We start from the raw sequence: 70,794 nt of genomic DNA, 5'->3' as shown, positions 1-70,794 counted from the left end.
CTGTTTTCCTGTATTTAAGTGTATTTATTTCTTTGGTGCTTGTTAAGGTAGAGTCGACAGATTGATTTCTTTTAAATATGTTGTTTTAAGCAAAAACAATATTACGTACTTAATTGTCATGTTGAAAATAGTAATATATCCAAAAATTATGAAAATTCACTGAGTAGAACAACTGCTATATTTATCGCTATAGGCTACAAATGTTGGAAGCCTTTACAGTGTAATCTAAATTTTGCATTCCACGTTATATCTCTTGTGTGTGAACTCGTCACCGTCTACTTTATAACATCTAAGAAAAATGCAATTTTACTAAATTTTTATATAAAAATTACTTTTAACTATAAATAACTTTCTATTCAATGAATTTTCGTAAATTTTGGATATATTACTATTGTCGACATATGTAAGATTTCGGGGGAGGTGGGGAGGATTTTTGTCTGTTGCGTATATATCTCATTACATGTGTCTTTTTGTCTGCATCTATGTATGTAATCATGATACGTCTAGTGTGTGTGCATATACATACGTGATAATGTTCACAGTATCTTTTTTTTTGTTATTTTGGTTTTCTCTGGGATCGATTCTTCCTGTCACTCGTCGATGAGCTGTAAAAAGCATCTATAAGACGAAAACATAATGTCAATTTTCTGGTAAAGATGAAGATCACTTTATTTCGTCTATAAGTGAACTTGGGGGGGGGGCTCCCTGTGGGGGGGGGGCTCCCTGCATTGGTGACATAAGCTTTTTTGTATTTCTTTTTCCCCATGCATTTTTGCACTAATCTCGATGCATGTTTCACCCAAAATCGGAAATCAGACTGACTTGCATGCGAAAGAAAAGCTATCTTCCTCCCTTTCTTTCATGCTCTCCTTTTTTTTCTATGTTTTCTTTCACACAAACATGAATGATCTATTTCAGATGCTATCATTGACCTCAGCTACAGAGTTTGAGATATGTCAGCCTTAATGCTCGAACTCTTTTTGTACTAACCAACCTTCACTGCAAAATCACAATTTTCAAGAAGCCAGTGTAACCTGGGATAGATTACATATCACATGACGATTAAGTACGTAATATTGTTTTTGCTTAAAACAAAATATTTTTTTTTAATCGATCTGTCGACTATATCTTAACAAGCACCATTTATTTTAGTAGTAGTAGGTTTAAGAGAACATTTTGTTTTGAATTTTTTTTTTGTTATTGTTTTTTTTAGGATTTTTAATTTAAACTTAAATCTGGTTTAACTCTACTTGAAAATTATATTAGCTCACCATGCTGATTACTGAACTTTCTTAACACATTAATCATGCAGTGAAACCAATAAACAAAATATAAGGGTTAAAAAAATCAAATATACAATAAATAAATGTCGCCATAGCCAATAAAAGTTACTTTTCTACCTACTTGGCTCATATTTTTTTTTTTTGTGCTTGTAAGTAGTTTTAAGTGTTTTTTATTTCATTACAATTATTCCTTTTTTAAGATTTAGTAGCCAACAAAATGACAGCCGGCTTGTTTCTCATGAATAAGAATCTAAGCTGGCCTTATGTTGCTTTCCTGGTAGCTGGACAGTTGCATCTGTTTGTTGCATTGCTGAATGTATATATAATTTTCTAGCTTGCACTTTTCAAATGCTTGCCAAAATCACACACACACACACACACATACACACACACACATATATATATATATATATATATATGTAGAAATGTATTTTCTTATAATATATACCAATCCTTATTTAAGAAGCTCAATGTAATTACAGAACAATATAGAGAATAAATGACAGAAATGTATATTCCAAAATTCATGATGTTGCTCATCTTATAATTTATTCCTTTAATTCAGTTGACTTATACAGTTCTTGACAGTATCTGTTTCATAGCACAAAATCAATCACTTAATTATTATATCAATCAGTGAATACATTATGCCCTTAACTCATCAAAAGAAATATCAACAATTAATTCATCAAAAGAAAATGAAGTGTGATTTGTGTTATATTCCTAAATACTTAGGAAATAAAGACAAACGTGAGTTACACCGAGTGGTATGTGTAATGGGGTTTATTTATAATACAGAAACGTAAGGCTGCTCGCCTAAGGTAAATAGAAGTACATAGTAACAAGTATGGGGAAGAAAGTCTGATAATCAACACGTAAGACTATCCGTCTTACTGCGACTGCTTGTCTGCCGCTGTCTGCCGCTGTCTGCCAAACAGTCCAATATATATATACAGTTTGTAACCGGTGTATAGCCAGTTATGTTCCTTCACAACACCTCCCCCTGAAGCTGAAATCTTCCTGATTTTAGCTTAAATACCTCTTCCTTTTAGGGTCAGGGCTTAATCTCCTGGTAACTTTTCTCTTTCTTGCGCTTTTCCTTCTGGTCAGCGTTACCCGGGGTAAAGGTTTCTGTCCAGCCCGTATGGTCGGTTCAGGCGAAATATTCATTGTTTGCGGTACACACGCTGGTTTTGGTATATCAAAAATATCGCACAATGTTTCCATTGGTGTCTCTTCCACATTTGGAGACAGTCTGGGACGTATTTGATTTCTGTGTCTTTTGCAGACAAAACTTAATCCTTGGATGGTATAGACCATGCTCCCAATCCTTTTTTTGATAATACCTTCAACCCACTGATTTCGTCCATTTTGAAAATTTTTGAAATATACATTTTCACCTGGGGAGAAGCACTTGGTATTAAGGTTTTCTTTTTTGAAAACTTTCTTTTTCTCTGGTAGCAGCCTATCGAAGACAGATCTTATCTTTCTTGCAAACATTAGCTCAGCCGGGGAAGAATTGACATTATTATTAGGATTTGGTGTCACCCTGTAAATTGCTAAAAATGTTTGAATACATTGTTCGTCTGTGTCCGTAGTAAGATTTTTCTTAAGTGCCCTTTTAAACGTATCTACAAATTTTTCGGCCAACCCATTCGATCGTGGATGGTACACAGGTGTTGTCATATGTAGAATATTTAGTGAGTCACAGAATTCTTTGAATTCATGAGCAGTAAATGCTGTTCCATTATCGCTCACTAAGGTTTTTGGCACTCCAAAACGGCTAAAAATTTCATTAAGCGCACTCACAGTGTTTTTTGCTGTTGGATGTCTAAACTTAAATATTTCTGGCCATTTTGAAAAAGAATCTACAATAATCAAGTAAAAATAACCATTTATAGGTCCCGCATAATCAATATGCAGACGTGACCAGGGTAGGTCCGTCTTTGGCCATGGCGTCGTTTTTACTGGAGGATCTCGAGCTGCTAATTGACATCCTCTGCATGTCTTGACACATTTTTCAACTTCCTTGTCCATACCAGGCCAGTACACATATCCTCTCATAAGGGATTTCATTCTCGAAATGCCCGGATGACCTGTATGAAATTCCTTCAGAATTTTCCTCTGTAACGTTAGTGGAATTACGATCCTCTCACCATACATGAGCACATCTTCACAGATGGAAAAAGGCGTTGTTTGATCTACCTTTTTATTTTTTTTTATCCATCCCAATTGATTTTTCATTTTCTTAATGAAAATGTCATTTACTGCCTCTTTTTTTATTTTTTCGAAAGTTACCGGAAGTTCACGTATCATATTACACATTGAACTTGTACATTCACTTTCGTCTTTAAGCGCAGCAATTACCGTTTCTTCGAAACTTTCGCTTCTTTTAGGGATCAACCGTGATAATGCATCTGCGTGTCCTAATTTTTTTGAGGATACATGTTCCATCTTAAACTGATAGTTTAAGAGGGTTACAGCCCATCGCTGTAATCGATTCGCAGTATGTGTGGGAATGCCTTTCTTTGATCCAAATATGGTAAGTAGGGGTTTATGGTCGGTTTGCAAAATAAAAGATCGTCCATGGAGAAATCGATTGTACTTTGTAATTCCAAATATTATCGACAGCGCCTCTTTTTCAATTTGGCTGTAATTTTTCTCCGCTGCAACCAACGTTCTTGAAGCATGGGCGATAGCTTTTGTCCTACCATCCTCATACTTGTGAAGTAATACAGCGCCAACACCGTAATCACTGGCGTCCGTTGCTAGTATTAGTTCCTTTTCTGGATTGAAATGTGCCAATGCTAAGTCTGACAGTAGACATCTTTTGATATTTTGGAAAGCAGATTCACATTCCTTATTCCAGTTCCATTTAACACCCTTTTTCAGTAACTCGTTAAGAGGAGCTCTTAAATTATGTATGTTAGGGATGTAAATTGCATAGTATTGAACTAATCCCAAAAACGATTTTAATTTTGTCACTGAATCTGGAGCAGGCATCTTTTCAATTGCTTCAGTCCTTTGTGGATCCGGTCTTCGACCCTCTTTGTCGATTATTTGACCTAGATATTTAATTTTTTTCATAAAAAAATCGCATTTTTCTGGGCTCAATTTAAAACCAAATTCCTGTATTCTTTTGAATACTTCTTTTACATGCTTCTTATGATCTTGCAAATTTTCACTTTTAATTAGGATATCGTCAAGGTAGGCCATTGAAAATTCCAACCCTGCCAGCATCGTGTCCATAATTTGCTGGAAAATAGCAGAAGCAACCTTTAATCCAAAAGGAAGCCTCTTTAGCTTAAAAATGCCCTTATGAGTATTTATGCCTAAGTATTTGGAGCATTCATCGCTGATCTTAATTTGCAAGTAAGCATCTGAGAGGTCTATCTTAGAAAAAATTTTTCCTCCGTTAAGCTTAGAGAACAGATCTTCTGCGGACGGAAGGGGATAATTATGGTCCAATAGACAGTCATTTAAACCCGTTGAAAAATCTCCACAGACCCTTATTCTGTTATTTTTTTTCTTTACATACACGGTTGGACTTGCCCAATCTGTGTGGTTAACTTTTTCAATGACTTCCAGTTGTTGAAGTCTATCCAACTCTTTTTCGATTGCGTCCATCGCTGAAAAAGGCACATTCCTTTTAGGTTTGAATACTGGAGTGGCATTTTTCTTTAATTCAAATTTTGCCTCTGTCTTAATACAGAGTCCTAGTCCTTCGGCAAAAACATTGGGAAATTCAGTTTTCAAATCCTTCAGGAAGTCTTCCCTTTGGTTTGCTTTTTCTGCAGTTAAAACGTTACAAAACGAATTTATGGGTTTCTCCCATAAATTAAACAGGACAATCCAATCTACCCCAAACAGGCATGTATTCTTTCCTGGTACGACGTACACTTTGGATTTATGAGTCTGGTTAGCGAATGTCACTTTGCATTTTAATTCTCCCTTGAACTCTAATCTTTTGCCGCACACACTTCTCGCCGTCTTTCTGGTTTTCGTTAATTCAGGTCGACCTATCCTTTTCCATATATCTTCATTTATAATACTAATATCTGCACCGCTATCCAGAAGCAATGTAACCAGATGTCCATTTATCCGAACATCAACATATTTCCGTCTTTCGCAGCTTTTTTCTTTATTCATGCGAAGCGTATTTACATTATCGGTCCCTTGTCTTTTCTTCTGGGCACAGTATGTTCCCTTGTGACCTCTGAGACCACATTCATAACATATTTTGTTCCTAAACCAGCAGGTCTTATTGTTGTGTCTTAAACTACCACAACATTTACACTTTAGCTTTGGGTCTTTGTATCCTTTAAGGATCCTGTGTTCTTGGAACCTGGACTTTCTTGTGGTCCCTTGCCTTTTTACTTGCTGCACCTTAAAAATATTTTTCTCTTCAATGCGAGTGTTGTCTTTCTTTATGTTAATCAGACGTTGACACTCTTCAGTGACTTTTTGCAATGTTATGTTAGGATCCGCCTCCATAATTGTTAGGATCCGTGAACGTATATCTTTGTCCCTTGGTGCTGTGAGACCTTGTACAAAGATTAAACATTTAAATTGGTCTGCGGAAATTTCATTCAATTTAAATGATTCGCATAAACAGTTCACAGTGCAAGCATATTCTAGATAGTCTTCAGCTTCTGCCTTCTGAATGTTCAAACATTTGTATCTAGAGTGAAATAGGCTATCCCTTTTATCAAATATTTTCGACAAGGTACTAATTGTTTCCTCGAACGAAACCTCCTCCGGTTTTTTTGGTAGAATTAGATTTGCATACTTGGTGTTTTCATCAGTACCCAGTTTTTGTAGTAGCAGGGTAACTTTTTCCTCATCGGTCCAGTCTAAACATCTTTTCGTAAAAATTGTTTCGTATCTTCTGTAGTATGCAGGGAAAGTAACACCAGTATCCGGGGAGTAACGAAATTCCGTTAGTGAATTTGAAATACCCTCGGCAGAAAAATTAGTCTTCTTCCCGGTCGACGTTAGAATTAGCTTTTCTAAATTCTTTTGCTGTGTCGACATTTGTCGTTGTAGTATGTTTGTTTGTTCTTGTTGTGCCTCTAAAGTTTTTTGTGTTCTTTCTTGTTGTTGTTGCAGCTGTTGCTGTAGCTGTTGTTGTTGAATTTGTTGTTGTTGTTGTTGTTGCGCTAAAAATTGTTGAGTCATTTTTGTCTGTTCCTGGATGCTAAGGGCTAGAGCCTTAGTTAACTCTGCTAATTGTTCCATGTTAGCTTCTAGTACAAAAATGTCTTTTCGAATTCTACACAATAATTCCAAAGAAAAATCGTAAATTTACGTATATCGTAAATTAGTAGCAATATGCAAACACAACACGTTTCAACAAAGTTCATCCATAGTAATTCAACAGGCTTTGTAAAATAATTCTTTTTTTTTTTTTTTTTTTTTTTCAACAACGTAAGTTCATACACAAAATATTTCTTACTTCCCACGACAAATAGTTCCAATTATTTATATAAAGGCAATAACAAACAATTAATTTTCCAAAAAAAAAAAAAATATATGGCTGCCGTTCCCACGTGGCATAAAATGGTACAATAGTCGTTGTATTTATATTTTTTCTTTCGAAACTCGTAATCCTTTAGTGTAGTTTCGAATTCAACTTGCGACCATTTTTTTTTTTTTTTTTTTTACTTGTCAAAATAAATATAAATTCCACTTTACCTTGAACATGTTTCTATAATTTCTTGTGAGTTCTTTACGAAGAAAAATCCGTACTTTTCGCTACTTTAGGTAGGAAAAATTTTTAAATTCATTGACGCACGTGGTCAAAAATCCTTGTGTAGTTTGTTTTTTTCGTAAAACAAAAAATCCTTGCATTGTACACAGTCCTTGGTACGGTAATTTATCTCTGTTAAGAGAAAGAACATCCTTTCGTCGCCATTGTTATATTCCTAAATACTTAGGAAATAAAGACAAACGTGAGTTACACCGAGTGGTATGTGTAATGGGGTTTATTTATAATACAGAAACGTAAGGCTGCTCGCCTAAGGTAAATAGAAGTACATAGTAACAAGTATGGGGAAGAAAGTCTGATAATCAACACGTAAGACTATCCGTCTTACTGCGACTGCTTGTCTGCCGCTGTCTGCCGCTGTCTGCCAAACAGTCCAATATATATATACAGTTTGTAACCGGTGTATAGCCAGTTATGTTCCTTCACAACAATTTGGTATAATTAAAATTGGAAACATATTAAAGGTATTTGCAGCTTCTCTTCCAATTTTCAAGTTTTAATCATGTAAAATCACACTTCATTTCCTTTTGACGGATTGATTGTTGCTATTTCTTCTGATGAGTTAAGGGCAAAATAGATTCACTGATTGATATAATAATTAAGTGATTGATTTTGTGCTACGAAACAGATACTATCAAGAGCTCTATAAGTCAACTGAATTGAAGGAATAAATTATAAGATGGTCAACATCATGAATTTTGGAATATAGTCTTTTGTCATTTATATATATATATATATATATATATATATATATATATATATATATATATGGTTTCGATCCTGGCTTGAGGCAGTTGCCTGTCTAGTTGCACTGATGAGCTGTGAAACAGCGAAACAGTATTGTATGTGGATGACTATGCACCTGACAATTCTCTTGTTATTCTCAACATTAACACAGAGACGAATTTATCAACATATAAGCTTTATTTACAATTAAGCTTTTGCAAATCGACAAAGAGAGAGACGTTGAGTTGGAATGGTTGGTTTGTGTGTCACACAACAGCTGAAAAAATATCAATCAGCCTCGACATCTGTCAGCCTTTTGTCTTCTCTCTTTCCTTCCTCAATTGTTTATGTTTTGTCTTATATACACACTGACTGACATTCTGGGGAATGTAAATATTAAAATATTACATTCTTCTTTTTTCATTTTGTATTGTGCAATTCATAACCTGCCGACCTGGAATGCAAACATTTCTTTGTTTTTGTGATAATTACAATTTCGGTCATTTTTATGGGATACAAGAATATAGATCAAATATCCATCTGGAATGTGTGTGTGTGTGTGTGTGCGTGTGCGTGTGCGTGTGTGTGCACGCACCTCTGCTTTCATCAGCATCGCCACAGCTCAACATTCAACATGTTGTACCAACATTCAAAAATTCTGGCAAAAGAACTAACCCTCTCAATTATCGCCCTGTCAGTTTCCTCCCTTTCTTCATTAAAATTTTTGCATCTTTAATCAACCAAGCACTAGTCCACTCCACCATATTGTAAATGCTTAGCCTTTTTCTGACTAACAGTATCAATTTAGGCAAGCCTGTTCTACTGTCATCCATAAACGCATATACCATGTACTGGATGAGGTAGGGGGAAGCTAGAGCTGTAGTGTTTGATATATCCAAAGCCTTTGATAAGCATTTTCACAAAAATTAAATCATACGAAATTTCTGGACAAATACTCAACTAAATCGGTCAATTGTGAAGAGTCTAGGGATGCTATCTTATCAACATTAGGTTCACTATTTTTCCTCATCCCAAACTTATTGTTGTACTTAAAGATCTTATAAAAAATTTCCCCTACTCTCTATCTGTATCTAAACCTGACTGTAGATTCTATGAACAAAGCTTTTTTCCTAGAACTGCCCGCCTATGGAACTCTGTTCCACTGGTCTGCTTTCCAGCTGATTACAATATTCTCATCTTCAAGTCCAACATAAACAAGTTCTTATTGAGCCACCCTCTTAAATAATCTAAGCATGCCAAATTTCGACTACTGACGATTACTGTACACACCCTTATCCTCGAGTGGACTCCAGGCCTTGATATGTGGTGACCCCTTTGTAAAAAAAAAAACACAGGAGTTGACAGTGGTCTAGCAGTTAATGACACAGATTAACTACCTAGGTGTCTCAAGTTCGAATCCAGTTCATTCCACAAAAATCACTTTAATTTAGGATGTTGGCACTCTTCACATGATCCCTCCTGTAATTTCTGGTCTTGCTAGAATTCGGACTAAAAAAATATCTGGGAAACCAATGCCAACAATAGAATCTTCATGATGAGTGATAAAATAAAATCGAGCACATGATATTAGGTTGGTGCAAAAATAATGTCGTTTTTGACGTGTGTCTATATATATATATATATATATATATATATATATATATATATATATATATATATATATATCCGATAAAAAACGACATTATTTTTGCACCAACCTAATAATAAAATAAAACGGTATGTATTCAGAGTTCTGATATAAAAAAAACACACACACACACAAAATAAGAAAAATCTATATAATGTACATATGTTATGTTGTGGCCCTTTGGCTATGATCACAGTATAATATCTGTGTTATGTTTTGGCCCGGAAGCCACTCAGGGATAAGGGTTATTGCAAGTACATTACGTTAGTGTGGAGATTTGATGAAGTGTTTAATTAAGGGGGCGGTTCATTAGGAATTTGTTAATATTGGACTTGAAGGCATCCAAGTTATAGTCCGGAGGGAAGCAGGCAGACGGAACAGAGTTCCACAGGCGTGCAGTTCTAAGAAAGAAGCTTTGTTCATGGAGCTGCAAATTTCAAGATGTGGAACATTTGGAAATAAAAATCTCAACATTTTGAGTGTTCCATTTGGAAGAAGATGCCTTCCTTTCAGGTGCCTGCCGCCATAGGAGAGGGAAACAATGGATAAGGTATGTGATCTGTCGGGTGTCAAGCAGACAAGGGTGTTATTCGTCATTGTTAAAGACTGTCCATTTTATTGTCCTGTTCCTTATTGTCATGAATATGTGAAAACACCCACATACACAGAGAAAGACTATTAAATATACACGTAACAGGTCGACACATACAGACACTCCATGTACAAAGAAAAGGTAACTGTCCTTATAATTCTAACCACTGGACGATACATGAGCATCGATTGCAGAAACACATATACCTTATATAGACTAGACATACAGAGACACATTTGTATAAACGCATACCCATGACAAAAAGAAAATATCGTATTCCAAAAGCCATGTAAATTCCAGCAGAAATTGTATCTCTAAATAAGAAAATCCAATTTTATGGGTAAACTATGAGCGACTGTCTTGCAACGACATTTTGCAAATAGCCTCAAAAGATAAGGGAGATAACTCCAAATAATTCAAACTCGCAAGATTTGTTTCTGCCTTGTAATGTCTATGAATTCTCAATAATTGTTTAAAAATTGTTTTATTTGTAAAAATAAAACTACTGGATCAGTTTACTTGATTTTTGGAATATGATATTTTCTTTACGTCGCGGATATATACATTATATATAGATTTGGTCTACCTGTACAATGCACACCACACCACTCTTATATTTTTTTTTTTGTCGACTTTTTCCAAATTTTTCAGCAGATTATTATCGATTGGACACTAATCTGCCAGATCTCCCCCACCACCACCACAAAAAAAAAAAAAATGCAAAAATTCAATATTAAGGATTTTTAGGACGTGCTTTGGAACCACTCGAATGTGAAGCCGAATTATTGCCAGTAAGGTAGAGGTTTAGTGTGTTTTGGTTTATTTTTCCAAATTTTGTTGGAAGTTAATGAAAAATGATTATTTTCTTGTTTAAAACGGTCAACCTGTGCAGTGGTTATTGGTTTTAATTATGCTATTCTTTGGCTATTTAATTATTAATTGAACCAAATTTCTATGAAACCATAACTAATTCTGTCATTGGCCTTTTTAAGGTCAAATTTGCCCCCCCCCTTTTTCACGTTCTTTCATAAAAAATATGGCGGCCAAAAACGGTTCATAAAAGAGTGTAAAAAAAAAAAAGACCAAATTTGTCAAACCTTAGAAAGGCCAAATTTTAAAAGCAATATGGCGGCCTCGAATGTCGTACATTTAGTCTAATAAAAATGATGAAAAAAATAATAAAAATGAATTTTTTTTTCTGGTTTTATTTCAACCTTAGGGTCTAATAATGTGTTTTATATAAAACGAAATAGTTTTTTTATAATTTTTTTGTCTGTCAATTAATTTACCCAAAGTTTAAAAAAAAAAAAAATGCAAAATGCGGCGATTTTTCTTAAACAAAAAGTTCGAGTAAGTGTAAGAAAATTTTTTTCCACAACCTTAGTAAAATAGAGTTACCTCCCTTAGAGCAATAGGTTAACCTCCGAATAACTCTCTCTCTCATATATATATATATATATATATATATATATATATATATATATATATATATATATATATATATATATATATATATATATATATATATATATATATATATATATATGAGAGAGAGAGAGTTATTCGGAGGTTAACCTATTGCTCTAAGGGAGGTAACTCTATTTTACTAAAGTAGTGGAAAAAAAATATATATATATATTATACACACACGTATCTATCTATCTATCTATCTATCTATCTATCTATCTGGTGGTGGTGGTGGTGGTAGTAGTAGTAGTAGTAGTAGTAGTAGTTATCATTTTATTTATGTCTATAAGTAGTTATAGTCATCACAGTTTTCTTTTCTGCATACGGATGACCATAAGCGATACTTTCGTACTTGTTCAACAGAAGAGTTGACAAGCAGCAGCAGCAGCTTGTAAAAACGTTGTTGTCCGATTGGATAAAATAAAACGAATTTATTTAATTGGTCAGCCACAACGGACAATGAGATTTGTTTATTTACAAAACCTCGTCCGACAACCATAAACAATATCGTAGCGTCGTAGTTTGTAATTCAATACGATTGACGTTGAGTTAAGTTTTATTTGAGTTGACTATAAGCAAGTGCCCGTTGTTCCAACCCGTGACGTCTTGGGCGAGGCCGTCCTTTTTCTGCTGAAACCAGAAAACCTCGAAGAAGAACAAGATACAAAATGAAGTTATCCTCGTCGTCCTATTCACCTCTCTCGTCCGATCGACACCGTCGACATCGTTGCTGTAACAAGCGTTGTCGGACGCTGTGTGGACTCTCGTGTTTTTTATTTCTTGTCATTTTCGTCATCGTCGTTGGAAGTTATATGCTTTACGTCTTTGAGACTTACCCAGCGCATGCTTCCTGCGACATTAAATGGTAAGTATGAAATTGTCGGCACTTCTGCAGTTTAACATTCACAAGCAAATTTAGAAAGCCGTTTTTAACATGGTTAAGGGAGGGGGGCTTTGTTAACGCTTTGCGGTACTATGCACTTATTGATCAGTGCTGACTGCTGAAATAATAACGTTATTTAAAAAGCCATTCTTAACATGGGGAGGGTAGGGTGTTTTGTGCCTATTCTGTACTTTAACCTTACAATTGAATTAAAAAAAAAAAAAACTTTAATTAAACTTGGAAATACGATTTTTAAAAAAAATGGTAAATTTATACAAATACCGTGACAGCGAATTAGAAAAAAATGTACCCTAACCCTAACCCAGTTTTCAGATTCGTGTTCAGCACACCGAAACGTAACAGAATACTACGTAAAAGATTTTACTAATTCGCTGTCACGGTGTTTGTATAATAATACCAAAAAAATAGCGCGGGTCAGTGAGTGCATTAGCACCCTCTTTGCGTGTACTTGCCCAGAATTCCCCTGTAGTTATTGTATTTATTTGCTTCGCCACCAAAGCAAATTAGGTACAAACAACGCCGTTTTTAATCGGGGGTAAAAACCAGCTCCCCTAAAAGTCGGCAAAAGGGGGGGGACACTCTGGTTACCAAAAATAATTGTCCCAGTATAGAGGGTTTCCCCTCTATTGACTGGTACAAATTATCTTAAGTGCAGTCAGAACAGATACTACACTTTGATCCCGGCCCGAAGGCCAAAAAAGAATATGTGGTACTTGTTAACATAGAATCGACAGATTGATTTTTTTAAATATGTTATTTTATGTCAAAACAACGGTATTTACTGAATAGTCATGTCGAAAATAATATAGCCAAAACTTATAAAAATTCATAGACTAGAATAACTGCTATTGTGGTTTTGGTAAAAAAAAATAAATAAATAAAAGAGTCTGTCGCTATAAGCTAAAGCAAAACGACGGCTGTTAAAGTGGCGAAAAGAACGGTAAGTATGTCCCGTTTATTCGCAAACTTCAAGGTGTTCATATCTAGGGAAAAGGCAATTTCGGTACTTGTACACTTTATCACTGAAAATGAAGACAGACATTTTTTTTTTGAGTACCTATCATTAGAATCAGAGGGATTTAGACAAGCCCGTTCCACAGCAGACATCCTCACCGTGATCTCTGAACGTATATACCAATCACTGGACAAAGCGGGGGAAGGCAGAGCGGTAGCTCTAGATATATCTAAGGCTTTTGACAGGGTATGGCATGAGGGTCTCCTCAGTAAAATCAGATCATACGGTATCACTGGTAGAATACTTAACATAATTAAATCCTTCTTAGATAAGAGAAAAATCCAGGTAGTCCTCGATGGTCGCACATCTAAACAATATGATATAAATGCGGGAGTGCCCCAGGGTTCTATCCTTGGACCTCTATTGTTCCTGATATTCATAAATGACCTCCCCGACAACATTGCCTCTGAGATGGGTATATATGCTGATGACACTACACTCTATGGCAGACACGACAGGAAGACGAATGAACACATTTCTAAAGAAATGGCAGAAACACTAGAGGAAGACCTCCAATCTGTAGTGGAATGGGGACAAAAGTGGTTGGTCGCGTTCAATGCTGCCAAGACTAAACTAGTTTCATTCAATAATTACAAGAAACCCTCTCTACCACCAATAGCAATGGCCAACGACTCTTTATCTGAGAGTCCATCTTTCAAACTCCTTGGCCTAACGTTCACAGGAAACATGAGTTGGAACAATTACATTGAAGGCATTGCCAGGGCCGCTGCAAGAAAGGTGGGCTCTCTCTACCGTGCTAGAAAACTACTAACACCCGAAAGTATCCTGTACCTCTATAAGGCCACCATTCGCCCATGTATGGAGTATTGCTGCCACATCTGGGCTGGTGCATCTGCTACTAGTCTCTCGCTCCTTGACAAGGTTCAAAAGAGAGTCGCAAATCTGATAGGCCCTGAACTGGCATCTAAGCTTCAGCCTCTGTCCCATCGACGAAATGTTGCATCCCTCTGCCTGTTCTACAAGTATTTTAGTGGTGAATGCTCTGATGAACTGCAATCACTTGTGCCCCCACGACGCGAGCACCCTCGACAAACCCGACAGGCTACTAGATCCCACCCCCACACTGTAGAGGTCCCTAGATGTAAAAGATCTTTTTACTCCAATAGTTTCTTCCCCAGAACCGCAAGACTCTGGAATTCCATTCCAGGTCCCTGCTTCCCCAACAGTACTGACGTGCAGAAGTTCAAGTGTAACGTGAACCGACACCTTGCTGCCCAAATCCCTACATAGTACCCCAGTAGTTGTTGCCCCTGATAGTAGCCCCCTACACCAAAGTGGCAATTTGCCTTGTTTGGGGTGAAAATGTAATAAAAAAAAAAAAAAAAAAAAAAAAAAAAAGGGATAAATCCGTATTTGAAACTATGGCCGAAGTAAGAAATAACAAAACAAACTAGATATTAATTACTTATTGGAAGAACTATGAAAAAAATAAAGTGAAAGAACATATCCATAATTGTTTAATTGGAAATGTTTCGATTTAATTAATGAAAACGGGAAAGTTGGTACTAGTGCAAGTGCACTTATTGATCCGTGCTGAAATAATAACGTTATTATTTAAAAAGCCATTCTTAATATGAGGGTGTTTTGTACATATTCTGTACTTTAACCTTACAATTAAATAATAATAAAAAAAACTTTAAACTTGGAAATACGATTTTAAAAATAGCGCGGATCAGTAAGTGAAAGTGCACAGTGCACCACTGCACTACTAGCACCGAAAAGTTTTTCATGAAACGTGTGTGTGTATATATATATATATATATATATATATATATATATATATATATTAAAAACAGGAAATAAAAATGACATTCATAATTGTTACAACTGGGCCAGCGCCATTTAAAAATCAAAACATTTATTGTATAAAAATGTATCAAAATATAATTGTAAAGACCTTTATTAAAAAGTCCGCGTAAGAAAATATAGTTTTAATAAAACAATTTTGTAATTTTTTTTTTGTCCTACTTCGATAGTTTAAAATACTGATTTTTTTTTTTTTTGCCTCTGATTTTAACGACAGGTGCCCCAAAAATGGTGTTTCCATTTTCGGCGATAAACTGTAGAAGTATCGCCATTTCCTCTAATTTTCCGTAAAAATACTTTTTTACTCGATTAATTTCATAATATATATATATATATATATATATATATATATATATATATATATATATATATATATATACACACACACGTTTTTGCTTAAAATAACATATTTCGGTATTTTTAAGGCCCGTCCCCGTCTCAGGTCTCACGTCCGTATATAACAATATTTTTTGTAGATTTCGGTGTGCTAAAAACGAATCTGAAAACCTTTGTCTCAAAAAATTAGCTTTCATGATATGAAGAAATTACTTTTTGTGTGTGTTTATTGGCTAAAAAAGTTTTTTTGATTTCTTTTGCATGGTATTAACCCTTGAAAATAGTCCCAGAGACTTTTGCATGGTATAACCCTTGAAAATAGTCCCAGAGACTATTTTCCATTTCACAGCATAGCCTTCATTTACGCTTTATTACAGTGTAGTATTGGCGGAAAATTAAAATTAGACGAAAACTACTTTTTTTTTTTTTTTTTTTTTTTTTTTTTTTTTTTTTGTTTGTTTGTGAAGGCCGGGCAGTGAAATGGAAAATAGTCCCAGAGTTAAAAAGTAAAGCACTCAACTTTTTGTCTTTTTTAACATAGAATTTTAATTTATTTTCAGTGGCGGACAAAACATAAATACATTATCGTACTTTTCCGGGGGTGCATGGTGGGTGGGTTAAGGTCTGAACAGTTTAACATTTCACAGAAATTCTGTTTTGTGACATAATTAAAAAAATAATTTTTAAAAAATAGCAAAATGATCCGTTGTGTGCGTTAAAAGAGGTGCTTCTACACTTTATTGCTGAAATTGGAAACGCCATTTTATTTCACGCACCTGCTGTGCAAATGTAAGGGAGACACCATTATTTTAAACTATAGCCGAAGCATGAAATAACAAAAAAAAAAAAAATTAAACTTTCGGTAAGAACTATGGAAGAAGTGAAATTACTGAAAACGGGAAATGAAAACAAAAACATTTACTGTATAAAAATTTATAAAAATATAATTGTAAAAACATTTATTGAAAAGTTTTCGTAAGAAAATACAAACAAATCATTTTAAACATATTATTGAATTAAATCAAGTTTGAAGGGTTAACGGTAATCTCCAAAAATACCGTTAGGGCTTACATGACCGCCAGAAGAATCAACAAAAAACTGCGAATAAAATATATAAAACTCGTAATTTCTGTTTTTAAAGTGGGTTGTCAATTTTCTTTATGAAATATACTTCCAAAATAAACTATTACAGTCGTTTAAAACATAATAGAAGTATTATTTTTTATTTTTTAAAAACAATGTTTACAAAATGTCTACGCACGTTCGTAGACATTTTGTAAACATTGTTTTTAAAAAATAAAAAATAATACTTCTATTATGTTTTAAACGACTGTAATAGTTTATTTTGGAAGTATATTTCATAAAGAAAATTGACAACCCACTTTAAAAACAGAAATTACGAGTTTTATATATTTTATTCGCAGTTTTTTGTTGACTCTTCTGGCGGCCATGTTGTAAAGCCCTAACGGTATTTTTGGAGATTACCCTTACGGAAAAGTGTAGAAACACCAAAGGTTATAACAATTTCCGTCTCAATTTAATCCCCCTCCTCCTCACAGGTATATATACGCGGAAGAATATCAATTAATTTATTTTCGAATTATTTAGAAATTATTCTTTCTACAAAAACTTATCCAAGTAAGTAGAAAAGTAACGTTACTCCCCCGTCCTCCACCCCCAATAAATTAGTTTTCGGTGGCTGTCCCCCCCCCCCAATACGTATCGAAAGTTCTCTTTCCCGCGGAAAAAATCGATTACTTAATTAAAACAATATGTCTATATGTCAAGGGTGCACGTCACGTCACGTCCGATTATTTCGGAATTTCTACAAAAATGACAAGGAGTCTTTGGCATTTTTAAGAAACCATGGTTATGTTACATGCGATACCTGCCAAAAAAAACTGCACTTTTAGGGAGGATGCAGAAGAGGTAGCTTCCTTATTCCAAAAAAAAAAAAAAAAAAAAAAAAAAGCGCTATTACAACTTCACCGTTAGCGACTTTAAAGGAACCTTCCTTCAGGATTGCCGAATTTCCCCATGGAAAAATAATTCTGTTCGTCAACCACTGACGTAGAAGGCACTGGGACCATGCTACAAAGTGCTTACAGATATCCACCAAAACGTCCGTTGACTAGCGGTCTTTCTGCAGTGAGGTCACCGATTTTTAGTTTTCGGAACAAGAAGCCATCGGTGGCCCTAATATCATTGTAAAAATAGACGAAACGTTGGTGGTACATAGTAAATATAATAAAGGCCGTCCTCCATCCCAAATTTGGCTGTTTCGAGAATTAGCAATAAAAAAAATTGTTATTCCACTGGTTGGCCCTATCGGCGAAAAGAGGGATAGAACTCTCCTTCCAATTATATTAAAATACGGTCGTGCTGGGTCGACTGTACTGAGTGACCGGTGGGGTGCGTGCCACTCCCTTCAAGACCACGGGTACACTCACTATATGGTGAACTGAACCACTCCGAAAATTTCGTTGACTCATCCAACTTGGAGATTTCACACTCAGAACATAGAACCTATATGGAGAAGACATCAAGGAGTGGGTCAAGAAGCGCCCTGGCATTAAAAGCAAGTACCTTAACCAATACTTGGCCAGATACTTGTTTTTAAACGACCATGGCGAGGATGAAATTATGCATCAATTTTCATTCGTTCTGCACGGCTCTATCCCCCCCCCCCCAACGTCAGCGAGTAGAGCCTCAACTCACAATCACGGACGAATCAACCGACGAAGAAAATTAGTGTAAGTGGATTATTTTTGCCATAATTTTTCTAGAAAGATTGAATAATTTCGAAACCTTTTGCGAATTAATTGGAGATTGGTTTACGACGGAAACATTTTTATTCTTTTAAAGTACGCACACAAAGGCACATTTGCCAACGATGAAGATAATTCATGCAAGTGGATCATTTTGCCATTTTTTTTCTTTGTTAATCATTCTGTCTTTTAATTTAAAACAGAACGAAATTTAGCATTCTCCGCAAGTTTTATCCAAAATTAATTTGAAATGATAAACTAATGCGGGTTTGTATTACTGTACACATAGATTCGAAAAAGCTGTCAAAAAAACAAATATATAACAAATAAATCTTATCAAAGGCAAGATAAGTTACTTTTCTACCAAACTGGATATATTTTTCGTATTTTTATTCAATGTAACGTTTATTCAGCTCGAAAAGCATAGTGTTTACCGATGTATTGGAAAATTCAAAATGGCGCCCGACTTTCTCTTTAACACGGTAAGTTTGGGAAAAGTTATTATAAATAATAAACTAGACAAAATAATGTTAGAAATTCGCTCAATATATGTTACCATGACATAAGTTGACATATATTCGGTGTTCTTTTAATAGTATTTTGTCTAGTTTATTATTTATAACACCTTTTCCCAAACTTACCGTGTCAAAGAGAGTCAGGCGCCATTTTGAATTTTCCAATACATCGGTAAACACTGCATGTTTTTCGAGCTGAATAAACATGTTACATTGAATAAAAACACCAACAATATATCCAGTTAGGTAAAAAAGTAACTTATCTTGCCTTTGATAACATTTATTTGTTTTTGTTTTGTTTTTTTTACAACTTTTTCGAATCTGTGTACAGTAATACAAACCCGAAATCCAGTGTTTTTCTTTTTCTTCAGCTAATTTTAAGGTGCTAATGCACTTACTGATCCGCGCTATTTTTTAAATCGTATTTCCACGTTTAATTAAAGTTTTTTTTTTTTTAAATTCCATTGTAAGGTTAAAGTACAGAAAAGGTACAAAACCCCCTCCCCTCCCCATGTTAAGAATGGCTTTTTAAATAATGTCATAATTTCAGCACGGATCACTCTCTGCATGAGTACTAATTTTAAAGTGGCCGTCGAACATTACTGCGCTATGTGATAAAGCAGTTTGGTACGTGAGTGCGCGTGCGAAATGGCCATGCAACAGCCTTCGTTGATGCTACCGCGTGCTTGCGCGTTGCGTAAAAACAAGTTATGTCGTGATACCATACAAACGGTAAATTTCGGACGGAAACGGTTTGCAGATTCGTTTTCAGCACACCGAAATCTACAAAAAAAAAATAGTCTGTTATATTTGAACGTGGGACGGGCCTTAATGTAAAATTTTTCACATATTTTTAAAACTGTGAAAGAGTAGTGGTTGAACGATCAAGTGCTCTCTGATCCTCTCTCCTCTGATCTTGAGCAAGTGGTACACTACACTGGTACAATGGGGAAAAAGGTGGCTTGTTACTTTTAATGCATCTAAAACCAAGCTTTTATCTTTACATCATCAACGCTTTGATCCCCATCTGGCATCAATTGAAATGAATCGCTCTCGTCTTTGGGAGGCCTCGTGTTTTGACAAGCTTCTGGGCTTGACCTTTACTCCTGATCTTAAATGGAACACGTACATTAAATCCGTTGCCAAGGGCGCTGGAAAAATCGTGGAATCCTATCGATTCAGTAGATATCTCACTGCTGTGCATTGATGCAATTCTCTACGTCCAAGGATGGAGTAGTGTTGCCACATCTGGGCAGGAGCTGCTAGAAAGGACTTATTCTGCCTTGATAGTTCAAAATAGACTTCGTAGCCTTGTGAGGGATGTCCTTTTCTCTTCCCTGCAACCTCTCTCACAGAAGAGATGTTGCGAGTTTGTCTCTGCTTTATCGTTATTTCCATGGCAAGTGCTCGGCTGAGCTCCATTCTATGGTTTTCCCCTCGCCAAACTTTCACAAGAAACACCCGTCTAGCAGAAAACACTATCACTAGTTTTCCCCCACTCTTTATATGTGCCTAAACCTAAACGTAGATTCCATGAGCAAAGCTTCTTTCTTAGAACTGAACTGCACGCATATGGAATTGTTTTTCTGCTTTCCAGCTGACTACAATATGGTTGTCTTCAAGTCTAACGTAAACAAGTTTTTGATGAGCCGTTCCATATAATTTAACAAATTTACCGAATGGCGAATCTCCATTACTAACGGTTACTATATTGTCCAATTTCTACTGTAAACTCTTTAACCCCTTATCCTCGAGTGGCCTCTTGGCCTTGATAAGTGCTGATGCCTATGTAAAAAAACAAAACAAAAAACCTCTATAAAAATAAAACAACAAATCTTCCCGATTCTAAACAAATTGATTTCAGTATCTTAAATTCCCGTATGAAACAAATAAACAAATCTCTTATTTAAAAAAATAAATAAATGTTACGGTTTTGGGTATTTATGCACCTATTGTGCCGTGCTGAAATAATAACGTTATTTAGAAAGCCATTCTTACCATGGAGAAAGGAGGGTGTTTTGTAATTACTCTGTGCTTTCACATAACAATTTAACAAACAAAAGATACGGTAAATTTTTACGATGTGCCCCAGAGTATTATAAACACCCCAACCTCCCCATATTAAGAATAGCTTTCGAAATAAGCACCCCGACCTCAGAAGCCGTTCTTAACATAGGGAGGTTTGGGGTGTTTATTCAGAAAGCCGTTCTTAACATGGAGTGGTTGGGAGTGTTTATATTACGTTGGGCAGGTTGTAAAAAAATACCTTTAATTTAATTTGAACATACTATTTTAAAAATATATAACGCGTTAGCCTTTTGACTAGGAACAAAGTGTAATATCTGTTCGGAGTCAGTGGAGAAGAAATCTTTCTAGACTGAGATGCAGAGTGTCCCTTTTGGGGAGCTGGAGCTGGATTTTCCCTATATTAACCTACCTTGTGTCTAACTCTGCCCTCGTAGGGAGGCAAGTAGATAGGAACATAGATGTTTTTAACTTAAAACCAAAGACAAAAAAAAAAATCAAAAATGCAGTCGCATTTATAATTATGTTGACTTTTTTTTTTTTTTTTTAAGTCGGAAAAGAAAGTGCTGGTATGGCTGACCTAATGCACACACCTATGGGATTGCGTTCACTAGTTTTAGAGATGGAGGTTAACAAGTTTTTTTTTTTTTTAGGGATGCGTCCACGCCTGTTTTGGGGTTTTACTTTAAGTTGTTTTGTAATAAGAGAAATATTTTGTTTGAGTCAATTCAAAGAAATAGTTAGTGAAAAAGTTTCCAGGTTTTTATAATCAAGTGTGAGAAAAACCGGAGACATTGTTATGCGGTAAACAAAACAAAAAAGTTCAAAAGGCTCAAGAGATAATTTATGCCTTTAAAATGGAAGGTTTACAGCAATAGGAAAAGCATAGAATGTTCGTGAATATTTTAAACTCCTGTCAGGGAAATCGTATTCAAAATTTCTCTGTTGATTTTTATAAATTATAATTCATTGGAAGTTGTTTCAAAGAGTTAATGTTCGTTTGATTTCGTATAATTGGAGTTCAGTGAAAAAGATTGGAATATTTCAATGAATAAAGTTTATACAGATTTGCAGACGATAATGTGATGAGTTCTGTATGTTCGTTAATGTTTGTGTGTGCGAGTGGAGAAAAATGGGGCAGAGATGAGCGTACAGTGGGTGGGGCGCCGAGAGACACTGATCCATGGACTCGGGTCAACCGGGTTCATTGAAGAAAAACCTGGCTTTTAAAGGGTTTAAGGTAGCTCCAAAAAAGACCATTTCAAATAAATTCAATTTTGAATAATGTCACAATTGTGAATGAATTCGCGTGTACTATTAAAAAGAAGTACTATTTCGTCACTTTATTTTATTTACTATTTTAGATAGATGAAATAAATAGCATTTAAAACTATTTAAAAGTACTAAAAATAATGAGCCATTTAGGTAGAAAAGTAATTATTATTGGTAACCAAAAATTTAAATAATTGTGAATTTATTCAAACGGTCCTTTGGAAAAGAAATGTGTAAAATAAAGTGTTTATGCATTTATGTTCCGTGCTATATATTTAAATAGTATTTTCACGTTAAATTCAAGTTTTACAATATCTCTTCGTTTATTAAATTGTTAGGTGAAAGTACAAAATAGTTACCCGCTAGTTCGGTAACATAAGTGCACGCAACAGAAAATAAAATGACTTTTTTTTACATAATTACAAATTTAAATCATTGTGAATTTATTCAAACGGTCCTTTCTCTCTAAGTCAACCCGCTCAACCCCTCCTCAAAAAAAAAATATATATATATATATATATATATATATAAATTCAAGTTTTACGATATCTTTGTTTATTATAAATGTTTGTTAGGTGAAAATACAGAATAGTTACAAAACACCCGCCAGTCCGCTAACATAAGTGCATAAAGTACCAATAAAGTGATTTTTTAATATTGTATTCAGCTAAATCCATAACAAGCGGCACTTGAATGTTTATTTTATTGTCGCTACACTGTAATCACGTGATTAAAATTTTGGGAGACAAGAGTCAGGAGTATTTGCTGTGTTATTTGACCAAGAAATTTGAGTTATTGCCCCTTCCTAACAATGGCCGTCGTCTCGTCCACAAAGTGCCAATTTGTTTTGTTGTCCAATCAAATAAAAGCAGTCGATAAAATTTGGTAGCCAGTTATTAGAATACAACTACAAGTAAAAGAAAAATAATTTTCCGTCGTCTGAATGCATTTATTTTGTCCTTGATGACCTCATGATTATTTTTTGGTATTTGTTAAGATAGTCGATAGATCGATTATTTTTTTTTAATATTATTTTAAGTAAAAGCAACAGTACTTGAGTGTTGAAGATAGTAATATAGCCAAAAATTACGAGAATCCATTGAGTAGAAAATTATAGCTAAAAGAAATGTTTACGGAAAATTGGGAGAAATGGCATTTTTCTTAGATTTGAACACCTTGAAGATTTCGAATACAAGGTACATACTTATCTCTCTTTTCGTCACTTTAATGGCTGACGTTTTGCTTTAACCGATAGTGATAGAATTTTGTAAAAAAAAAAAAAAAAAAAAAAAAAAAACAGCTGTTCTATTCGATGAATTTTCGTAATTTTTGGATATATTGCTATTTTAACAGGACAAGTAAGCACTGTTGTTTTGGCTTCAAACCACATATTAAAAAAAATCGATCTGTCGACTCTAAACAAACACCTGATTTTTTAATACTTATACATAGAAGTTACTGTGCTATTTATTTATTTCATATATAGTATTTTGAAGTTAAATTCAAGTTTTACGGTATCTTTTGTCTTAAATTAGGTGAAAGTACAGATTAATTCCAAAACGCCCCCCCCCCATGTTAAGAATGGGCTTCTAAATATTATTTCAGCACAATACCTTCTCTGCATTTTTTAAATCATATCAAGAGCAATCACACTACATCCGATATTGATGCAGGATTGGTAAGCGTATCTTCTGTAGTTTCTGATTTTTATCCTTGTACACACACACGAACAAAATAAAGATTTTCCGGTTAAAATCAAGTTCCATCTGTGTTTGTTTACATATACGTCGGCTAATATTTCTGCTTGATGATAAATACCGGAAAAGTCACCTTTGATTAATGTTTATGCAAACGAACCTGTTTTATTTTTTTTTCTTCAGAATAACAGAATATTTTTAAACTGGTAAACATTACTTAGAAGTGACTTTTCCAGGGCATTCATCGTCAAGCACAAACATCAGCTGACATAGATGTAAACAAATGCAAAGAAAACTTGATTTGGTGTTTATTTCGAGTGGCACTTATGACGGCAATTAAAAGTAAAGAAAATATAGAAGAGGCTGTATGATGTACGTACTGTAAGAAATTATCCAGTCATCGTACAAGCCTTAACTGCAATTGTATCGATTGATTTGATTGGTCGAATCTAACCCAGACATGTCACGTGCCGTTGCCGCCAATTTCTATTTCCTTTTCAGTTTTCTTCAGTTCTTTCCAGATCAGCGAAGGAGGGAGGACTCATTTTTTTTATGTGTTCTAAGAAAGGGACTTGGGTGCTAATATTAGTGGCTTCTATACTTCAGATATCGGCCGTGGATGAAGTATCGAACATATTTGTAAAAGCCTACGAATTAGGCATACTTATAAGACTGAATGTCTACAACTGCATTATGGACTTTTCTTATTATTGTGAACTTTTCATCTTCTGTATTCAGCCTGTTTGCATTGTTACCAATTTTTTAGGGCCATGAAGTCCGATAGAATACGGCTAAATTCATCCTTCCCTGCAACAGACTACGACAGCATGCGGATTGAAAAAGGACTAAAACTATCACTTCATTGAAGCAACTTACCAGCTCCGTTCATTAGATGCAAGATGGGCACACTATTTTGCAATAATATCCTATGTACCAATAAAGTTTGTCTTGAATTTTACATGGAGGGTTTGTTGTTTTGTGATTCTCATTTCTTGCCTCCTTCAACAGAGAGCATCGAACATGTTAGTTGAAATTCCCATCTTGACATAAAATAATTCCTATATGTTCGAATTGCAAAGTATGCAAAATACTATATAAAAAAAAAAAAAAAAATGAGTCCTTCCTCCTTCGTTGATCTGGAACGAACTTAAGAAACTGAAAAGGAAATAGAAATTAGTACCAAAGGCGCGTGATATGTCTGGTTAGATTCGACCAATCAAATCGATCAATACAATGGCAGTTAGGGCCTGTATGATGACTAATTTCTTACATTACTCGTTACAGAATGTCATATTCCAAAAATCACATAAATCGATCAAGTAGTTTTATTTAAAACCAAGACAATCAAAATTTCCGATTTTTAGCGACTGCATTAAACATAAGGCACAGTTTTCATTTATCATCGATTTGCCTCCCATTTTTTCCTATCATCAGCTTTAATCATAATGGACGAAAACACTACGACTCACTAAAACTTGATTTTCTTGAATTAAAAAAAAAACAACAAAAAAGCTCTTTGATCAAATTACGTAATTTTTGGAATATTTCATCTTTGTTCCGTAACTGCTACGTAAACCATACAGACTCTTCTGTATTTTCTTTACTTTTAATTGCCGCCATAAGTGCCAATCTGAATAAGCCCTCCTGATTCTCCCCCCCCTTCTTTTATTTGGATTGCTATTCTCATCTGTTGTTAGTGCCACAATGATTCGATCGATGTAACCTCCGGCCTCCTTTCCATATGAGAAAAAAAGAAGATTACCGGTTTTCATTCTGAAGTGTTAATTTTGAACAAATTTCCAAAATAATTTAATTTTCTTAAAACTAATTTATGATTTCGAAAGTTCACACACAAAAAAAAAGATCTTTATATTATTTGCTGATACATTGTGGGATTTTTTTAAAGATCAGAATTTTATATGCATGTAACCATAGAGAAGCATCATACATAAACACAAACAACTGCTCTTTATATAATAGACTAGCGGTTTAGAGGTGTGTGGTTTTGGGTAAATCAAAACAAAAGAATAATAAAAAATTGTTGTCCGGGTGTTTGTGTCGGTGGGGTGGGGGTAAAAAAAGTTCTGGTAGGTAAGTAGGAAGGATCGAACCCAAAGCCTTGAGGCGAAGTTGGACAATAAAGTGCAGGCAGTTTTTTTTTTTTTTTTTTTTTTTTCCCCCAAGATGTTGTGGGGGAGGAAACCAGCTCTCCTTAAAAAAGGGATTATCCAAATTGAATAGCAATTGTCTGATATAAGGAGAAACTCCGCATTGATCAAAGCTGATTGCTTTTGGACATTCCTGGCGATCGCGACCAATAGGAACAATGCCACCAGCTTCGAATTAGTTTCGCTTTTATACAAAAAAGACGAATCCACACGCGGCGATCCAAAAATATGGAATATTTAGCTTTACAAAGTCGGGCAAATTAAATAGACAGGCGACCCCCCCCCGTTCTTAACTCGTAGATATTATCATTTAGACAGCATATAAAAAGTTTTAAGGAGTGAGCCGACTGATCGCTTCCCGGAAAAAAGCCTTTTGCAAACATACATACACACACACATGTTCGCTTTTTTTATATATAGATAACAGTGAAAATGGCTGACAAACCTCCCTCTTCCCCACCTTGGCCAATAAAGCCTGGTCCAGTTAACACCCAAGGAATGAAAAATTTTACCTTTTTTTTCATTTACATGGTAGTCACCACTTATCAAGGCCCGGAACCCACTCGGGGATAAGGGTTATTGCGTGTACAGTAATCAATGGGATAATATCGTAGTAATTGTTAGTAATGGAGATTTGATAGTGTCTTACTTGAGAGGGCCGTTTGTCAGGAATTTGTTTATGTTGGACTTGAAGATTTCCAAGTTGTAGTCAGGTGGGAAACAGGCAAAAGTTTTGTTCATGGAATCTACGTTTTGATTTAGACACAGAGGGCAATACTGGTCAAGAATATATTAACTTTGTAGGTATTTGTTTTATATTTTTGTACTTTTAGCCGAACATACAGAGAACTTGAATGCCTACTAGACACTATTCTCGAGTGTAAAGTTTCTCTGTTCAGAGGTTTGTTAGAAAAACCTGGCATTAGGATACTTTTCGCTACAAGTAAACTCTGACTAAATATCCAATAGTATTTGCGGCCTAAATAAGATCTCCTTGGTATGGCTAATCTATACTGGCTTTTACGAGGATTGGTGCATCTTCTCCAAGTGATGTTACTTCAGATAACAGCATGAAGCTGGATACTCAACCAGACAGATGAATTCTCGTCCTGGAATCCAGTAAAACCAAGAGATTGCAAAAAGATAAACTATAACATATGTGAATGGTTAATTCTCGAGAGGGAAATAATGTTCTGGACTAATTCAGTGTTTGAGGTGTAAAGGAGAACTTTAATAGAATATTCGAATACCTATGTATCTCGTATAGAGATCAAGTGGGAGCCCCAGGAAAGGGAGACCCTTAATTTCTGAGAACTTTGAAGTAAAATGAAAAAATAAAATAACTGGCTATTTTATAAAAGATAAGAATTCTAAACTAAACGATTTTTTTTTATTTATTTATTTTTTATTTTATTTATTTATTTATTATTATTATTATTTTTTTTTTTGAGAATTAATTTTTATGGCATGAATTTCCGTTCTTTGGAATTTGGGATGGTCTCATCATGTAATATTGGTGGTGGACTGGTGGCTTAAACGAGGAAGACTGAACTCCATGTCAAAATTAGGGTCATTTTGAAAAATGTCTTTCCTTAGAAAAAGAAAACAAAACAAAAATAAAACGTTCTATGGCTTCCTGCATTTCATTAAAATCTGTTTGAAACAAAAAGGCACCTGTTTTCTAGAGTGTACATTTACATTTTTTGTTAAAAAAAAAAAAAAAAAAAAAAAAGTCGTGCCTGAGCCAATTTTTGCTATTGTGCTTATAGAGAAAAAAAAAAAAACAGAATGGAAATATTCGCTCATTTTGATTTCATTTTAGTTAAAAAAAAAAAAAAAAAAAAAAAAAAAATCATTTTCTTTTTCTCAACCCCATTTTTACTTCCATTTTGAACTCTGACCGGAAATGAGAAATTGTGTTGAAGTTTAAAGATAAATGCGAAAAGAATGGAAGAGAATTTAATTACTCGTCAATAACCTAAAAATGGGGTCCATGTAAAAACTACGAGTCCCTATGGAATTTCAATCACCAATTTTAGGAAGGGGTCATTACTTTTTGTTGGGGGGGGGTCACGCAAGTTTAGGAGGTTTTACTTTAGGGTATTTTGTAAGGAGATAAGTATTTTTAGGAGTCGAATTCAGAAATATTTTCAGTGAAAAAGATTTCAAATGTGAGAAAAACGAGAGAAATTGTCATACAGTAAACAAAAACACAATGAGTTAAGAAGGCATATCTTCACAAAAGAGATAATTTGTTTACAATGAAAGGTTTACAGCAATAGAAAAACATAGAATGTTTGAATATTTTTAAAGTTCTTGTAAAAACAAGGGGGTTCATTAGCTGAAACATTATAGGAAGTCTGGATCGATTAATTAAGAGCTGTAATTTCAGGGGTCAAGAAAATAATGTACAAAACTTCTCTGCTCATTTTGTGTTGATTGATTTTGTATTAGAATTGGAGTTCAGTGAAAAAGATTGGATGAATAAAGTTTATACAGATTTGCAGACGATAATGTGATGAGTTGTGTGTGTCTGTGTTTTCGTCGTTAATACTTATGTGCGCAAGTGGAAAAAATGTTGCAGTGATGAGCGCACAGTGGGGTGCCCAACGACACAGATCTACAGATTTTTTTTTTTTTTTTTTTTTTTACACGGTGGTCACCACTTATCAAGGCTCGGAAGCCACTCAGGGATAAGGGTTATTGCAAGTACATTACGTTAGTGTGGAGATTTTATGAAGTGTTTACTTAAGGGGGCAGTTCATTAGGAATTTGTTAACGTTGGACTTGAAGACATCCAAGTTGTAGTCAGGTGGGAAGCAGGCAGACGGAACAGAGTTCCACAGGCGTTTAGATTTAGATTAACTGGGTTCCACTAGTTTATTGAAAAAAAAATCTGGTTCTTTTAAAGGGTCTAGACGGCTCTCAGAAAGACCATTTCAAATAAATTCAGAAAGTTTTCTGATTGGTCCAAAATATCATTCCTTTTTATTTAGGATAATGTATGCGCAGACTGTGCGTACAAACTCCTTTATGTGTTTTGATTTTGTATGTCGATGTGTAAAGATTGACTGCATCCTCATCATCCCATTATGCTAGCAACAGAAAGGACATCCAACCTATAAAAATTTGGTGCTAATCCATAACACACTCCCAGTCTCAAGACACACAAAAAAAGACAATAATATAAAAAAAAATTTATACATATTCACAAACTAAAATTAATGTAAACTAATCAAATAACTTTTTACAAAGAAAATAATTTTTAATCGAATTTGAATTTTCTGGTGCCCACCTCATGTTAAGAATGGCTTTCTAAAATCTCGCAAAAGTTTGAATTATTTGGAGTTATCTTCAGTTTCCTACAAAATGGCATTGAAAGAACATGATTTAGTCATAAAATGTGAATTTAATTACTACTACAGTGTGGAGCAAGAAGTGTTGCCCTAAAGAAAACGACACTACAGCTTTATTTTAAAACTTTTATTGAAAAAATCAATTCAGGTAACTTTGATTATATAGAGCTGACATCTATTTAATGTAGCCACTTTCAGCCTCAATCATCACCTCGATACAGGTCTGGAACTAGTAGCATATCTTTTCCACAAGTGCCGGTGGGAGCTCAGTAGATGGCAGCTATCAGGCTGGCCTTGGTGTTGTGGGAAGTCATGTCGGTGATCTTCTCAATGTATGACTAAACGAAGTAGTCCAGTGGGTTCAGGTCAGGGGAGGAGGGGGGGGCAGTGAGAGAAGAATACAAAGTCGTAGCACTCCTTCTGAAGCCAAGCCTTGGTCTCTTTAGGCTTGTAGGCCAGAATCAAATCTTGCTGCCACACCTAGGGTCTGTCAACGGCCACCTGGTTGCACCAGGAGATCACCACACTCTTCAGCACATCCAGGTAGACTTTAATGTTGACTTTCAAGCCGACTTTAAAGATGGGAAGTGGCATTATGTGGTTCTCACTTGAAACCACACCAAAGACCATAACCGTGGCTGGAAACTTGTCCCTGTTATTTGTGGCAATCCAGCGATGCATTTTGAAGGTGCTGGCAATGGTCGTGTGGTCATAACTTGAATCAGTAGAGAGCATGAGTTGTACAGTGGCGCATCTACAATCTTGCTCATTGAACAGTGTGTCATTTTCAGACATGATAGAAGGCTCCTATCGCTCTTGGGATTTGTACACAACTGGCCAACTAGTAGATGGTTTGCAGCAAAAAAAAGACTGGTTTTCATCAAATGGAAATGGAATCATGTCGTCTTTTCTGGGGCGACAATTTTATTGTTCCACCCAGTACTACTTAATCAATTTTTGCAATTTTTTTTTTTTACGATAAATAATTTTGTTTCAGAATGTTATTTTATTTACTGGTCAAATATTTAGCATTTTAATCTGAATGTTTCTTTTCTAGATGTTGTGACTTGTATTGCAACAAGTTGTAATCTATTTCTAAATTGCAAGAGAAAAAAAGTCAAACTTATTTCGTTTTTTTTTCTTTACGGTCACATTTAAAAGATAAATGAATTTGTATTACAATGTTTTGTTTTTCCAAACTTTTTGAGATGAGAATTAATAATCTGTATTATTTAGATTCTTCGGATAACTGTTCTCATCTTGAGTGTTATTTTCAGAACGTTTCAGTCGATGTAACATCCGACCTTCTTTGGGCGTATTTTGTTGAACTTGGGGAATCTTTCTTTCAAACTTGTAAATCTGCATGAAATTTCAAACGGAATCAGTTAACTCATCAACACTATCCCCATAGATTTAGTAAACAGAACATTCGTCTGAATAATCCAAATGATTCAAAATGTTTGAGTAAAGAAATAATTTCTTTCAACATAAACCATTTCTTTTGCCATAATAAATAATTTTGTTTCATAATGTTAGTTTATTTACTGAATAAATATTTAATATTTTAATTCAAATGTTTTTTTTTTTTTTTTTTTTTTTTTAGAGGAAATGACTTGAATTTCAACAACTTGTGATCTATTTCTAAATTGCAAGAGAAAGTCAAATTGGTTTCATTTTTTATTTTCATTATGCTCACATTGAAAAGATAAATAAATTTTCATCGCAATTACTAAAATGTTTATTTTTCTGAATTTAGAGAGATGAAAATTGATAATCTGTATTACTGTTCTGATCTTGAGTGTTTTGGGGTTTTTTTTTTTGTTTTTTGGGGTTTTTTTTCAAAACGTTTCAGTCCAAGTAACATCTGACCTTCTTCAGGTGTATTTTGTCAAACTCTGGAATCTTTCTTTCGAACTCGGACGAAATTTTGAATGAAACCATTTATCTAATCCGCACTACCCCCGTGGATTTAATAAACAGAACATTCGTCCAAATAATTACCAACATGATAATGTTTATTTAGCTGCATCAAAAAAAATGCAAAAGATGTCTCGGATTTACAACAAAGTTATGAATGAAATGTTTATCATTTCAAATTAAACTTTCGTGGATTTTAAGTGTACGATTTTGCAAAGCGATGGCGATCCAGCAAAGCCATCTCGTATTAAAATCGAATTATAATCAATATTTTGGATTGAATCAAAGAATCTTTAATAAATGTGACCTAATTTTGAATTTAAAATGATCAAATTTATAATAGAATAAAAAAAAATGTTCTTTGTTCTTTTGCTTTGTGTTGCCTGAAGTTTCATAAGAATGAAGTTTCTTCTTTCTAAAAATAAACTGAAATTATTTACATAGTCGTAAACAATGACTTTTCTTTATTTAATCAAAACAATTGTTTTTGTTCGTTTTTTTTTTTTCTTTTCTTTTAACTCTCAACCTGGAAAAAAACAAGATTTTATTGGAATTCTTTTAAATTAAATAAAAGATAATTTTTAATTCATGATAAATGATTACTTTTTTATTTGAATAAATACCAATCACACATACATCAAACAAATATTTAACTGTTAATGGTTGAAGATGGCAAGCAGAAAGACGATTTTCAAGCAGTGATTTTTAACTAGATTCCAAAATACAAAACCTTGACTTTTGAGAAATATACTTTATCAACAAATGTGTTTTGATAAAGCTGATATTTTTCTGGTAGCACAAAAAATTAGCTTTATAAATCAATATAAAGATATTCGGTTTCGAATATCATATATTATCTTTTTTAAAATTTTATTAGCAACTAATGTGCACGACCTTAAGTCCATGTGACAATACTTTTAACATGTTGGTTGTCTGTTATTAATTTATTTCTATTATTTATGTATTAGTATAATATTTGAAAACAAGGTTGCATCAAAGGGAAATCAATATTCTTGTCCAGGGTTGTCAGATTGGCCTTTTTTAAAGCCAAATGTCAAGAACTTGGCCATTAATTTTTTTGAAGCTGTTTGATTTCCAAAAAATGTATTTAGCCCCTATCGAAATGTAACGTATGGACTAACGACAGAACAAGAAGAATACTATATAGATTATTGGTATTGGTCGGTTTATAGTTGCTTTGCATGCTCAGCATTCCACGAAAAAAAGTATTGAATTATTAAAGACGCATTGGAATCGGTTTATCATCCTGAAAAGAAATCGTGTTGATGAATAAAGTCGAATTGTACTTAAAAGTTGTTTTAGGTCCAGGATTTATTGAACGATATGTTAATTAAGAATGTTGGAAACTGGAGAAAGCTTGAATACCTACTAGACAATATCTTCGCGTGTCTAAAGTCTCTTTGTACAGGAGTTTGTCAGGACAATCTGGCATGAGAGTATTTCTCCCTACAAGTAAACCCTGACTAAATATTCAAAATCACATGATATTCTCAGCCTCAATAAGATCTCTGTATGGATAACCCGGACTGGCTTTTACAAAGGAATGGTGCACCTCCTCCAAGTGATGTTGGTCCTGGATATGACCTTAAACTATATCCGATGGTGAGGCCCCAGCTTGCGGGCTCTGGGGAGTGTGGAGCCACCCTTTAATTGCTATTGCTCCCAGGTCCACTCTGACCCGGAGTGGTAGTACCTGTTAGGGTCCCAACTATGGGTTAAATAGAAACTGACCTGAAAAAAACAAATATATTCTATTAAAAAAAATATTTCTTCAAAATCACCGGATTTGGCATTAAATAACCTGAAAAGGGTTGATATGCCGTAAAACAAAAACAACCAACCAAGTGATGTTACCTCAAGTAAAAACATGAAGCTGTTGTTGTAAGCGTTAGGGGATTTCATAGGTAGTTGAATCATTGAAACTAGAAATGCTTACAAACATAAATACTTAACGCAGATAGTTCACAAGTACATAAATACACATTTTATTACAAATTGACAAACATGAAAGTTATGTAACACCACAATACACAACAACAATTTGGTACTCACTTAGAAGTGGTTAAAGTCCTACTTTGTCTCATAGTGGGACAATGTTCTCACCAGGATAAAACTTTACATTTTCTGTTAGTCCGAAACCTCTTTTTTTGTCCAAAAGGAAGTCACTCCCCCGGTGTCTATATAAACCGGTGTTCTTTACCTAAATTCCCCTACGCTGAGTACTCTGCCAGACTAGATGAATTCTTATTCTGGAATCCAGTAAGATCTAGAGACAAAAAAGATATACTGTAACATATGTAAATGGTCAATTGAGGAGAGAAATGTTTTATACATCTGTATTAACTTGGTGTTTGAGATGTAAAGAAAAACTTTAATATCTATGTAGCGTTTATAAAGATAAAATGCTAGTCCCAGGAAAGGGGCCCTTTGATTTCTGAGAACTTTGATTGAAGTAAAACGAAACAAAAAACAAAAAAAAGCATATACATACATTGTATATATATTTTTATTTTGTACTAGCATGGGTGCCTGGCATTGCCCAGATGTTTGGAGGTGTATGCTGAGCAAAAAAAAAAAAACGTTCAATTTTTTAACTTTGAACCCTATTATAGCCCCTTAACATTTATTGTTTTGGGCTCAAATCAACTTGTTAGATCCATGTCCAAGGAACCTATATCTAAAATTTCAAGTGTTTAGACCCCAAATTGTCAGGAGTTTGGTAGTCCTCAAAGGTCAAATCGTTGAACTTTAACCCCTTAACAGCCAAATTTCTGGCCAAAACCCAATCACATAGATTTTCCCAAATCTCAGTACACTGTATATCAAATTTCGAGTCTGTAGACTAAAAATTGACAGTTATTGCATAGGGAAATGTACACACAGGCACACGCACATTCACTTTTATAGATGTATATAGATTTGACTTATGATTTTTTTTCTTTCAAAATGCAGGACATTTAATGGCAGTTGCATTCCCGTGGCAAACAAGATTGAGCATCAAATTAAAACCTGGTCGTCTAGCATGTGCAATGGTACACAAAAGTGCATGTATGAGGTAAGTTGAATAGAAAACGGAAAGAGGATGTTGAGGTTAAGTGTCTGAAAGTAATTTAAAAAAAAAAAAAAAAAAAAAAATTTTTTTCTTTTTAAGATGAAAATTCTCAGTAACTACATTAAATATGATTTTACTTTCATGCTATGAAGAAATTAAAATTTTAACCTTTTTAGTGAAAATAAAAAATATCTTACAGTAAGAAAAAATATCTTACAGTAAGAAAAAATAAATTGATTTACCAAGAGGGCAGCTCATCAAGTATGACATAATCACATCGACACACCGTTTCTCATTAGATCACTGAAGTTAAGCAACGTGGAGCCTGGCCAGTATTCAACAAGTGACTATTTGGGAATGTTAGGTGTTGTATGTATCAGAAGTTTCATAGAAAGCTGAAAGAGTCAGGATGTCTGAAAGCATTTCTTTTTTTTTTTTTTTTTTTTTTTTTTTTTTTTTTTTTGCTTTCAAATAACAAAACATTAAATTTGATTTTTTTCAATATTATGTTATGCAGAAATTAATATCTAAGTTTTATTGAAAAAAATCTCATGCTAAGAAAAATTATATATGACATTAATGCATTGACACACTGATTCTTCACCAAAGTTAACTGATGTGTAGCCTGGCTAATACCAGATGGGGAGCTATTTAGGAATACTAGGAACCGTGCGGCTGGGGATCGCTTGGGAATTTAATATTTATTGTAAACTTTCTTCTTCGGAGGAGGAGGAAGCCGGCATAAACTACCCGGCTGGTACTACATCTCATATTACTGGTTCGTTTAAGAATTTTTGAAATCGATAATATAAATCTGAAACATCTGTTAGTGTGTATGCCTTGCTAAAACTTTCGACACGCACAACCAGCTGGCAAAATTGGTATCGTTTGAAAGCTCCGTCTTTTGGTCGACAAATATAAAAAAATTGGCCAAAAATATTAATTCTTTTACCATCAACTGCGCTGCTTTTTACAAGGAGGGGTCACTTTTTTCGTCAACATTTTTGCAAAGTCACCTTGCATTGACTAAGCTTAATTTGAATGGAGGTGATGCCGTATGTCATGGTGTGTGTGTGGTGACTCAACCGTTCGCCCCCCCTCCCTTTTTTTTTTTTTTTTTTTTTTTTCCCCACTTTCTTTTCCTCTTAGTGTTACAGGTTCAAGTTTGCCTATTACTTTTTTTGGCACTGCTATTTACATTTATTTTAGGGAGTTGGCTAATTTTTTTTCTTTTTGTTGTTTGAAACATATTTTTAGGGCTATGCTGATCAATACCCTTACCATAAAATCTCTCCACACCCCGGGCAATGCCAGGTATCCTCACTAGTCTATAATATAAGTCTCAGTTGTCTATTTGTGTGTTTGTATATCGAGTTAAAAGTCAACAAATAAAGAAGGGACCACTATGAATATGGTATTGTCCGAACTGTTGATCCTTCGGATGTGTAATATCCAAAACTCAGAAAAAAATATTCATTTTTTACCTTAACGACTACAAAATCCGATTGGGGGGGGGGTACGTAAAATCGTCTTCTAAACGATTTTAACATTTGCGCATGCGTGAACGGCATTCATCTCTTGCATGCGTTAAATATAAAAATTTTCAATGTCATGTGCTGACGGTTGCTGTAGCCGATTGGGTTAGAAGGTTTACTCATAACTGAGTTTTTAGGTTCGTACTCAGCGGACGGTTTTTTTTTTTTTCTTTCTTTTTTTTCTCATTTAAACAAGGTTAAAAGATGTTTTTTTTTTTTTTTGTTTCTTTTATCAGCAGTTAATTAAATAAAAAATCATTTTTTATATTTCGGGTTATGTAAATCAGTTTTTTTTTTTTTTTTTTTTTTTTATACACCGTAATTGCTTGATACTTTTTACAGATTTGTAGCAGTGGGTCAACATCAGTGGATTATTACACAATAAAAGTGTAGTAAAAAAAAATTATTTTATTTTGTTATTTTTAAAATTGAATTAATTTCAGTTTGCTTTATTTTTAACTTAATCTTTCTAGACTGAGGCAGAATTTAAGCAATTCGTTTAAACTGATATATAGTCATGAAAAGTGCTCAATATCCCGAGAATAGCTTCTCTTTGTATTACTTCTGCCGAATTATCTGGTTGGGAGGTAGTCAGGTACTTTTTCTTTTTTGGGGCGATTACATTTTTGTGTTTTTATTCATTTTTTTTTTAAGTAGGATTACTGTATCTTTTGTGTTTGAAATTGTTACATTTAAGTACAGTTACCGAATCCCACCCCCTATATGTTCTAGGATAGGGGTGGAGGTATCAATGTTTCACAAAGTAATGAAAAAGTGCTCCATATCCTCAGTATAGAAGATGTGTCGAAACAGAACTTCATTTTATTTGTGGACCTAGGCAACACCGGGTATCCCTGCTAGTCTATTTATATAAAATGCAGTTGCATATGTATGTTCGTATGTCCAGCTAAAAGTCAGAATCTATAAAACAAACTCACAAAATTGGTATAAACTTGGTTAGTGTTATCCTGGATGGATAATATCTAAAATTTAGAAAAGAGTATTCATTCTGTGTTAACTAGGCCGGGTTTCATTGAGGATGGAGATAAATTTTTTTTTTTTTTTTTTTTTTTTTTTTTTTTCAGTGTTCTGTACTAATTTGGAAATAAAATGCTGATTAATTCCATGAAGAATTTATTATATAAGTTTTTTTTTTTTTTTTTTTTGTGTCCCCCGTCCGTCCAAAGATAAGAATTGGCTGGACGTAGGAGAAAGGTTTTGATCTTGAGGCCAGGACATTTTCATTTGGAACATCCAGTCTGTTTACATAAACAGCCGAAAGTCGCCGAATCAAAAAGTCAATTTTAACATGGATCAAAAACTGTATCAGATATTTATTACTTGTCGAAGTAAAATTCTTCACTATGCATAGTTGTTTTTCTTTAAAAGCTGATGCTCCTAATTCAATCTTTTGCACCTTAAATTTATTTTATTTATTTATTTATTTATTTATTTTTTTTTTTTTGCAAGACTTGAACTTTCTTTTAGAGATAGAAATCCCCATACAGTTTCTATTCCAAAGTATTGCCCCTCCTCCCACACACACATTTTTTTTTTTTTTTTTTTTTTTTTCAAGACTGACCCTTACTTTATGTCAAACTTGTGTTGTTATTTGGACACTTTTTCTTGCTTGTTTTTCAGCTTGTGTTTGCTAATCAAAGCTTGATCGAAGGAATTCACAGAACGCCGAAATTTCATTTCATTGATTCATTTGCTTTCAATTTGGCAGAGCAAAACAACACTTGTTTCGCAGAGGTAAGTGGAAAAACTAAAACAAGTTTGAAAATTGAAAAACAGATTTGTCAGAAAGGCTCATTTTTTTTTTTTTTTTTTTTTTTTTTTTTTTTTTTCTGGATTTTTGAAAATGAGGATTGATTATTCATACTTGAATTCTTCGGACTATTATTTTCACGTTTCAGTTGATGTAATTTCCGATCTTGTTCAAGTGTATCTTGTCAAACTCAGGGAATCTTTCTGCTAAACTCTGGAATCTGCACAGAATTTTGAATGGAACTCCTTATTTAATCCATGAGGGTAGCATGCTCTTGTCCTGTCAGCCATTACTAGTGTAGAAGTTCTAAGTAATTTGCAATTATACTTTGAATATCGACCGCATTGAAGATTAAACTTTCAACCTCCTGGAGAGTGTAGTTTACAAGTGCATTTTACCAAATACTTTATCCGTTATGCCACAGCTACAGGACACGATAAGAGCAGTAATCTGAATAATACAAACTAGCGTGACCTGTGGAAATTCCACTGGGGACTCATTCATATGTAATATATTGATGTTGGCATTCTGTAGATGTTCAGCATAAATGGAGACACCCTGATATTTTTGTAGCTTTTTTGTTAAAACTGCAAAAGTATTTAGCTAACAGGGACGCCCGGCAAAGCCAGGTCGTAAAATATGCTTAAATATGATATTTTAACTCTCATAATATATACGAAATCTACAAGAATTAATGTTCTATGGATTTTTATATATTATAAAGTTGCGATTTCAAAAACAAAAAAAATATATCTATATGACTTGGGTTCATCAGCTTGAATTGAAATCGAATCCCAAACTTAAGTGCTCAATACGTAGGTAGAGCTAGTTAATAAGTTATAAAATGTATATGGCGATTAAGCTACACTGAATATTCCGCGTTTCATCCACTTTAGGATTCTTCAGGATTATGCGACATAAGCCTGAAGAATCCTAAAGTGGATGAAATGCGGAATACTCAGTGTAGCTTAATCGCCATATACATTTTATAACTTATTAACTAGCTCTACCTACGTATTGAGCACTTATATATATATGAGAGAGAGCAAGAGATGTTTTTGTTTGCAATACTTTTTGAATTAATTCAATTATTTATACAAAAGTGCATTTTTACCTAAATTCGAGTTGGGAATAATTTTCCCTTAACTTTAGTTCCTTCAAATATAACCAAAATCAAGACTTATGAAGAATTCTTCATTAAAATTATTTAAAAAAAAAAATAGATTATTGGAGTGCCATTAGTTATAACCGAAACTAAAACTTATGAGAAATTCTTTTTAAAAATAGATGACTTACGTGCCATCAGTTATAATCGAAACCAAAACTTATGAAGAATTCTTGGTAAAATTATTTATTACAAGAAATAAAAAGTACATAACAATTAAACAACCCAGATGTAAGCGTGACATAGAAAATAACACACATGCAATTGTATTAATATATATATATATATATATATATATATATATACAAAAGTCTCATTTATTAACATTCTTTTTTCGATTTTTTGTATGCCTTATATATACTAGTCGGAAACCCAACATTGCCCAGTCGTAAAATACACTTAAACATATTTCATTTATTATAGAACAAATTCTCTATTGATTATTATATTGTACCTAGTAGTAATTTCAAAAGTTAAAAAAAATATTACTTGGGTGACATCAGCTAAACCAAAATGTATAGTTTTCCATTGTTATTGTTATTCAATGCCATTTGAGGTTAGTTCATGTACATATCAGAACTTAAAAAAATTAATGTACTTAAATGTAGATTTGCACATGCGTAAACAATGTTTAGTTACTTTCGTTTGCCAAGTTCAAATTTTTCAATTTTAACCTTTCAGCAACTATTTTTACTGGTTAAAACCAAATTGAATTTGTTCCACAGGTCCAAATCCCCTATATTTCAAGTTTCAAGTCTATAGACCAAAATCGATAAGAGTAGTTTGGTAGAAACTATTCTGCACACACAGACAAGGTTATATATATATATATATATATATATATATATAATTTTTTTGATTCATCCAGCCTTGACAGACGTGTTTTAAATTTTATCTCCAGTGCTTTTCTTTTAATGATTTGGAATTCATTCCATTTGCGCTTTTTTCCAAGGAACTCTTCCTTTTGGATTATTTTGGACCATTGGGAATTTACCCATTCGATTGAAATTTTAAATTCGACCGTTTTAGATTTACCATTTTTGGGTTTTTACCCTTCACCGGACTATCCATTCATGTGAAATCTTTTTATCATTTTTCTTTTGCCTCCTGTTCCCCTTACCTCACCCTTTTTTTAACCAAGTAAGATATGTGACTTACTTGTAGTTTCCTTAAATATTTTTATATGCAAAATCCGATCCTGCATTTTGCTAATTCCTGCCCTCTGATGAGAAGGAGAGTATTTCTTCGAAACTCCGCGGATTAAGGACTATCCACTTATCTTGTGCTTCCTTTTTAAAAATTAAATATGTTTTTAACTCTTTTTCAAGATGTCTTTTAACATGTTTTATTAATCATTTGTTCATATATATATATATATATATATATATATATATATATATAGCAATTATAGGCAAGTCAAAGTCACTTGTTGGTATACATAGATTTATTTGTCGGTGTAATAAGGAAACACAATAATTGAGGGTGGTGTTATATATTTAGGTATAAAGAGCATATAACACCTCCCAAATTTCTGATTACATTGATGAATAAACCCATGTATACCAACATATGACTTGTCTTGAATATAAATTATATTTAAGTTCTATCATACCTGGTGAGCTTTACACATTTTGATAGGTCTAATCTTAAAAAAGCTTTATATATATTAGGGAGTTAAAGAAGTGTATGTATATATATATATATATATATATATATAAAGTGAAACTGTGTCTGTCTGTCTATTTTCAGTCTATAGACTCGAAATTTGATATACAGAGTATTGAGATTTAGGAAAATCTTTAATCAGTTTTCAGCCAGAAATTTGGCTGTTAAGAGGTCAAAGTTCAACGATTTGAAATTTTATATATAGGTTCCTTGGACATGGATCTAACTTAATAACATGATTTGAGCCCAAAAAATATGTTAAGGGGTCATAATAGGGGTCAAAGTTAAAAGAAATTGACCTCTGCGGTCTCTATCAAATTACTCGGACAATTTCTGGCCTAAACATTTGAAATTTTACATAAAGGGTATTCAGAGATAGGGCAAGCTTTTTAATCGTTTTGGGTCGAAAATTTGAGCTACAAATATATAAATCTATGTATGTTTGCCTAAAACTTTCGATAGAGGCGACGGACTTTCACAAGATCAGTATCGTTTTTAAGCTCTACCCTTCAGACGACAAATACCGAAAAATTGGCTAAAAACATTAATTTCTTCACCCTCAACTGGGCACTTTTCTACAGGGAGGGGTCGCTTTTTTCGCCAAGGTTTTCGAAAGTCATCCTCTCCTTTCGATTGTCTAGCCTTAATTTAAACCTACGTCACTTTTGGTTTGGTGGTAGTCGTAACAGCAAAGACGTCACATTTTTTTCACATTCTTTTCCTTCTTCACGGAGATATATATATATATATATATATATATATATATAAATAACTACTTAATTTACTCACATAAATTTATATACGAAAGTATAGATTTATGCGTAAACTTTAAGTATTTACTTCAAAAGTGCTCAATACCTAGGTAGAGCGCATAAGCCTGAAGAGTCCTAGAGTGGATGAAACACAGAATATTCAGTGTAGCTTAATCGCCATATACATTTTATAACTTACTATATATATATATATATATATATATAACAGAATACCCATCCCAGGATAAGTATAAGCAATAAATATCACGTTACTTTTAAATTTTAATATTTTTTCTTTGGGGGAGTATGGTGTCGTTCTAGTGAGACTCGCTTAACTGTTAGTTTGCAAAAAGCAAAATGTGTTCGTGTTACTCACCTTGTTGCCTGTATAAAATGGTCCATAATTCCTTATAAGTTCAAAAGTTTTATGAAGCATATACATATTATTGATGCGCATGTACAAATGACTATTCTTTTAAAGGTGTATTACACTTAATATGACTTTGAATTTGATGTGGAGCAATTCTTTTCTCTATGAAATCTATTGTATCTAATTTATTTTCGAGGAGGACATGAATTTGGCGAGTGGTAAAGTTTACAGAAAAGTAATATGCTCATGTTATTTGCTGGGCTGCTACAGATATATATATATATATATATATTATTTTAAAATTCATAATTGGTTTATTAGATTATCCTGTACATTAGAATTCCAGGATATGGCATTAATCTGTTCGGGATTGGGATTGTAAGGGGAAATCGCATATGGTGGGGCCTAAGCAAAATTTTATGCAATAGATATTAAAAATTAGTAACAAAATACAGTACAGTATATAATACACATGCATATAATCAAATAACATTATAAATAACACTGTAAGGCAGGGCAAATATCATAACCAGGGGCCGGAAAAACATATTCCTCATTGTAACCTGGAAAAAATTGTATCCCAGGGCCACCATATTCTGGGGCTCTACTTTACAAGAAAGTGGATTCAAAATTTCCAGCCATGAAATTTCACTCCTGCTTGTGTTTGTGGCAATTTTTGTCTTTAACTGATTAACATTTAACAGCTACTGTTTAATAGATTATCAAAGTTTAATAATAATTACCATACATACTTGTGTATAATTTGAATTTCTAGGAGACGATTTTAAGGTTATTTTTTAGGGGGTTGACTTATACGTAGTTAATGTTTCTGAAAATGCTGTTAAAGAGTGATTCGGCGCTCGATCATAACATAGAAAACGCCGTTTTGTGCACTTAGTAATCCTAGTAATTAATCGCACTCCTTCCGAATTCACTACAGTGTGTTTACCAGCATGTAAGCACATGGTTTTTTTATGGGGAGGCTTAATAATAATTGGAATAGCTCTCGCCACGTTCACTCTCTAGATGTGGCTATAGGCCTAAGTTTGATATGATGTATTTGATGATGATATGGCGTTTTAGTAGGTTAGGAAATTTAGTGTTTATGATATGTCGTTCTCCCCTAAATTCAACATGTTTTAACAATTTAATGACAACTTTTAAATGAAACCATTTAATGGCACTTAACACATGCATTCACATTATTACTGTATATTACGGTCTGAGCCATGTATGTGTTTATGTTATTATCGTACGTGACATAAATTACGTCTAAAAACAGTAACTACATCATGTCGTTGATCTGAATGTCTGATTAGCAACGTTTGTGTTCGTTGCATGTAAGTGTGCAGCAGGTTGGTTCTATATATGAAAATCAAGTAGACCACACTTTCGTAAATGCATGTATTATCGCTCGCGGATGCTGAGAAACAATTTATGATATGTCTTATAAAAAAAAAAGAAAAACACCAAAAAAGAAATTATCTGTGTAAGAAAGAGCCATGAGACGAACCATTTAACTTGTCTAAAATCTAGTTGACTTATACATAAGTAATACCTAAAATGCACATCGATCTGTACACAAGATCGACTTATACACAAGTATATACGGTATATATTAAACTAGAAGAATGTACCCATCCCAGGATAAAATTAATTTCCTGAACATCAGTTTATATCACTTTAGTTAGAGCAGCATCTATCATCCATGTCTTCATTTTTACCAGAAGTATGGATAAAATTACCCCCCCCCCCAAACAGAGCAGTTTTGCACAATCTCTGTCCTCTCACACCGACTAAAATCCAGAAATGATACTTATGTCTAGGATCCTTATTCGTTCTATCCATTGCATGATTTTGATTCAATAAACTTTTGTAAATTTAAATCTTAGGATTAAGATTCTTGTAAAGAAATTGAAATTAAGAAATTTTTATTTAAAAAAATTTTTTTTTTCAACCCTGAAACAAGGCAAACATAAGAATCTACTATATGGAATCGTGTCTAACGGGTGACTCTGGGGGAGTTGAGCAGTGAGATGTCTGTTCATTAAACTTCTGCAGGTTAATACAGTCAGGAAAGCACTTGAAAGGAAAGGAATTCCAAAGTCTAGCAGTCCGAGGGAAGAAATTATTCCTTGCACCTAGTGACGTCAACAGTGAAGAGATAGGCTTTTACTAATTTGTTTTTCTCTTAATCAAATTCAATGTAAATCTGAAAGATTTGAATTTTCAAATAAGAATGCATATTAAGCCCACTGAAAACTCTTTAAAAAAAAACTCCAAAGAAACTGAAAGTACATTATTAATTGATGCCCAATATTTGTTAGAATTACACAAAATCAGTACTATTAATCTCCTGTGTATCTTTTGCATGAACTAAATTAAACTAAATATAGCCAATATTTAGACCCCTTACGAGCTAGCGGGTGTATTCCAAAAATTATAATTAGTTAATTAGTTTAGGAATGAATCCTGTACACACACACACACACACACATATATATACACACACACACACACACTCTTTATAATATATTCATCATATTGGTTCTCCAATTCTCTCTCCTCTGATCTTGAGCATGTAGTACAATGGGGTAAGGAGTGGCTGGTTACTTTTAATGCATCTAAAACCAAGCTTCTCTCTTTACATCATCAACATTCTGATCCACATCTGGCATCAATTGAAATGAATGGCTCTCGTCTTCAGGAGGCCTCAAGTTTTGACAAGCTTCTTGGCTTGACCATTACTCCTGATCTTAAATGGAACACGTACATCAAATCTGTTGCCAAGGCTGCTGGAAAAATGGTGGGATCTTTCTATCGATCCGGTAGATATCTCACTGCTGATGCAATTCTCTATCTATATAAGAGCCAGGTACGTCCAAGGATGGAATACTGTTGCCACATCTGGACAGGAGCTGCTAGAAAGGACTTGTCCTGCCTTGATAGAGTTCAAAATAGACTTCGTAGCCTCGTAGGAGATGTCCTTTTCTCTTCCTTGCAACATCTATCTCACAGAAGAGATGTTGCGAGTTTGTCTCTGATGTATCGTTATTTTCATGGAAAGTGTTCGTCTGAGCTTCAATCTATGGTCCCCCCTCGCCAAACTTTCACAAGAAACACTCGTCTAGCTGTAAACACTATCAATAATTCCCCCCACTCTTTATCTGTGCCTAAACCTAAATGTAAATTCCATGAACAAAGCTTCTTTCTTAGAACTGCACGCCTGTGGAATTGTCTTCCGTTTTCCTGCTTTCCGGCTGACTACAATATGGTTGTCTTCAAGTCTAACGTAAATAAGTTCTTGATGAGCCGTTCCATATAAGTTATCAAATTTACCAAATTTTCATTACTAATGATTACTATATTGTCCAATTTCTACTGTACACTCTTTAAGCCTTATCCTTGAGTGGCCTCTTGGCCTTGATAATGTGGTGATGCCTATGTAAAAAAAAAAAAAAAAAAGAAATAATTTCAACTGACGCTTTCTAGATAAACATACAACAGAATTACCTCCCTTGGATTGTAGATGTTTTGTTAATTCTCTTAAAAACTTAATTAGTTAGCCTTAATTATCGCCCTTGATATAACTTTTCAAACGTGGGGAAAACAACAGAAATAGTTAAGTAGGAAATAAATAAATAAATGGTAAAGAATATTCTTATTCCTCCCCCCTCCCCCTCTCTCTCGCACACACACCAAAAAAAAGAAAATTATTCTAAAATTGGTTATACCTTGAGACATGAATTTCTTCCATTCGTGAGATATGATTTTTTTTTGAGATAGGTTAGTGTGACCTATTTGAATTAAAAGAAACAATTAATCCAAGGGTAAGAAATTTACCCAAAACAAGTTCAAATTATGCTTAAATTACACTTTATAATCGAATAGCCAATGCTCAAAATGTATAAACATTTTGACCCCTCCCTTTACTTAAAAATTCACCAAAAATCAGGACATTAACCATTTTAATGAAATTTTCAGTATTTATCAAATAATGATTACAGAATATAATGAACCCATTATTCTTATTTGAATCTTAGTGGAAATGTATTATTTTGTTTAAACAGAAAATACTTATGGTTTTCAGTAGTAAAAAAAAAAATGAATTTATTTTTGCTTTTTTTTATGAATATATAAAGCATCGTAAATTATAACAATAAAAAAGAATTTTGAGGAACATTATGAAAAAATCCCCTAAAGTCCATATTAACGAAATCGATATAACTCAAAGAAAAATTTATTTCTCAAATTAACAATTGACTTAAAAATTGTTTAATATTTTCACACAAAAAAACTATAATTACAAAAAATATTTCCTTTCTTGAAGATGACATTTTTAGCATAATTTTTATATGTAAAATTCTAATATTTTCCTTGCATGAATGAATGTGCAATCTTCAGCATAACATAAGTTTCATATAATCTTGAAAAATAAAAAATTTAAAAGCAGGAACACAAAAATAATTAATTTAAAAAATAAAAATTCTACAAATGTCCATGATAGGAATCTAGGAATCTATGGATGCACGGCTGAGGGGGGGGGGGGCAATTGGGTTTACACCCTCCTATCTCCCTCCCTCCCTTTAACCACCCGACATCATTTTCATATAGCCTTTTGACTTTCTGACATTTTGGGCTTCCGTAGAACTCATGCTAGACGACTTTGTTTGTTTTGATTGTGCAAAGCCAGAATTTCTCACTTTTGGAGGCTAATTAAGCTATTTTTTGTGCAAACAAGGTGTTTTTTTTATTATTCTTATTATTTAACTCAATATCTTAGAACTTTACTTTACTGATAATATTTGAAATAGTCCCAGAAACTAATATTTTATCTTTCAAGGGATTTTTACGATGAATTTATTTAACTTCAAAATTTAGCTAAACTTATCAGTTTCCAAATGCCGCCATAAAAACATTTTTCATTAACTTTTTTTCATGTGTAAAAAAATTTTTTTTCCTTTTGCAAATTAACTTTAAGCTTTCATATTTCAACACACAATGAAAAAAGTAATCGGAACCTACAAAAAAATTGATAAACTGACTTTCAAAACTATGCCCCCCCCTATCCCCCTATCATACCTAACAATCACTAAAGAAAGATAAATACAACAGTAGTGACACAGAAATTGATATATAATTATGAATGTTAAAAAAAAAACAATGAAAAGAATAGTTGTATGCACTGCCTAGGTGAGTGCTAGCATACAGAATGCAAGAAAGGGGGGGAGAGAGAGAGAGAAGCAAGACTACCACACGCACACACACAATACAGTAACTAAAAAGCAAAATTATACACAATAAAAAACATTAAATGAAATTACTAAATGCTTAATGTCTAAGTCTTAATGTAACTGTCGCGGTTAATCACCTGAAGAAGGCCAGAGGATTAATTAACCGAAACGTGATGGAACAACAACTATAAAGATGAGGATAGCAGTCTGCAAATAAATGAATACAGAAATCATTTATCTAAAACAAACAAAAATAAGGGCGATAACTTAACAATTCAAAACTTGCAAAATATGTTTAATGGCCACACATTCGCATTAATCATTTAAAAATTCTTGTAAAATTCATTTCTTTAGATTCTTGTCAAAATTTTTTTTTTTTTTTCTTTCAGGGAAGATCATCATCAAATCTTTGGTTTGCTGTGCTCGATTTTGGTACAAATTACTGTAATCTTCACAACTTGATTACAGGTTTGTAAAAAAAGCAAAAAAAAAAACATTTCATTGTTTGATGTGCGTACATCTGTCGATACCGCACATTCTGGATTGTATGTTGATAAAATTATTCATTCGCTGTGTTAATTTATAATGGTGCTTGTTTAGTCTAATAGAATTTCGAAATAATGCATTTCAGAAAAAACATTACGTACTTACATGTCATGTCGAAATTAATATGAATTCCAAAAAAATGATCCAGAGATGTTAGATCTATTTTTTTTTGTTTTTATGTTTTTATATATATATATATATATATATATATATATATATATATATATATATATATATATATATATATAATTTTTTTTTTTTTTTTAATACAAAAAGTCATAAACACTAGTGGTCGAACCAAGCTAGTCAATCATTTCTCTCTAATAGATTCATAGGAGTAATTGTTGATGGGCAGAAATCAGAAGCTCACAGTATTAATGCTGGAGTTCCTCAGGGGTCCATCCTGGGCTCAACTCTCTTCAAAGATCTCCCAAATCACACCCTTAGATCATCCATCTGGTGCTACCAGATCAGGCTGCCCTGTGGCTTCCTGAGACGAAATGCACCTACATTGACGTTTTTTGTTTTCTGATCTTTTTTGTAAAACTTAATTATGTTCTGCAAAACTAAAAACAAAAACAGCCTATCTCCCTCCCCTTTTTATTTTTTCCTACCTTACTCCCGGTCCTGGATATGACCTTAAACTACATCCGATGGTGAGGTCCGGCTTATGGGCTTGGGGAGTGTGGAGCCACCTCTTAATTGCCATTGCTCCCAGGTCCACCCTGACCCAGAGTGGTAGTACCTGTTAGGGTCCCAACTATGGGTTAAATAGAAACAGATTTTAAAAAGGAAAAGAAATAACAAGAAAGAAAGAAAAAGAAAACAAACATATTCTATTAAATTATTTATTTATTTATTTTTTTTTTGCCCTGTCGGTAGGGCATGAGAACAAACCGACTGCCCCCCTGCAGAAGGTAAAAATCCCTCAATGGGGCAACCAGTTAGCCGTGGGTTGCTACCCCTTAATGTCTTAGGATGTGATCCTGGTGATTGAGCGAACCTAAACCAGGATACATAGAAGTTTAGGCACCGCAATACATTACTTTGGCCCTTACTTCGATTAGACGGGCGGTCGGAGAGGCCCGATCCGACCAATCGGCCAGTCACGCCAAGCCCCACCATATATTGCCCATTCCAAAAACTCACTACTAACACAACACCCCCCCCCTCTCCCACAAATAACCATACTCCCTAATATATGATGGAAAGCGGTGGCTGAGGGTCAATCGATTAGGTGTGAATATCGATGACGAGGCTGTAAACCCCTCAGGATTGCTACAGATCCCATAGCAATATCAAGAGAGAACAGATAATCATTATGATACCACCAAAATCGGTTATATCATCATTGTATCCCTGTGGAGGCTGGGCGAATTGGTTTCCCCCCAGGCTCTTCCCAAATAGGACTCCGAGGTGGGTGGGGAACAAAGATGACGAAAAAAGAAAACAAAATATATGGCTTATTCCTCCCAAAAACCACCCAATCACCCAAAGAGAACCCACTCTGATGTCTCTGACATCAGTAGCTCTGACGAAGAGACGATAAAACCAAGGAACTCAACATTCGTAGTAATAGAATCAATGGAGGAAACTCCTTTGAGCAAACTATCACCTTTTAAAATTGAAAAAAATCTTAAGACTCTAAAACCAAAGTCTATTAAAAAACAATTTAACGGCAGCCTACTAATAGAAACCCATAACAAAGAGCAAATTAAAGAAATATTGAAACTAAAATTATTTGAAAACATCAAAGTCAAATGCTACAGACATCCAACCCTAAATACCTGCAAAGGAGTAGTGAAAAGCCACGAACTTGCACTTTGTCCCTTGGAGGAAATCAAGATAAACTTACAGAAACAGAATGTGTTAGATGTTCGTAGAGTTCAAATAAAAAAAACAGTGAGAAAATTGATACCAATACATATATACTAACTTTTGATTCCCTCACCATACCCAAAGAAGTGGAAGTTGGATATATGAAAATAAATGTAGAAATTTATATTCCAAACCCCCTCCAATGCTTCAAGTGCCAGAAGTTTGGACACCATCAAGATCGGTGCACACGATTACCAGTGTGTGGAAGATGTGGAGAAAGCGGCCCACACATTGACTGCAGAAAAGATTTCAAGTGTGCCAACTGCCTGGGAAATCATGGCGCTGGCTCTAGATATTGTGAAATATGGAAAAGAGAAAAAGAAGTGACCAAACTAAAACATATAAAGAATATATCCTACCCAGAGTCCAGGAAAATCATTGAAACTAAAACATATGCAGATGCAACTAAAAAAACTACTCCAATCAACAATCAAAATGGTCATATACATGTAACGGATACAACTGACAAGAAAATTGATGTCCTAAGCAAACTAATAAAGGAAATGAAAGAACTATTAGAAGAAATGAGGAAAATGAATAGTGCAATGTCTGCAACCAATCCAAGGATAATATTAAGTAAAGACACTACTGAACCACAAAAAGAAACAAAACCACAAACCATTTCTACAAAAACAACCGAACAACCATCAAACACATCACAAGCCAGAAAAGAATCAAAAATCCCCCCAGACAAAAAAAAAAAAAACAAACAAAAACAGGAAAAGAAAGATCCCGATCTATATCTCGAACAGGGACTCCGACAGAAAATATATTTGAGGGATTGGAGACTATGGAAGTTGAACACAATTCCAAATGATGAACAAAATATTACAATGGAATATCAGAGGGATAAAAGCAAACCAAAATGAACTCACATTATTAATAACAAATATGAGCGCAGCACTTGTCTGTCTACAGGAGACCTTTCTGAAAGAAAATAATACCATCAACATAAAACACTACACATCTTACAACTACATAAATAAAGATATGGACAGAGCTTCTGGAGGCACATCAATACTCGTGAAGAATGAAGTCCCTCAAAGACAAATAAATATAAACACAAACTTGCAAGCAATTGCAGTTTCAGTGACTCTACATAGAACTATAACACTTTGCTCAATCTACATCCCTCCAAAAGATACAATCAACGAAACTGAGATAACTCCATTAATAAAACAACTCCCTAAACCCTTTTTTCTGCTAGGAGATCTCAACAGTCACAATGTAATATGGGGAAGTAAAGAAACAAATAAAAAAAGGAAAAGAAATAGAAAACATAATAAATAAAAATAATCTATGCCTCCTTAATAATCAAAACTACACCTATATTACTCCTGATCTGAAATGGAACACGTACATCAAGTCTGTTGCCAAGGTCGCTGGAAAGATGGTGGGATCCTTCTACCGCTCCAGAAGATATCTCACTACTGATGCAATTCTCTATCTATATAAAAGCCAAGTACGGCCAAGGATGGAATACTGTTGCCATATCTGGGCAGGAGCTGCCAAAAACAGCCTATCATGCCTTGACAGAGTACAAAATAGACTTTGTGGTTTAGTGGGGGATGCCCTTTTCTCTACCCTGCAACCCCTCTCCCACAGAAGAGACGTTGCAAGCCTATCCTTGTTTTATCGTTATTTCCATGGCAGGTGCTCGTCTGAACTCCAATCCCTGGTCCCCCCTCGCCAATCTTTCACGAAAAACACCCGTCTAGCTGAATCCACTGTGAAAAATTTCCCCCACTCTATATCTGTGCCTAAATCAAAACGCGAATTTCATGAACAAAGCTTCTTTCTTAGAACTGCACGCCTGTGGAACTCTGTTCCGTCTGCCTGCTTCCCTCCGTACTACAACTTGGATGTCTTCAAGTCTAATGTTAACAAATTCCTAATGAACCGCCCCCCTTAAGTAAACACTTCATCAAATCTCCTCACTAGCGTAATGTACTTGCAATAACCCTTATCCCTGAGTGGCTTCCGGGCCTTGATAAGTGGTGATCTCTGTGTAAAAAAAAAAAAAAAAAAAAAAAAAAAAAAAAAATGTACCCAGCAACAGGTACTTTCACCGCCATTGACCTTACTTTATGTGATCCTTCCATATATATGGACTATGATTGGAAAGTACACAATGACACCTGTGGGAGTGATCATTTCCCAATCATCCTGGAAAGTCTAAGTACTAGTACTGAACAAAAAACACCCAAATGGAACCTACATAAAGCGGATTGGGAAGACTTCCAGGAACAGTGCAAAAACCAATTAATTATTGAAAAGAAAGATGAAGATGACCATTTGAACTACTTCATTAAAACACTCACAAACATAGCAAATAATACCATACCGAAAACAACCAAATCCAACAATTACAACAAACCTTGGTTCACAAAAGAATGCAGAAAAGCCATCAGAGCTCAACAAGCTGCTTTGAGAAAATTCAAAAAGTACCCAACAAGCGAAAATCTGGATTTCTTCAAAAACAACAGAGCAAAAGCCAGACGAATCATAAAGGAATCCAAAAGAACAACATGGAGAAATTATATATCCAAAATTAATGTGAATACCAAGGCAAAAACAGTTTGGAACATGATGAGGAAAATAGAAGGAAAGTGTAGTAGTACACCAATATCTAAAGACAACAAAATATACACCGATCAAAAAGACATTTCCAATAACCTGGCAGATAATTTATCAAAAATTTCATCATGTGACAGACAGAGAAATTCAAAAAGATTAGAGAAAAGGAAGAGAAGAAAATTCTATTTAAATCACAAAATACTGAAAAATACAACCAACCTCTTACCTTGCCTGAATTAAAAGAATCGCTAACCAAATCCCATGACACAGCTACAGGGCCCGATGAAATTCCATATGAAATCCTCAAAAAACTTCCAGAAACCTCAATGAAATACCTACTTGAAATTTTCAATATTATATGGTCCAGTGGAAACGTACCTGAGACCTGGAAAGAGGCCACAATAATACCAATCCTCAAATCTGAAAACTCAAACATCCAATCCCAATCAAATAACGTTTCAGATCCATTGAATTTCAGGCCAATAGCTCTAACAAGCTGCATTTGTAAGACCATGGAAAGGATTATAAACAAAAGACTAATCTGGTTCCTGGAAACAGAATCTTATTACAGAATTTCAAACAGGATTCAGGAAAAACCACATAGTCAGACTTGAAACCTTCATCAGAGAAGCCTTTGTAAGGAAGGAACATTTAACAGCAGTGTTTTTTGACATGGAAAAAGCCTACGATACTGTGTGGAAGTACGGTGTTACAAGGGATCTGAAGGCGCTTGGACTAAAAGGCAGAATGCCAATTTTTATTGAAAATTTTAAAAAAAATAGACGGTTCAGAATAAAGGTTGGCACAGCTCTCTCGGACTTGAAGGAACAAGAGAATGGAGTACCTCAAGGGAGTATACTGTCAGTGACCCTGTTCCATATCCGAATTAACAACATTGTAAAAAAAACCTTAACCCTGGGGTAGATTGCTCCCTATATGTGGATGACTTCCTAATATGCTGTAGATCTAGATATATATCTATAATAGAAAGGAAGCTTCAATTGTGCTTAAACAAAGTAATGAGATGGACGGAAGAGAATGGATTTAGATTCTCCAAAAGAAAAACGAAATGCATGCATTTCTGCAAACTAAAGAACATGCATAATGATCCTGTCCTAACCATGGAAGGAATGCCCATACCCGTTACTGACCAGTACAAATTCTTAGGGATTTTATTTGACAAAAAGTTAACATTCATCCCACACGTAAACTATCTGAAAAAAAAATGTAACAAAGCTGTAAATCTTTTGAGAGTGGTAGCGCATACCGATTGGGGTGCAGACAGGGAAATACTCCTTAAACTTTACAGAGCACTAGTCCACTCAAAGCTAGACTACGGTTGTTTCATATATGGATCAACCCGAACATCATATATAAAAAGCCTAGACCCTATTCACCATACTGGCCTAAGATTGGCCCTAGGAGCACAGTCTATACACGGAAGCACATGAACCCCCACTAGATCTAAGGCGAGAAAAGTTAGCGCTTCAATATTTACTCAAACTAAAGTCTTGCCCAAACAACCCTGCATATCAATGTACCTTCTATCCTAAATATGAAGAACTCTTCAACATGAGAGGAAAAGCTATCAAAACTTTCGGGCTCCGAATGAAGGAAAGCATTGAAGAATCGAAAATTCCAATCTCCAGCATTCACAACTTCATACTGCCTAAAACACCCCCATGGGCCATGAAACAAGTAGAAATAAAACTGAACCTAAACAAAAAGTCCAAATCTACCACAAACCCTATTGAATACCACGACCAACTTCAACATTTAAAATTACGATATTCAGACTACACCTTTATCTACACAGACGGGTCTAAAAGCAACAATCATACTCGATGTGCAGCAACGTACCATAAAACCACAATGAAGAGAAATCTTCAAAATGAAGCATCTATATTCACTGCAGAGACTATAGCTATCGATCTAGCACTCAACATAATTTCAGAGGAAACCACCAAAAACTTCATCATTCTCACAGATTCTCTATCAGTCCTATTATCTATACAAAATCAAAAACAAGAAAATCCACTAACAACAAAATTAATAGAAAAAATCAATATTGTTTCAACTACTAAAAACATTATTATTGTCTGGATCCCCAGCCATGTGGGGATCAAAGGCAATGACAGGGCAGATACAGCTGCAAAAAGATCTTCTCACCTTCCAACTGACAATTTTAAGATTCCACATACTGATCTTAGACCCCAGATAAAAGCATACATACAGGAAAAATGGCAACTGCGGTGGAGTCAGCAAGAGGGCAGCAAATTATACTCAATCAAACCTGAACTTCAGGAACGATGTCCGGACATAAAGAGATCACACCGAGAAGATGTGATACTGACTCGGCTGCGCATAGGACACACCAACTTTACTCATTCTTATATACTGAATGGAGAATCTGCGCCAGAGTGCATCCCATGCCAGGAGACACTCACAGTAAAACATATCCTAGTTGGGTGTGATGACCTCGCCCCAACTAGAAAATTATATTATACAGAAAGCAATATGGAGGACCTTTTTGAAAAGGTCAACTCAACAAATATTCTAGCATACCTAAGGAAAGTAAATTTATATAAGAAAATTTAAGGAAATTTAAAGTCACCCAAATATACACATTCATGTATAAATACAACATTTAATTTCTTAGTTCGATTTTATAAAAAAAAGGGAGGAAAGGCTGAAAAAGTCCCCCCCCCCCCCAATAAAAAAATAGTTTTAAAAAAAAAAAAGGACTCCGGCATTAAATGACCACATAGGTTGATATGCCGTAAAACCAATCAATCAATCAAACATAAATCATCCATAAACATCTATGGCAACACTTCAAAGGCCATAAATGACCAAGTTCTCTCTAATTCTCTCTCCTCTGATATTGAGCATGTGGTGCAATAGGGGAATAGGTGGCTGGTTAATTTTAATGCATCTAAAACAAAGCTTCTATCTTTATATCATAAATGCTCTGGTCCCCGTCTGGCATCAATTGAAATGAATGGCTCTCATCTTGGGGAGGCTCCATGTTTTGACAAGCTTCTGGGTTTAATCTTTACTCCTGATCTGAAATGGAACACTTACATCAAATCTGTTGCCAACGCTGCTGGAAAATGGTGGGATCATTCAAACAGATATCTCCCTGCTGATGCAATTTTATACCTAAGAGCCAAGTGCATCCAATGAGGGAGTACTGTTGCTACATCTGGACAGGAACTTCTGGAAGCATCTTATCCTTGACGGTTCAAAATAAACTTTGTAGTGGGGGATGCCCTTTTTCTCTTCCCTGCATCCTCTTTCCCACACAAGAGACGCTGTGAGTCTGTCTCTGCTTTATCGTTATTTTCATGGTAAGTGCTCGTCTGAGCTCCAATCTATGGTCCCCCCCCTTTCCAAATTTTCATGAAAAACTTGTCTAGCTGAAACCACTGTCAATAATTTCCCTACCCTTTATCTGTGCCTAAACCTAAACGTAGATTCCATAAACAAAGCTTCTTTCTTTAAGCTGCACGCCTGTGGAACTCTGTTCCATTTCCTGCTTTCCAGCTGACTACAATATGATCGTCTTCAAGTCCAACATAAACAAGTTCTTGCTGAACCGTCCCCCTAATTAATCCAATTTACCAAATTCCCATTACTAATGATTACTACGATATTGTCCCATTGACTACTGTGCACTCATCAACCCTTATCCTCGAGTGGCCTCCAGGCCTTGATATGTAGTGACTTTTTTTATACATGAAAAAAAAATATGCAAAATGAAGAAATTAATTGATTTTAAGCATGTGTAGAAAGAAATATAAATATATGCAACAGTTATTTGATCTACTGTGGTTCATAAAATTCCTGATTACTATTCTTTGTTTGTTTAGTTTTTGTTTGTTTAGTTTTTGTTTGTTTAGTTTTTGTTTGTTTAGTTTTTGTTTGTTTAGTTTTTGTTTGTTTAGTTTTTGTTTGTTTAGTTTTTGTTTGTTTAGTTTTTGTTTGTTTAGTTTTTGTTTGTTTAGTTTTTGTTTGTTTAGTTTTTGTTTGTTTAGTTTTTGTTTGTTTAGTATTGATATCTATTTATTTATTTTATCTTTTTCAGGAAGTGCTTTGGACAAAGCATCCGGCTATTCCGAAACCACCTCCAATGCGATTTGTACTCAATATTCTTCCCACAATTGTCTTGTCTACTAAACAGCGTCCGTCCATTTTTGTCTCTTCAGAATGAATTTTTTATATTTTAATATTTTTTGATCAAATTTTATGCCGTCTCTTTATCTTAAATAGGAGTGTATGCAGAATAAAGGATGCACAACCGTTGGAATTTTCAGGCCAGTTTATGTAAAATGCTGTAAGGTGTCAAACAGAAGTTCCATGTTTTTTTGTTTTTTTTTTTTTTCATAACCGTGTACAAATTTTTTTTTTTTTTTTTTTTTTTACAATGAAAAATAAATTACTCCTGTTATTATGAAGATAATTAAATGGAAAATCAATTGAAAAAAAATGAAAACAATATTTTTTTGTTATAAAGAAAAAATACAATGAAGAATTATTGGACTTTCTTTTTTTTTTTTTTTTTTTTTTTCATGAAATTTTCAGAAAATAAAAATTTAAATCGAAAAAACACTTTTGTAAGGCAAGTTTCCTGAAGAAATCTTGTTTTTTTTTTTTTTTTTTTACACTTTTTATAATAAACTAGCCTTGGTGCCCGGTGTTTAGAGATGTGTGTTGCAAAATAAAAAAAATTTTTTAAATGTAGTAGTAGGCAGGCAGGCTCGAACCCACCATACCACGAAGGAGAAAAGGAACATGAAAAAAGTGACATCTTCGCTGTTGCGCCCATCGCCAAACTAGAAGTGGCGAAGGTTTAAATTAAGGCTAAGTCAATCGAAAAGAGGGGCATAATTTTCAAAAATATCTGGAGAAAGCGACCCCCTCCCTGTTGAAAAGTGCCTAGTTGAGGGTGAAGGAATTAATGTTTTCAGCAATTTTTTTGCTATTTGTCGTCCGAACGGTTGAGCTTCAAAATGATACCGATCTCGTGGAAATCTGTTGCCTCTGTCGAAAGTTTTAGGCAGATGTACATACATACATACATACATACATTTAAACAGACAGGTGAGATTTATACTATAGACAAATGATAGCAAATAAATGTTTTCTTAAATTATGTTAACTGCTGCAATTTCATTAATTCGGTGTCTCTGCATGTTTCAGTGTTTTATAAAATCTACCCAGAAAATTCTGACAATAGCATGGTCTTTATTCTGCATAAGTATCCTCAAACGTTGGCCAACCTCCTCCAATCATTCAAGTTAACTCTATGCAATCAGAACAAACACTTGGTTTCTGATTAGATTTCAACTTTTACATATATCATTCTCGAAGCGCCACAATGCCATAAATTTCTCTAGAGACAAGAAGCAAAAAAACAGAAATAAAATTGCTATTTCTCTGAATCTCAAAATTCAATTTTTTTATACAAAAATTTTTTTTTTATTTTGTTTTTATTTTGTTAAATCTGTGTCACAATTATAAAATTTGAATAAATAAAAAAAAAAAAAAGGAGAAAACATTTTTTTATTTTTATCTATACTAACATTCTAAACAAACACGGTCATCTCTTTTCCCTCCACTATGTTCAGGCATAGACATTTTTGTTATCTTTCACTTCTCTCTTGGAACAAGCTATATATAAAAACACAAGCAATACTACACCATTTTTTTTTCTTTACATCGAATAAACTCATTTCAATCATTATTGAAAAGAGCATAAAAAACAAGTTTAGTTTTTTAAAATCGGCTCATTAGAACTGGAGTTATGACCAAAGTATATAAAAAAAAAAAATGTGGTTCACTGGACATTTTGTCAGTCCTATTCAAATGCATATAAGCTTGTGACTAAAAATGGTAGGAAATTTATACAATTTACAGACTAACCTATCTTTAAAAAGCTGTATCTTTAGATCTTAAGATATTATGAAGTTTTGAACATATAATACCATGCCTTTTTTACTGAATATGATGTGTAAAAACAATCTGTCACTGTATTACGACTTCAAATGTCTGCATTCACTAATTTCAGGCTATCAGTCCAAGGAACAATAAATTTGGTAAGATCATCGAATCATTTTTGTTAAGGGAAACCATTTTAGTTAAAAATGAAGACAACAAAAGGAAGTCTTATTTTAACATTTAAAAAACAATTTTATTTGTCATCTTTGTTAGCAACGTGTACACAAGAGAAACGAGTTAGTATCTGGAAGTGTTAGATGGATTTAATACATTTCCGGTTTGTTGAGAGAACAGCTCAGTCCACACGTGCCTGCAGCCAGCAATTGTCGGAACAAAGGAGACAGAAAGAGTAAAGTCTTCAGTGTATTTGTGTTGTAGTGTGTGTGTGTGTGTGTATCGATGAGAGCAGTTCTGTAGCATGTTAAAGAATGTTCATGTGGATATACCCTCCCCCACCCCCCACCATAAAATCTTCACAAACAGCATTTTCATTAACTATTGGCCGTTCCAAGAAATTCAGCTATATGTAACAAGATAACGTTTTATGGCATTTTGATTTCCTTAAAATAACCTCGATGCTTTTTAGGGATTTTTAGTTAATAATGAAGACAACGAAAGGCAGTCTCATTTTAAAATTTAATAAATAATTTTATTTGTTATTTTCGTTAGTAGATGAGTACAGAAGAGAAACGGGTTAGTAGGTTGAAATGTTCTTGTGTAGAGATAGATTTAATGTAATGCCGGCTTGTTGAAGGAGAGAATAGTTCAGTCCACGCCTGTTTATAGCTAGTATGAATATTAATACACACAAAAGAAAAAAGAATTCATAGGAGTATATATAGATTGCTTTTCTGTGTTGCTGATGCTATTGTTGTTGAACATGATTCAAGATGTGGATTTTGCTGGCATTCGTTTCACATGGAAATAAGTGGAAGTTTAAAGAGAGCCATTGTTGGCTTGTTGTACCCACCTTAGGCCTAGGCAAAATCTGCTACCTGGCAAGGCCAGGAGGAAAGAGGAAGGTTTGTGATTTCACCTTTTCTGTTCTTGGTCATGTGATTGAGAGCTGGCTGGTGATTGGACAAGCCAGGGAGAAAATGTATTTCAAATCTTGAGCCGCAAAAATTAGCTCCTGCCTGTGATTATAGCAAGTATATATATCCGACACAGACACAGTTAATCAACTAAAAACCATATCAGTCTATATAAAAACAAGATATTAATGGATATATACTCAAGAGTCAAAACAATGAAAAGAATATGCTGTTGTCACAGCCTTAATTATCACATTGGGAGGGGGGGGCAGTAGCGTTCAGTTGAAAATAGGGAAAAATTTGTTAAAAAGGAACATTCAACCCCCCCTTCAATCCTTTTAAAACAAATAGGACATCATGCCTAGACCCAAAAAACTAATATTTATTTTTATTGTAACTTTATATGCTTAAATAAATTAGCCTTTTGGCTTGGAATAAAGTATAGTATCTGTTCTGATGTTATATTTTCTGCCTTCGGTCAGGGAAGGAGAAATCCTTTTAGACTGGGGCAATTTTTATTTTTGTTCCAATCCTTAGTGACCTTTTTTTTCTTATTTAAAATTTTTTTTTTTATTTATTTATTTATAAATTTTTTTTTTTTTTTTTTTAAGAATTAGATTTTCCCTTGCATTAAAATCTGACCTTGTGAGAAGGCAAATAAATAACATTGTAAGATTGTGTTTAAATTCTAATGTAACATTTTCTACAACAAAAATAAGGTGTTTGTACATTGTGTTGTGTTTATACAGAGTGTGGGGGGAAGGAAGGGGGGGTCTCTTCTTTTCATCGCATTTCATGAATAGCTATTGATCGTCTCATTTGTTTAACTAAGATGAATAACACATTTCATGAAAAGACACAAAGAGACACTCGCTGAGTTTTCTTGAAAGTTTTATTTGCTACTATTGTACTGTACAGAACCAGTACTCACCCTAGGCGAGTTGAACTGGCATCCTCCGAAGGAAGAAGTTTCATAGGCGTATAAAATTCCCAAGTAGTCTCCAGTCACATGTACATCCCTCATTAGAGGATATGATGATGTTAGTTTTTTTTTTTTTTTTTTTTTTTTTTTTTTTTTTTTTTTTGCAGCTCTTACACAGGAATGTCGGCGTCTTCCTACATACAGCGCCTGGTATTCCTCAATGGTCACCCATCTAGTACTGATTAGGCTGAACGTTACTTAACTTTGGTCATCTAACGAGAACCAGAGTGTCAACATAATTATTTTTTACATTTGCATAACCCGTTAAAGCCAGCTTCTCCCAAAAGAGGGAGTCTCATGGGAATAACAAGTTCACATGCAATTCCAAGTTGCATGTATATCTTAATCAGGGGAGGAGACAACGTTTGAATTTTGCAGGCTGAGCTCCAATCTATGCCCCCCCTCCCCGGCCTGATTTTCACGAAAAACACTAGTCTGGCTGAAACCACTATCAATAATTTCCCCCACTTTTTATCTGTGCCTAAATATAGATTCCATGGACAAATCTTCTTTCTTAGAACTGCACGCCTGTGGAACTCTGTTCCGTTTTCCTGTTTTCCAACTGACTACAATATGGTCTTCTTCAAGTCCAATGTAAACAAGTTCTTGATGAGCCGTCCCCCTTAAGTAATCTAATTTACCAAATTTCCACTACTAATGATTACTATGACATTTTCCCATTGACTACTGTACACTCATTAACCCTTATCACCGAGTGGCCTCTGGGCCTTGATTACTCCTTTGTAAAAAAAGGAAAAAAAAATGTCGACTTCTTCCTGCATACAGCGCTTGGTATTCCCAAATAATCTCCCAACTGGTAGTAACCAGGCTCAATGTTGCTTAACTTTGGTGATCTAACAAGAACCTGTGTGTCACCATGATTAGGCAGCATATTTTATTTGGAGAGAATAGACTTAGGAGATAGATTAATGTTATCTTAGCTTATAACTTACTTAACTTTACTTTCTAACTTAACTGAAATGAATGATGCAGACAGACAGAGACTCTAGGTAACATTCAACTTAAATTATTTTATATTGTCTCGTTTGCATGGCTTCCAGAGAAACTGATTTGAAACTTTTTGTTTCTCTCAGCTTCAAAAACATGATTTCACTCGTTATCATTCATTTTGTTTTGTTTACTGTTCGATCTGTTGCCTCCTGCCTTGTCATCTTTTATTTAACCCTCGCACCGATTCCGTTTGACAAATGCACTAAATGTAACCCTTATCAATATTCACGCTAACTATACTGGAACAACGTGCAAAACTTGTTACAACGATCTGACTTAAAAAAATAACTCTGAAGATGACACCACGTTAGTTTCAACAGGTATATTTACTCAAGAAGGAAGTAAAAACTGAAAAGGAAGAGAGAGAAAACGATTATTAGATGCGTGTAAGAAGAAGAAAATAATGTTATAATTCAAACTGAAGGTAAATGTCGACAAATAAGAACAAATAAATGTTCTGGAATGCAAAATAGTCTGAAATGTCCCAATTGAAAAGTTTTGCATATCTTATTTCCACAGATGCAATGATATTATTTTTATCTATACTCCTCTATTTTATTTTTTATTTTTATTTTTTTGTATTGATATTCATATTAAAACCCTTTTTTTCTATTTAATCAAAAAGAAAATACAACTTTGTTATATATATATATATATATGGATTGTGCAAAAGATCTAGCCAATTTAAAAAGAAAATGCAACTTTTTTTTTTTTTTTTTTTTTTTTTTATATATGAGTCAGAATTGCATTCATCTGCTAAAGATCTAGCTAATTTGCATATTCTTTTAAACATTCATTTTAATTAATTCCTTATAAGTTTTATCGTTTTTCTCATAGGATGATCATCTTTAGTTAACTATTACATGTAATTATATTCATGCAGATATTCTACATGATTTATACTTGCATAATATTTGCGTAAAAAGCTTACAGTTGGTTGGTTGTTTTTGTTTTACGGCATATCAACCCTTTTCGGGTTATTTAATGCCGAATCCAAAGATTTTGAAGAAAAAATTTTTAATAGAATATATTTGTTGTTTTCAAGTCAGTTTCTATTTAACCCATAGTTGGAACCCTAACAGGTACTACCACTCCGGGTCAGAGTGGACCTGAGAGCAATGGTAATTAAAGGGTGGCTCCATGCTCCCCAAAGCCCACAAGCTGGGGCCTCACCACTGGATATAGTTTAAGGTCATATCCAGGACCCTCATGGAGGGACTTTTACCCTCTGCAGGGGGGCAGTCGCGTATTCTAATGCCCCACCGACAGGGCCAAAAGCTTATAGTAAACACAAACCTCTTTCTATATATATTTATGTATGTGTATATATATTTGTTTAAAACATTTTGCCTACCAAACTCCTCTGTCAGTTTTTGTTCTATAGACATGAAACTTAATATATAGGGTATTCGAACCCAGGTGAAACTTTATATTTTGGTTTTAGCTGGGGAAAATCGGGGCAAAAGTGTGAAAATTAAACAAATAGAATTTGCCAGGTGAAGGTTGAACAACGCCATTACGAATATGCATGCATAACGTAATAGCTATTCGTCATATTTTTATTTTTAGCCTTGCAGCAAACATGTCTTCATAGATCAGGCATTAACGTCAAGGAAAAAGTAAATCGTAAGCTAAACGTTTTAGTTTCGATTTTTGGTGGTGGGGCACAAGTCATTTCTTTTTTTTTTTTTTTTTTTTCTTCAAAACATTTTTAAATCATTACTATATATTGTGCATAAAGGGAGAGCCTAACTTTCAAACACACCGGAAGTTGTCACCCGCATCTTTCAATTGAGATATGGACGCACAGTATCAATACAATTTCAATCATATTTTATGTTAATTTTTTTAACCACCTAATAATAATAATATATGAAATACGTAAACTTTTTTATCAATTATTTTTTTTTAAAGATCGCATATCTTTTCAAAAAACTATGTTTATTTAAATGAATCTATATAATCATAAAACTCAAATGATTTTGTAACGAGTGATGTAATCTACTTTCCGGTTTACGACATCTGGTTGCGCATGCGCGCATAAACATTAACCCACAACAACGTAAACAAATAAACACAAATCGCTTCTTTTGCAGATTTTGACCTGCACACTGAAATATTAAAATTATTATTTTGAAATTATTATTTAACATGGGAAGAGTGGGGGTGTTTTGCAACTATTCTTTATTACAACTATACTGTAGCTATTTTCTTACAACTAAACAACTTTAACCCATTGACAAACATAAGAACAATTGTAGTAAGGCCAAGACTACTACTACTACTCTCTATCCGTCCCTTTTCCTTCCCTCCTTCTTTTTTTATTTTTTGTTTACATTTCTCGATATAAAATAGATTTGTGAGAACGGTGAATTTGTTGACACACTTACTAATCTGTTTCAATATTAGTTTTATTTTATTTTATTTATTTAGGTTTTATTTTTTTGCTCCAGGTTTTATTAATATTTTTTTTTTTTAGATTTTAAGTTTCTATAACTTGGTTGAAGGATTCCAATATGGGTTTTTCATTCTTATATTTTTCATCGGTAGGTTCATGTGCGTTTTTGCTGCTAAATGACTTTCGTCGGCGTTCAATTCGTAGGAAAATCATGTTTAATTTTCGATTTTTGAGCGATTATTCGGAAAAATAGGTAACTTAACACGAAGAGGGAGGATTTTTTTTTTTTTTTTTTCATGTTTGGGTGATCCGTCCGTGATTTTTCATTTTAATATATTTTCATAGAAATGTTTCTGTTATGTCAAAAAACAACTACTTTCTTTACGTCACAAGTGTCACGCTCATACATAAATTCCATAGCTAATATAACATACTGACCCAACGGGTCATGGGTAGTCTAGTATGTTATATATTTTGTCAAACTGTTTAGATATTTTAAAAATATATTTATTTACAGAACATAAAAAGCAAACAATGAATGTGTCACAGTTTTTACAGTTTAAAAAAGGTGAATGTGCAACAGAAAGTAGTTTAACAGTTTAAAAATGTGAATATTTTATATATGTTAAAAAACCCCATTAAATTCAAACAACATAAGTATAATAAGTACGAATCCAGTAGGTGATATAAATAAAGTATATTTAAATAAAGTACAGTAAAAAAAAAAAAAAAACGTACTTATATTTGAAAAAACAAAAAAAAAAAGTCAACATGTTTGAAAAATATATTAATAAAAGCGGAAGCATTGTAGCTATTAAACAGTTATTTGAAAAGATATTCGATGAAAAAAACAAAATTAATTAAAAAAAGTTTACGCATTTTTATATATTTTAATTGTAAGAGGGTGAAAAAAAAAAATAGATTTGAAAGCTGTACCTATTTTGTATCCATTTTGTGCTTCCGTACGTCAATTGACAGACGCGGACGCCACCTGCTTTTAAATTAAAACAATTTTCTTTTTTTTAACATTAAAACAACAATTATGCTATGTCAAAAGTTTCACATTCATGCAAGCAAGGAAAATAATCTTACATATAAAAATTATGCGAAACCTGTAATTTAAAAAAAAGATGTAGAAATATTTTTTGCAATTATAATTCTTTTGTGTGAAAACATTAAATAAACAATGCTTAATTCAATGATAATATCAGTAGTTCGAGAAATTAATTTTTCTTCGAGTTATATAGAATTTATCAATATGGACTTTAGCGGCTTTTTTTTTTTTTTTGTGATGTTCTTGTAAAAATGAATTTTTTTTTTAATTGTTATAATTCATGATGCTTTATTTTCCTAATAAAAGGAAAAACAAATTCATGCACATTTTTTATTTTTTACTTCTGAAAACCATAACTTTAATAAAGGTATTTTGTTTAAACAAAATAATACATTTCCACTGAGATTTAAATAAAAATAATGTGTCCATTATATTCCGTGATTATTATTTGATAGATATGAAAATTTCATTAAAATTGGTTGATTTCCTGATTTTTGGTGAATTTTTAAATAAAAGAGGTGGATCATAATTTTTATTCATTTAGAGCATCGGCATTCATTTTGCACGTACCTAGTGTATATAAATTAATAACATCAAATTAGGGGAAGTAACTCGGTCCATCTTGTTACAATAATGGTGGGTGTCATGCAATATTTTATTTGTACAAAGTATATGTTTTATGTAATAATGCAGTAATATTTAATTGTGACATGACAATTAGGTAGATAACAGTGCTTATTGTTGTAACTGATAAAAAAAAAGTAAGTAGTTATGATTGCTTTTAATGAAAACTCACTTTGGCGGGGGGGCTGTTAGATTTCACTACAAGAACAAAGAAATAAAGTTTTATCTTTGGTTCGAAGTTATCTCCCTTTGGATTCAGCTTCTCAATTATTAAATCACTAGCATGGGTGCCCGGCGTTGCCCAGGTGTTTGGAGGTGTATGCTGAGCAAAAAAAAGGGGGTAATTTTTTAAACTTTGACCCCTATTATGACCCCTGAAAATTTATTGTTTTGGGCTCAAATCAAGTTATTAAGTTAGATCCATGTCCACGTAAGCTATATCTAAAATTTCAAGTGTGTAGACCCAAAATTGCCGGAGAAGTTTGGTAGAGTTCTCAAAGCTCAAATCGTTGAACTTTGACCCCTTAATCGCCAAATTTCTGGCTAAAAACCGATCACATAGATTTTTCCAAATCTCAGTACCCTGTATATCAAATTTCGAGTCTGTAGACTAAAAATTGACAGAGTTATTTCGTAGGGAAATGTACACAGACACACACACACACACACACACACTTTTATAGATATATAGATTTAAAATTTGAGTCTGACAGAATGACAAAATTATATTGCAAACCGATATATTAAACAAACGAACTTCAAAGAGACAAATGAACACATAAGTAAAAATAATTTGTATTAGAAAACATTTATTATTCCACGTCTTTTTTTACAGACCTGACGACTGAGGTTCGCTCTTAATAAAAATTGTTTTTTATAGTCTTAATTTTGACTTCCTTTTTCATAAAAAACTAAAAAAAAATCAAGAAAGAAAAGAAATTTAATTTTATTTTTTCATTAATTTCTTTCTGGGCAAAGCAATTCTTTCAAATTTACTCTGTTTCCAAAATGTTTTTATTTTATTCCCCTCCCCCTTAATTCATTTTCCTCCGCATCCTGGCAAGTATTAAAATAAACCATTTAGAATATTTATTTATGGATTTATTTACTTATCATTTCTTTTGTATCGGTAAATGAATTCCATTTAAAAAAAACTGTAAAAGTCACGTTAAAGGTGATTAAGTTGGAAAGTAAGTAAAAATTTACCCTTTTTACTTTTATACGATTTCTGATCACTTTGAAAAAGGTGTGTGTGTGTTTTAAAAATGTTTTTTAACTGCTATAATCTCATTTCAATCGTGGCTTGAGGTAGTTGCCTGTCTAGCCGCACTGATGAGCTGTGAAACAGCGAAACAGTACTGTATGTGGATGACTATAATGCTCCTCACCTTGAGTTGAGCATATTGAGAAGTGAAACACGAATTACCATTAGCATATAAGCGACGCTCTTTGTGTAAACAAATCGAGCGGAGGTATTTCAGACGATGTCAAAACATCGTTAAACTCACTACTCGTTCAAGCAGCCGCCAATAGCGTAATGGTTAGGAGCCTTGACTGCCGTACAAAACGGTCGGGTTTCAATCGTGGCTTGAGGTAGTTGCCTGTCTAGCCGCACTGATGAGCTGTGAAACAGCGAAACAGTACTGTATGTGGATGACTATAATGCTCCTCACCTTGAGTTGAGCATATTGAGAAGTGAAACACGAATTACCATTAGCATATAAGCGACGCTCTTTGTGTAAACAAATCGAGCGGAGGTATTTCAGACGATGTCAAAACATCGTTAAACTCACTACTCGTTCAAGCAGCCGCCAATAGCGTAATGGTTAGGAGCCTTGACTGCCGTACAAAACGGTCGGGTTTCAATCGTGGCTTGAGGTAGTTGCCTGTCTAGCCGCACTGATGAGCTGTGAAACAGCGAAACAGTACTGTATGTGGATGACTATAATGCTCCTCACCTTGAGTTGAGCATATTGAGAAGTGAAACACGAATTACCATTAGCATATAAGCGACGCTCTTTGTGTAAACAAATCGAGCGGAGGTATTTCAGACGATGTCAAAACATCGTTAAACTCACTACTCGTTCAAGCAGCCGCCAATAGCGTAATGGTTAGGAGCCTTGACTGCCGTACAAAACGGTCGGGTTTCAATCGTGGCTTGAGGTAGTTGCCTGTCTAGCCGCACTGATGAGCTGTGAAACAGCGAAACAGTACTGTATGTGAATGACTATATATATATATATATATATATATATATATATATATAAACAACGTGAGTATTCATATCGTGGGTTTGTATTACTGTACACATAGATTCGAAAAAATAGTCAAAAACAAATATATAAATAAATGTTATCAAAGGCAAGATAAGTTACTTTTCTACCTAACTGGATATATTTTTTGTGTTTTTATTCAATGTAATATATTTATTCAGCTCGAAAAACATACAGTGTTTACCGATGTGTTGGAAAATTCAAGATGGCGTCTCACACCCTCTTTAACACCGTAAGTTTGGGAAAAGGTGTTATAAATAAAAAACTATACAAAATACTATTAAAAACCCGCCGAATATATGTCAACCTATGTCACGGTAACATATATTGAGCGAGTTTTTAACAGTATTTTAACAGGGCACATCGTAAAAACTGACCCATTAATTTTCCTGAAGTAAAAACTATATAGTTTTTAAACTTTTAAAACTGTACATTATAAAAAGAAAACTGTTCGAGTGATTTTTTTTTTTTTTTACATGGGTGTCACCACTTATCAAGGCCCAGAGGCCACTCAAGGATAAGGGTTAATAGGTATACATTAGTCATTGTGATTTTAGCATAGTAAACAGTGGGAATTTTGTAACTTGGATTACTTGAAAAAGAAAACTGTTCGAATGATTGAAAATGAAAACAAAATAACAATGTAAATATATTGATAAGAAAAAAACAAAAACAAACGAAGTTTCCGTTTCAGGAACCCGAGTTTAATTTTATGTCGTAATCATTCAACTCGTTAGCGGTTTTATTCAGCGATTAGGGATAACCATACGACATATCTAATTACCAAAGCGATTTTTAAAAAAAATTTTTTTTATTAAAACTAAACCTGTTTAGTTTTAATGAACCAATTTTTTTTAAATCCAACACTTTAGTTATTTTGAGAGCGTGCAACTGCACCCGAAAGGTTGATTAGGAAACTCCAAATCCTTTTATGACTCGAAAAAAAAAAGGGGGCTTTTTATCGGCTTAAATGATAAACTAATGTTAAATATTAGTATTTAATATAATGAGATATCAATCTACACAATTTGCCATCGATTCTGAAATAAAATGAAATCCTGACATTGTGATCATTTTTGCAGGTGTTATGTGCCAAATATTGAAATAAGAATGTTTAAATTCAATTATTGTAATTTAAGTCTTTAATTTTAAAGTCGATTTTATTTATAAAATATCTTTTTAGAAATCAATCTCAAAAACAATCTGAACAATAAATCTCTTTTGTTATGGCTAAGTTTTTGTCAAGGGTAGAAATTATAATAGACAAGTATTCATCCATGATGACATTTTACCGATTTCCTGGTTTACAGGTATTCTTGCTAAATTTCTTCGAAAGAATAGTTTAACATTCTGTAAAAGTACCTTCCGTTTTTTTGGGTTTTTTTTGTACTTCTGCAGAGAAGGTAAAAAACCGATAAAAACTGGATATATTTTTCGTGTTTTTATTCAATTTAACATGTTTATTCAGCTCGAAAAGAATATAGTGTTTACCGATGTGTTGGAAAATTCAAGATGGCGTCTCACACATTCTTTAACACCGTAAGTTTGGGAAAAGGTGTTATAAGTAAAAAACTATACAAAATACTATTAAAAACCCGCCGAATATATGTCAACCTATGTCACGGTAACATATATTGAGCGAGTTTTTAACAGTATTTTAACCGGTTTTTTATTTATTACACCTTTTTCCAAACTTACCGTGTTAAAGAGAGAATCGGCCGCCATCTTGAATTTTTCAATACATCGGTAAACACTGTATGCTTTTCGAGCTGAATAAACATGTTAAATTGAATAAAAACACGAAAAATATATCCAGTTTGGTAGAAAAGTAATTTATCTTGCCTTTGATAACATTTATTTGTTATATATTTGTTTTTTGGCAACTTATTCGAATCTATGTGTACAGTAATACAAACCCGAAATGAATTTAAGACCACGAGTGAAATGAGAAAATGAAGAAAATCACATTTACTGTGTGTGTTTACTGTTTATGTAGTCAGCGGGTTTGGTTGCCATAACAACGTGACGTTAGTGAACGTGTGTGTGTGTGCGTGTGTGCGCGTTTCGTGTAGTTTAGTTTCGTATAATAGTTTCGTATTTTTTTAATTTGTAAATAACAAGTTATTAAAAAATTAAACCCTTCCAAGATAGACAATAAATAAAGCCATAATATTTTATCGTAAAGGTAAGAGCGTAGAAACGATTGTTTTTTAGGAGATGTGATTATTGGATTAACCAATCAGAAATCGTCTGTGGCACACACATCTCTGTTTTTATAGATATATATAGGTCGAGGTAATTAGTTAAAGAGATTTAATATAATGTGATATATAGATAGATAGATTAAATGTTAAATAGATTTTGTAAATAGTACAGTTGAAATGATTAGAATATTTCCAATATGTAATAAGGTCGAGGTAATTAGTTAAAGAGATTTAATATAATGTGATATGCAAATGAGCATAAGTCATTCGATATGGGGGTGGTTTGTAGAATAGTATATAAAGAAATTAGGCATTGATTCTTATGTCTCCTATAACAGAAACATCCTAAAATGGGTTCTAATGTTTCTCTACCAGGAGAGATCTACCCTCTTACCTCCTTTATATTTCGTTGATGATGGAGAGCTGTATACACAGACAGAAACACACGAACCCTATTACTTTATAAAAATATAGATAGATATAGATAGATATAGATAGATTTCTCTCTGATAAGTTCATAAGAGTAGTAGTTGATGGGCAAAAATCAGGAGCTCACAGTATAAATGCTGGAGTCCCTCAGGGGTCAATCCTGGGCCCAACTCTTACGACAATACCATCTATGGTAGCACATCTAAGACAGTAAACGACCAAGTTCTCTCCGATTCTCTCTCCTCTGATCTTGATCACGTTGTACAATGGGGAAAGGAGTGGCTGGTTACCTTTAATGCATCTAAAACCAAGCTTCTATCTTTACATCATCAACGTTCTGATCCCCATCTGGCATCAATTAAAATGAATGGCTCTCGTCTTCAGGAGACCTCAAGTTTTGACAGGCTTCTGGGCTTGACCTTTACTCCTGATCTTAAATGGAATACGTACATCAAATCTGTTGCCAAGGCCGCGGGAAAAATAGTTGGATCCTTCTATCGATCCAGTAGATATCTCACTGCTGATGCAATTCTCTATCTATATAAGAGCCAGATATGTCCAAGGATGGAATACTGTTGCCACATCTGGGCAGGAGCTGCTAGAAAAGACTTGTCCTGCCTTGATAGGGTTCAAAATAGACTTCGTGGCCTGGTGGGAGATGTCCTTTTCTCTTCGCTGCAACCTCTCTCCCACAGAAGAGATGTTGCGAGTTTGTCTCTGCTTTATCGTTATTTTCATGGAAAGTGTTTGACTGAGCTTCAATCTATGGTCCCTCCTCGCCAAACTTTCACAAGAAACACTAGACTAGCTGAAAACATTATCAATAATTTTCCCCACTCTTTATCTGTGCCTAAACCTAAACATAGATTCCATGATCAAAGCTTCTTTCTTAGAACTGCACGCCTGTGGAATTGTCTTCCGTTTTCCTGCTTTCCA

The 70,794-nt window shown here is 33.9% G+C and overlaps 1 protein-coding gene and 1 pseudogene across 1 annotated transcript; one reads left to right on the top strand and one right to left on the bottom strand.

Moving 5' to 3' along the window:
* The first annotated feature begins 11,869 nt into the window (after positions 1-11,869).
* Positions 11,870-56,270, top strand: LOC145247453 (uncharacterized). The gene is made up of 5 exons (XM_080109237.1): positions 11,870-12,348; positions 34,257-34,359; positions 37,533-37,646; positions 47,238-47,316; positions 55,937-56,270. The coding sequence occupies exons 1-5, from the start codon at positions 12,152-12,154 to the stop codon at positions 56,026-56,028; spliced, it is 585 nt and encodes a 194-aa protein (XP_079965363.1). The 5' UTR covers positions 11,870-12,151; the 3' UTR covers positions 56,029-56,270.
* Positions 12,953-13,091, bottom strand: LOC145247708 (U2 spliceosomal RNA; annotated as a pseudogene).
* Positions 56,271-70,794: the final 14,524 nt, after the last annotated feature.

The sequence above is a fragment of the Euprymna scolopes genome, chromosome 25, assembly GCF_053919585.1.
Source record: "Euprymna scolopes isolate OS-2025 chromosome 25, ASM5391958v1, whole genome shotgun sequence".
Lineage (NCBI taxonomy): Eukaryota > Metazoa > Mollusca > Cephalopoda > Sepiida > Sepiolidae > Euprymna > Euprymna scolopes.
Note: the sequence above shows the minus strand (reverse complement) of the source record. Positions and strands in the feature narration are given on the sequence as shown.

Excerpts from the sequence above, each read along its gene's own strand:
- LOC145247453 (XM_080109237.1), top strand. The coding sequence starts at position 12,152 with ATGAAGTTATCCTCGTCGTCCTATTCACCTCTCTCGTCCGATCGACAC. Across the intron at positions 34,360-37,532 it reads CACAAAAGTGCATGTATGAG|CTTGTGTTTGCTAATCAAAG; the intron begins GTAAGTTGAATA and ends CTTGTTTTTCAG. Across the intron at positions 37,647-47,237 it reads ACAACACTTGTTTCGCAGAG|GGAAGATCATCATCAAATCT; the intron begins GTAAGTGGAAAA and ends TTTTTCTTTCAG.